Source organism: Hevea brasiliensis, chromosome 2, assembly GCF_030052815.1.
Source record: "Hevea brasiliensis isolate MT/VB/25A 57/8 chromosome 2, ASM3005281v1, whole genome shotgun sequence".
Classification (NCBI taxonomy): domain Eukaryota; kingdom Viridiplantae; phylum Streptophyta; class Magnoliopsida; order Malpighiales; family Euphorbiaceae; genus Hevea; species Hevea brasiliensis.
Window position 1 is genome coordinate 121,681,359 of NC_079494.1, and position 55,190 is coordinate 121,736,548.

General features: G+C 37.2%; 4 protein-coding genes and 1 pseudogene across 5 annotated transcripts; 2 read left to right on the plus strand and 3 right to left on the minus strand.

The window, feature by feature from the left end:
• Window positions 1-2,314: 2,314 nt before the first annotated feature.
• Window positions 2,315-6,474, minus strand: LOC110638039 (uncharacterized). The gene is made up of 10 exons (XM_021788446.2): window positions 6,117-6,474; window positions 5,302-5,438; window positions 5,031-5,204; window positions 4,583-4,819; window positions 4,396-4,496; window positions 4,222-4,294; window positions 4,074-4,142; window positions 3,706-3,813; window positions 2,809-2,934; window positions 2,315-2,671 (listed from the first exon to the last, which is right to left on the minus strand). The coding sequence occupies exons 1-10, from the start codon at window positions 6,448-6,450 to the stop codon at window positions 2,477-2,479; spliced, it is 1,554 nt and encodes a 517-aa protein (XP_021644138.2). The 5' UTR covers window positions 6,451-6,474; the 3' UTR covers window positions 2,315-2,476.
• A 1,662-nt stretch (window positions 6,475-8,136) lies between these two features.
• Window positions 8,137-10,729, plus strand: LOC110638031 (3-methyl-2-oxobutanoate hydroxymethyltransferase 1, mitochondrial). The gene is made up of 5 exons (XM_021788429.2): window positions 8,137-8,699; window positions 8,867-9,073; window positions 9,145-9,291; window positions 10,079-10,132; window positions 10,220-10,729. The coding sequence occupies exons 1-5, from the start codon at window positions 8,283-8,285 to the stop codon at window positions 10,481-10,483; spliced, it is 1,089 nt and encodes a 362-aa protein (XP_021644121.2). The 5' UTR covers window positions 8,137-8,282; the 3' UTR covers window positions 10,484-10,729.
• Window positions 10,730-10,874: 145 nt separating this feature from the next.
• On the plus strand, window positions 10,875-13,406 carry LOC110638030 (pentatricopeptide repeat-containing protein At3g61520, mitochondrial-like; annotated as a pseudogene).
• A 406-nt stretch (window positions 13,407-13,812) lies between these two features.
• Window positions 13,813-15,440, minus strand: LOC110638004 (WRKY transcription factor 22). Its single transcript, XM_021788402.2, has 3 exons — window positions 14,881-15,440; window positions 14,665-14,775; window positions 13,813-14,511 (listed from the first exon to the last, which is right to left on the minus strand). The coding sequence occupies exons 1-3, from the start codon at window positions 15,282-15,284 to the stop codon at window positions 14,019-14,021; spliced, it is 1,008 nt and encodes a 335-aa protein (XP_021644094.2). The 5' UTR covers window positions 15,285-15,440; the 3' UTR covers window positions 13,813-14,018.
• A 14,966-nt stretch (window positions 15,441-30,406) lies between these two features.
• Window positions 30,407-43,695, minus strand: LOC110638037 (exocyst complex component SEC10b). 2 transcript variants are annotated; one of them, XM_021788442.2, is made up of 25 exons: window positions 43,539-43,695; window positions 42,948-43,037; window positions 42,586-42,840; window positions 42,433-42,507; window positions 42,126-42,227; window positions 41,993-42,043; window positions 41,809-41,914; window positions 41,340-41,459; window positions 40,824-40,915; window positions 40,265-40,433; window positions 40,100-40,176; window positions 39,864-39,958; window positions 39,687-39,784; window positions 39,201-39,286; window positions 38,944-39,117; window positions 38,193-38,246; window positions 37,993-38,121; window positions 37,770-37,862; window positions 37,540-37,686; window positions 37,209-37,306; window positions 36,085-36,169; window positions 35,802-35,860; window positions 31,622-31,720; window positions 31,442-31,525; window positions 30,407-30,928 (listed from the first exon to the last, which is right to left on the minus strand). In XM_021788442.2, exons 2-25 carry the CDS (start codon window positions 43,035-43,037, stop codon window positions 30,850-30,852), a joined length of 2,517 nt encoding a protein of 838 aa, XP_021644134.2. In that variant the 5' UTR covers window positions 43,539-43,695; the 3' UTR covers window positions 30,407-30,849. The 2 variants fall into 2 exon arrangements, with proteins under 2 accessions (XP_021644134.2, XP_021644135.2); XM_021788443.2 differs by having other exon boundaries at window positions 39,687-39,777; window positions 39,860-39,958.
• Between the last annotated feature and the right edge of the window lie 11,495 nt (window positions 43,696-55,190).

Consider the following 55,190-nt stretch of genomic DNA (forward strand, 5'->3'; position numbering starts at 1 on the left):
AAGCCCAATTTACCCTGCTATAGTCATCAACAATAGTTAGGATATACTGTGCTCCAGTAAGGGTGTGGATGTGATACGGGCCCCATAAATCTATACGTATTAGCTCAAAAATTGCCTTACTAGTAATGGTGCTTGTAGGAAAAGGCAAACGTTGCTGCTTGGATAAAAGGCAAATTTCACATGGCACAGAAGTGTTAACAGAGGAATGATCAATATATGGTATTTTAAGCAAGGTTGAATCAGACACATGACCCAAACGTTCATGCCATGAAACACTGACATTAGCTTGAACAGCATTACATTCCTTATTTTGACCATAAGTAAACGAAGGAACATCCAGCTTGTATAATCCAGCTCTTTTCTTTCCAATAGCGATAATCTCCCTAGTCCAACAGTCCTGCAAGGTACAATGAGATGGGAAGAAATGAATAAGCACAACTGTATTTTGGAGAAGTTTGCTCACAGACAAAAGATTGTACTTAAAATTGGGAACATAAAGGACATCTGTAATGGTAATCTTAGGATGCAATTTAATGGTACCAATATGAGTGACCTTTTGCTGGTTACCATCAGGCAAATGTACTGGTGAGTGTTTTGAGTGTTTGTGTGCATGAGAAAAGAATTCCAAATCTGAACAGATATGGCTAGTAGCCCCAATGTCAATTATCCAGGTTGATGTACTCTTACCATCATCACTAAGGAAACATAGGTTTTTCTTGTTACCTGCAAAATTTGAACAATTAGCAACATTTGATTCAACTATCATCTTTTCCTTAATGTATTTTGCTATTTCTTGTTGTATTATAGCTGCAATGTTAGGACTCCAATCAGGCGTTTGCGATGGTGCATCAAAATTTTCATCATCTATCGATGTCTCACAGGCTGCACATGCCTAGTTCCGGTTTGCTCGTCTCTGCTTAAAATTCTTGTACTAATCTGGGTACCCATGGAGCTTAAAACATGACTCTCGAGTGTGACCCTGAGTTTTGCAGTGATTGCAATATTTTTCTTCCTTTTCCTTCTTAGAGTATTTCTCGTTTTCATAGGCTGTTTTTTCCATACCTGGTTCTTTATTTTTCTTAAGTCCAGATCCCTTCACCATCATTGCACCAGAATGATTAATTGCATCAGATACAGAATTTACCTCACATTATTTCTCAACACGGAGGACCATAGAATACGCTTTGTTGATGGTAGGAAGTGGTTCATTCAGCAAGATCTAGTTGCGAACATGGTCATAGCTATCATTCAATCCCATGAGGAATTGAATCAACTTATCTTCATTTTCCAGATCAGATACTGCTTTTGCAGATTCGCAAGTACAGACAGGAAAGCTTCTTAAGCAGGAAAGCTCATCCCAAAGCTTTTTAAGCTTAGTGAAATATGCCATCAATGACAGATTCCCTTAAGCAAAGGAGCTAATTTTGCGCTTGATTTGATAGAGCAAGGGGCCATTGCTCTCACCGAATCTTTGTCCAAGCTCAATCCATGGCTCATAAGCATTAGTTACATAAATAAATGATTCAACTAGTTTCTTAGAAATTGAATTTAAGATCTAGGATAATACCATGCTATCGACACGCTGCCATTTCTCAAATGAAGGAGAATTGATATCAGGGGAAAGACACTTGCCGTTGATGAAGCTAAGTTTATCTTTAGCTCTAAAGGCAATCTTCATCGAGCGGCTCGAGGATAAGTAGTTAGATCCATTTAAAGGAACAGTTACCAACAACATAACGGGATGATTAGAATTGCAGAGATAATATGGATCATTGGTTCGATCGATAACAAGAGAGGTTTCACGGTGACTACTTCCACTGTCAGTTTTGGAAGAGATTTCTTCCTCCATGGAATGAGGTAGGAATTATAATATCAATTTACCAAACACAAGGAGGCCACTGGAAAGTGGCTCTGATACTATGCAAAAGTAGCCAAACAGCTACAAAATAAAGATAACAGAGAAGAAATAATTGGGAAGAATATTTTTTATACTCATTTGGTCAATCCTTGTGTGTCTATATACAAAAGGAAAGAAAATTCTAGAATCAGTCTAGACTATACAGCTGTGCTATAACTAACCCACAAAAAATAAAATAAAAGAATTTCTATTTCCAGCTATACAACAGAATTTGACTCATAAGAGTTTTCAGTTGCTGGGTTTATTTTTAAGATCGTTTGACAATTATTCCCAAAAAAAACAGAAAAGAAAGAAAAGATTTGCTTTTTTTGGCAACGCCATCACGTACCTGAGAGGGGCTTTCACCTTGTAGATGAAATTTCCATTATCATACACGTTAACGATGAAAATTAGGGATGGTCTTCAAAGATTGTAATATTCTCACATCACAGAGGAAGTCTGATATGAAACAATCCACATTAGCCATCGATACAAGTACATTATTTTTTATTTTTAACCATGGGAAATGTACTGGCTAGGGGAGAAGGAAGCCATTGTTATAAGAAAGTATAGTGGTTATCAGAACAATGGCTTCTTTCCATTTAACATTCCCAACAAATGATCTAAAACACGTCCCCCTGCATCCCGCAGACCAGAATGCATATATTCGTTAGTTATCCATAGTCTAATACCCGCTATCAGAGAAGCCGTCTCCATTGCCAGCTTGAAATTAACATACAGATCTTCATAATAAACAGCAGCTGCAACAGGTACCTGCCAATTATTACAAAATCAATAACAACATCCAAACAATAAAACTTAAAGTCAATTTTTTATTAGTCACAAAAAAAAAATCTATAAAAATCATTTGAGAAGATGAATCAGGAATAGAAAGGCTGCTGGATGGACACCTTGTTATTTTTCAGCACAGCAATGTCATAAAGGGGAGGCCAATCTTTCTTCTCAGCCAATAACTCAGCAGCATCTTTAAACTGCCTCAAGGCATGAATTTCATCAAACATCCATGGGAACACCATCTGCAGAAGCAAAGATCCCAGACACCATAACAAACTTAAACTAATGCCCATGGTGGATATCCATTTAAAAAACATTATTATTGCAAGCAAAAACATTAGATGTATTTAATACCAGAGGAAAACAATGGCTTGTCCTTTTTCTCTATTGATAGGTTAAGCTTTAGCATTTGATAAATAGGCCACAAATCTGTACTATGGTGAAATCATGGGAAAACAGGTGTCTTGTTTAAAGACAATGCACAAGTTTGGCAAACACATGATAATATCCAAGTCATCATTTGAGAACATGACACATGAATGAATGAGCATATTGAAGGACAGATAAAGAGAAAGCTCCCAAAAAAGCTCTCCCAAGAAATCAACCAAGGATGCTATTTCATTCAGTTATTTGGTTTTAGCTTTCTTTGAACTTTTAATCCATCCCTTTTCCCCACATAAAGATTATTTGTTTCATTTCTACATGGATAGAAGTACATATAAGAAATAAAAACAAAGACAGATAAACATCCACAATATGTTCGATTAACATGAATATCAGTGGGCTTGCTAAGAAAAAATCCACCAGCTCAACAGTGTGCAAGAAAGTGTTGCAAAGACAAACTCAAAGAAGAATTTTATTAAAATTTAATTACTGCCTGCACCATTTGGCAGATACTCAACCACTTAGCTACATTAGTTTTAATATTTATTGTCTCCCAAAACTATCCTGCACTCTATATTAAACAGAATTCAATATGTGAATGCAGATATCATGTTAGAAGTTATACAGACCTCCCCTGTGAAAAATACTGGCCGGCCTTCTTTTGCAGCCCTGATTGCATCAAATTTACCATTGTCTTCAGCCAAAATTCTGTAAGCAGACCAGTTTGATGAATCATCCTTGAAAATTAAAAAGTAAAAAGATTTAGAAAGTTGAAAAAAAATCTCAACAATCAAAATATTTATGAGTGCCTCAGGTGCTTATGACAGTGCAATTCTACCCTGCAAAACAGCAATGTGAATTGCTTGGACTTGACTATGCTAGCCTTGTTTCATCATGTACAAGTGATTAAAAAAAAAAAAATTTCTCCACCATATTCAAACGTATAGCAAGCCCACCAATCAGACAGTAAGTTCTATAGGTGAATAAAGGAATCTACCTGACAGTATATGGGCTCATGCAGGATAGCATAGAGTGGGTTTGAATCAAAATCCAACCAATTTTCAAACTGTCAAAGAGAAATAGCTTAAGATTGGTTCCACAAGATACTTACATCAATGATATCAAAAGCACAGCAATATGCTTACAGCTTTTAAAAAGTAGTCGCTAATTTGCTTTCTTGATCCCGGAACTATGATGGGATCCCACACCCTTTCAAACCTTAAGGTCAAAAGAAGAAGAAGAAGAAGAAGAAGAAGAAGAAGAAAAGTTAACCAGAAAATTATAAAGATGGGGATGAAAAGTGAGTTTTGATGTCTTACATATAGTGAAGACGCTCAAAACCTGAACTGGATCCTAAACCAGAAAGACCTAGAGTTTGAAGTCCTCTTGGAGTTAATATTCCCCCTGATGGAAGAAGCACCTATTTGGAAAAGAGGGGTGAATTGGGGCATACATATATATAATCAGAACAAAAAAGTTTCAAAATTCTGTATGAAAGATCCTCACCCCGCCTCCTTCAGATTCCGCCAAATGGATCACAACTTCACGAACAATTTCAGCATCTTGAGGAAACCTCTTATAGTACTTTTCATTCTGGCGAATAACCTGTTCATAGCATGCTCTATAGACAATATCAGCAGTGCATCCACTCCTTACTGGAGGGATTCCTCCAGTTATCAGGGCTTGTTTCAGTCCTTGTGGTGCAAAACTCAAATACGTTACAGCACAAAAGCCACCATAACTCTGAAAAAGCCAAGAGAGAGAGAGAGAGAGAGTGAGCTGTCAATAACAAAACCGCCCAAAACAGTTTTGTTGAACATTAAATTGGAAAATGACTGAAACAGAGAACTGCTGTAGGAACAAATGATCAAAGTAATTGGAGCATAAGAATTGCATCATTAGTATAGCATGCACAAAGGAAAATACAACCAAGACAAATCAGTAATCTTAATACCTGACCCAAAATTGTCCAAGGTCCAGCATCAGGAACCAGACGAACTCGGATGAATTCAGCATCATTCACTATATTGTCAGCTCGAAAATATTTCAAGTATTCAGCCAACTTCTGTGCAGAACCCAGTTGTAACATAGATGATGATGTCAAAGGAGTTGATAAGCCTGTTCCTCGCTGCAAGAAAATACTTTAGCAAGAGCAAATACACTATGAATATAGGAAGAGCCTTTCAGTAAAAATTTTGTATAACAGGAGTGTCCAAAATCCATGCCTGATCCATCAAAACAACACGGAATTCTTCGCATGCTTTATGTATCCATCCACTAGCCTCAGTTGGCCGTGGACACTCAAAGCCGGGTCCACCCTGTAGAAATAATAGGTAAGGCAGTTGTTGTTCTTCTTTCCCAACTGCAACGCACATTTTGAATCAACAGGGGATTGCAATAGAAGAAGGTAAAGTAATACAATGGGGCAAAAAGGGAAAAAAAAAAAAAAAAAAAGACAATGAGAAACAAGAAGAGGATCAAAATTGAAGTCCACGCTGCCAATCCATGTAGCTATAACCTAATCTATAGAAGCAACTGAAGAAATGACTACAACTGCTTCAGTTGTTCAAAACAGTAGACAGTAGACTTTTCTGCTCAAATTAAAAAAAAAAAAAAAGTAGAGAGTAGACTTTTATTGTTTCAAAAAATTATAGAAAAAAGATATATGGAGGACTTCAAAATGGCAACTATGCATAGTTTTTGCCTATAACTAGAGAGCATGCTAAGTTCAAGCAGTCGTGCTTGAGCAGTAAATTTGCAGCACAAATATCAAATTATGGGATAAGCATTGAGGCATCTCATCCCTCTAAAGACAATAGCGTCAACCATCTTCCAGAGAAAAATGCAAGCATCCTTATTAGATCCTCAAACTCTTAATACAAGTATATGGTTTATTTCGCATTGGTACTGTACTTATTGGAAACCCAAAAGGCTATAAGTGATTTCAAACAAAAACAAGATCAAACAAGTCAATCCATGATCAATAATTCGGCTAATGAATCCTCTAATTGAATCGAGATAGTAGCAGCAGTAGTAATACCAGCCACGACTTCTCGAGCAAAAATGGAGATCTTGGGAGAAGCACTGCGCTGAACAGAGTAATCGAGGGGAACAGTGAAGCGATGGTCGCGAAGCCGAAGGTCCGGCACCGAGTACCAACTCCCGACGTCGTGCTCTGGCGGAGAATAGAAGGCAGCGTCTTTTGCTTCAGCCATGGCGGCGAATGTATGGAATGAACTCCGGCGATAGTGGAAATGAAGAAGTTTGGAGAATGAAAGTGGCGACTGCCGCGAAGTGGTGTGAGGAGAGAAGAGCGAGGATGACGCCAAAAGGAGTGGCTTTTTCAATGAAGGTGGCGCGTAATTTACAAGCATTGTGAGGGAAGTGACCAGTGCGAGAAGCACTTAGATGGATATGGAGTTGTAGACACGTGTGCTTTCTTTCTTTTTTATTTTTTTTTTGGAATTCTTTTTTTTTTTTACTTTTTTTTCCTCTAAAATAGCACTTTTCTTAAAAAAAATTATTTATAAAAAAATTTAAATAAGTTTTATATAATTATACATTATTTTTTATAAAAAATTTTTAAATTAAAAAAATAAATTCTTTTATTTTAAATATAAAAATTAATAAAAAAATTAATTAAATTAAATTATTACAAAATTCTAATTTTTATAAGATTTACGAAGTAAAATAACTTGCATTAATTAATTACTATAAATTATATTGCCATTGTTTGGTTTTTAATGATTTATCCTTATATTTTAGCAGTTATATTGTTAGCTTTTTCATATTTAATTTTATTAATTAAATAAAATTATTTCTTTTTTCACATTTAACCAATAATCTCATTTTAAAGTCCTTACGCCAATGTAATGTCATTTTAAAATTATGTAAAATTGATATTTGAAGGTTTTGTTTATTTTTTAAAAAATAATTTATATATTAAAAATATATATTTTTTCATAAAAATATTTTTATTATTTAATTATAATATTAAAGTAATGATGTGTGTTTATTTTATATATAATAAGTATTTATATATTTTAATAAAATTATTAAAATTTTAAAAATAAAAAATAAATTTTTTTTTATGAAAGAAAGTTATTTTTTAAAAAATTGATTTAATTTTTTTTCACTTTTCACTCGTCCGTCTGTATTATTTATAGCATTCTTTTCACTAAAATTCCATCTCTATTAGGCAGCTAAATTATAATAAACCAACCAATTAAGTTGAATGATTTAGAGTGAAATTTACCCACAAACAGCCCTTTTATCTCTATAATTCAAGGATAACTTGGGCTGAAGGGGAACTCAAGAAAGAAACTAAAATGCAAGAATTGGTTTTAATTGAGAATGAAGAAAGAAACCAAAACGCAGGAATCTGTAAAAACTCTTACTTTTCCATTATTATTGCCATCCTATCAATAAGTCGACCGACCCCAGTGTTCATGATCAACTTAATTAGCTTTCCAAATGAACATAAATCCCGCTTCCTATTTATCTTCAAATTGACTGAACTCAAAGCAAATTTGGGCAGCAGCGGGTGGTTGAGAAAAGTTAAGGGTAATACTCGAAGAAGCCATGGCAGAGTGCGAGATGAATGGCACTTGATTGATGAGAAGACAAGGGCAGACGATGTTGGGAAGTAAAAGCATTTAGCCATCGAGGATCAAAATGAGAAGCACGAGATGAACAATGGCTGGTGGGCGTGGGATTGTAGCAATCAATATTAGTGCCAAACTTTAATGCTTTTCACGTTTACATGAATTTAAAAATATGAAATATACCCATTGTGTGTATCATATAATTTGTCTAAAAAAAATAAATTTAATTTTTCTTAAATTTTCTTATTCGTTTATTTGATTTAAAAGGTTTCTCCCTCAATTGAAAGAAAATGAGAAAAAAATTATATTTTTTATGAAAATAAATTATTTATAAATATAAATATCATTTTCTCTACTCAGATTTTTTTCATATTTTAATAATTAATCTAAATATTATAAAGAAAATTATTTTTCTCTGCATTTTCTCTGCTCAAGTTCTCTTCCCTTCACTGCACAATTAAGATCCAAACAAAAGGGTAAACGATCTCGTCATTCGTCGCACCAAGCGCACTGGCCGCCTTCCTCACCGACAAATTCGATCACTTCTTCTATTTCTCATTCTCTACCTCCCCCACACACTCTCTCTCTCCCTCGCTCCCGAAATGGCGCTCTTCACCAAACTCTACAGGTCGCCTTCCATTGTCAGACCGCATTATCTCTTCCATCGCCTCCGCTGTATGAGCAATGTCCCGGAAAACACCGTCTACGGAGGACCAAAGCCCCAGAACCCTAACCAGAGAGTCACTCTAACCCATTTGAAGCAAAAGCACAAGAAGGGTGAGCCCATAAGTGTTGTAACAGCATACGACTATCCCTCTGCGGTGCACCTCGACAGAGCCGGCATCGATATTTGTTTAGTCGGTGATTCGGCCGCCATGGTTGTTCACGGTTACGATACCACTCTCCCTATCTCCCTTGAGGAGATGCTAGTCCATTGCCGCGCTGTTGCTCGCGGCGCCAAAAGGCCACTTCTCGTTGGTGACTTGCCCTTTGGCACCTATGAGTCCAGCGCCAATCAGGTACCAATAGAAATTATGGAACTTAATACTTATACATTTATAATATTTTTGTTGAGCTATTGGGGAATTCTTGAATTATTTGGTGGGCGAAAGGAATATTGTAATAATTTGTATTCGTGTTTTAAGTGTGGAATGGATGGTGATGTTGCAGTTTGGATTATGAGCAGGCAGTTGATACGGCGGTTCGGGTTTTGAAGGAGGGAGGAATGGACGCCGTTAAGTTGGAAGGAGGTTCACCCTCAAGAATTACAGCTGCCAAAGCTATAGTTGAGGCTGGAATTGCAGTTATGGGCCATGTAGGACTCACTCCTCAGGCCATCAGTGTTCTTGGGGGATTCAGGCCTCAAGGGAAGAATATTTCCAGTGCTATCAAGGTCTGGTTTTTTCGTGTTTATTTTGCTATTGACATTGTTTGTTTGTGTGTTGAATTGTCTTTCTTGTGCAGGTTGTGGAGACTGCAGTAGCTCTGCAGGAAGCAGGGTGTTTCTCTGTGGTTTTGGAGTGTGTACCTGCGCCTGTAGCTGCTGCAGCAACATCTTCTCTTCGAATTCCCACCATTGGCATTGGAGCAGGGCCGTTCTGCGGTGGCCAGGTTTGTATAGACTCTTTATCTCTCTTTTATTTCAGTGGAGTTGTTTGGTCATCTAATTTTGTTTGTCAATTAGATGGCAGGATTATTTGGTTTGATTTGAATCATATAAACCTTTAGGTATGTTCTGAGATCTAATTTTCCTTTTTGGATATGATACTGAAAGATTTTGATTGCTTCTGTCAATTGCCCATATAACTGCGTGCCTGAATAAATGATATTTAACTAAAGAACTTTGGATTTTTAACAGTAGAGTATGGCAAATAGCAATCCCACTAAAAGATAAAAACTTGGCATTTGTAGCCACTTATTTTTTTTTTTTTTTTTTTTTACCTTTTGGTTTGTTGAATGTGCTTTTGTTGATTGACAACTTTTGACAAGAACTACTAGAAATTGCTGGACCCAGTCCCCTACTTGCACATGCTATCCTTCTCATCTTGTCCTTTCCTTCCTTTCCAACAATTATTACTGATTATCACTCTTGTTTTCAACGTTATGCAAAATTGCGCTGAGAATTCTAAGCAAAGTGGATTTATTTCTCTTTTAAATTTTAAAGTTTTATATCTGTAAAAATCCTTATTTTTTAACAATTTCAATGGTAAAGGGTGTTTAAGTTAATTACATTTCTGACAGCTTAACAGAGGGTTTCCTTATATAATAGTATAACTAAGAGTGTAGATTATGTCTAGTGTCTCTTGAGCATGAAGTTTGTCATAGTTATTTCAGCCTGTATGGTCACACTGACATGGGAAGGTTCATTTTATAATTTTGTATCTTATTGCCCATGCAGGTGCTAGTTTACCATGATCTTCTGGGAATGATGCAACATCCACATCATGCCAAAGTTAATCCCGCAATCACTTCCTGGTTTTGTTGATTCTTTCCTACCTCTACAATTTTCAATAAGAGGAATTGTTTTTACCTGGTATAGGTTACTCCAAAATTCTGTAAGCAGTATGCACGTGTGGGAGATGTCATAAACAAAGCTCTACTTGAATATAAGGAAGAAGTATCAAATGGTTCATTCCCTTGTCCTGCCTATAGTCCATATAAAATCAGTGCAGCAGATATAAATGGTTTCGTGAATGAACTACAAAAGCTAGGTTTGGACAAGGCAGCATCATCAGCTGCTGCAGCAGCTGAGAAGATAAAAGCAGCTGAATTATTTGATGTTGGAAGTCCAGCAAATGACTGAATATGGACCAATCTAGCAAATCTGCCTTTTTATTAGTACCAGAAGAGCCCAATAATTCTTCAATGCATTTACAAATGCTAGGCTAGAAATGATGTTAGTGCCTAGTTTTGAAAATTCCCACGACTTTTTTTTTCTCATGTATGAAAACTGAGTTACGTCAAGTAGTTTCCTGAAGTTATACTTGCTAGTTATGTCTAAACTGTGAAACCGAGCGTATCAGAAAGTAATGTCAACTTTTATTGGGAATCTTGCTCGCATTAGCTATGGGAATTGGATTGACATCTCTTGCTCCTTATCTTTTCAATTTATTTGAGCTTGAAGTAGAAATTTTACGAAGGGAACCTGGCTGCGGGATTATTACAGTAGTTCATTATGGCTCCCAAAAGACCAAACTAACCTTCTTCAGACTTCACTCCTCAGGCCCAACCCATGTTCCTGGGGGCATAAAATTAGCGCCTTTTTCCCTCCAGAAGGTATAAATTAGAAAGGATCTTGTAACTGATGCAGAAGCAGAAAGCCTCTGCTCTGCATAATCGCCATCGTAAAGTTCTACATTTTAGATAAGATGCGTATAACACTCTTAGCATCAAAGCATCCAAAACTCATCCGCTTCTTCGAATCCTGTACTATCATATTCTCTTCTCTCCTTCTCCGTTGTCTCTCCACGGAATCCACCACCCTACCATCAGCACCACCACAACAATATGATGACTCAAACGTAAAGCAAGCCGTGCAACTCCTCCAAATCCCAGACCATGAATGGAACACGACGCAACTTAATCACCTCCTCTTCTCCAATCCTGCCCCTTCTTCTCACCTTCTCTTCCAGATCGCCCGCCGGTTGCCCTCCTCTTCACAAGCCCTCAAATTCCTTGAATTTCTCCAAGACAATTCCCCATTACCAGATACCCAATTCCTCTCCTCTACATTCCAGACCATCTTTGGCTCGCTAGTTGTGAACCTGATTCCCGCTCGAGTTTATATGAGCTTTATAAGACGTCTAAAGAATGGAATATTCCACTTACTATCAATTCCGCGATACTTCTACTTCGCTGTTTTGGGAGAAATGGTTTAGTGGAGGAGTCTATCATACTGTTCGATAAACTTGAGACTCTCTTTTAAGAACACGCAAGTTCGTAATGTTTTCATCAAACTGCTCCAAAAAGCTGGGCCTGTTGACAATGCATTTAAGGTGCTCGATGAAATGCTTCGACCAGAGTTTGATTATCGTCCGGATGATGTTACTGGTGATATTATTTTCTCTTGGTTGATGAAGAGAGAACGTTTAGGGAGGATTGTTACACAAGAGGAGATTTTGGATTGGTGTTGAAATTCGGTGAATTTGTTGTTTTTCATAATTCAATTTGGATAACTCGGATGATTGCTGTGCTGTGTAGGAATGGAAGGACTATTAAAGCTTGTGATCTTTTTCTTGACTTAATGACTCTGGGAGCTGCTTTGTAGGTGGCTCCTTGCAATGCAATATTGATATGGTTGGGGAGGGATAGGAAGTTTAATTGAATGAATGTAGATATGGAAAAGACGAAGGAAATGGATATTGAGCCAGATGTTATCACCGTTGGGATTCTTATTGATCACCTGTGCAAGTTTAGGAGAATTGATGAGGCGCTGGAGGTGTTTCAACGGATGAATGGATGTCAAGATGTTGATGGAGTTTAAGTTGAACCATATGTTATTTTTAACACATTGATTAGTGGACTTTGTAAAGTTGGGAGGCAAGAAGAAGGTTTGGGTTTGCTGGAAAGGATTAAATTTCAAAAAAAGTGTGCGCCTAATACTGTTATCTACAATTGTTTGATTGACGATTTCTGTAAAGCTGATGAAATAAAGGGGGTTGTACCAAATGAGATTACTATTAATACTTTGGTAAACGGTATGTGCAGAAGTGGAAGAACCAATATTGCAGTTCAGGTATTGGACGAGATGGAAAGGTTAGGTTTAAAAGTCAATGTTTTTGCTTCTATATCTGTAATCAATGCTTTTTATAATGTGAACAATTAACAATATCAGGAAAGCAATGGAAATTTTTTATCAAATGTTGAGAGAGGGATGCTTTCCGGATGCAGTAGTTTACTGTAAATTGATCTCTGGCTTGAGCCAAGCTGGAAAGATGGATGATGCCGTTTCTGTTTTGTCAAAGTTGAAAGAGGCTGGGTTTCATCCAGACGTTGTGTAATGATTTGATTAGCGGATTTTGCAACGAGAACAGGATGGATAGAGTTCAAGAGATGCTCAAAGCTGGAATAAACCCTGATAGCATCACACATAACGCTTTGGAGATTTTGAAGTTGCTCACCAAATGATGAGAAAGATGATCAAGGCGGGTCTGTCACCTGCAGCTGTCACATATGGAGCTCTAGTACGTGCATATTGCTTAAATGGCAATGTTTATAAAGCAATGAAGGTTTTCATAGACATGGATGCAGCTTCAAAGGTACCGCCTAATACTGAGATGTACAATATCCTTATAGACTCTTTGTGCAAGAATAATGATGTAGAACTTGCTGTTTCCTTAATAGATGGTATGAAAGTTAAGGGAGTGAGACCAAATATGACAACATACAATGCCATATTCAAAGGTCTTCGGGAGAAGAAATCGCTGAAGCCAGCCTTTGAATTAATGGATAAAATGAGAGAGCAGACTTCTAATCCTGATTACATCACCATGGAGATACTGACAGAATGGCTCTCTGCTGTTGGTGAAATAGAGAAGTAAAAAAACTTCGTTCAACAATACGGGGTTTCAAATGTTTGGAACAAGAATATGATTCTTAGTAATGCATTGATGATTAATTTGCTGCAATTATTATTATTATTATTATATATTTGATACGTGACAGATTTTTTCCATCAAATATTAGTCATTTATTTATTTGAATCTGCTAAATACGTCTGTTGAAAAGCTGTAATCTTGCTATGTCAGTATTCTGTCCAAATAACAACCAAATTAAACAAATTTAGACTCACTGTATCTGATTCTTGCTGAGAAACCGAAGGGGAGGCAAACCGTGTCCTGGTATTTCAGCCATACATATGCCAATGTGCCATGGATGATTCCTTCTTTGAGAGGTAAATATGCCAAGGGGCTAGGCAAGACAAAACACCCATACACCATCAGATTTTTATATCAAATGCTGTCTCCCCTCGCACCAACCACTCATCTTAACGTCCAATTCAAAATAAATAAATAAATAAAATCATTCATCTTAACCTCTCATGTACAAGAACAAAACAATTTATCTTAACGAAGGTTAACCAATAATTGTAATTAATCAACAATTAAGCTTTAATCGAGCCAACCAGGAAGGTGAATCCGTAAGCTAATTTTAATAATCAGTACACGTCAAGAAATGGAATTTCTTTTTACTCTACAACACTCACAGGCACAGGTAAACAGCAATGGTGCCTTGAAAGATTCTACTCCTAAAATCATACAAGTGTATACATGACAAGAAAATGGAAAAACTAATTGAAAATAAAAAAAGGCTTAAGGCAATGGTTTTTCCGGCCACTCTCAGAAACCGCCTGCGGCCGTAGCAGCACTGTTTGCTAGCCAGGGGAGGCCAAAGTTCACTGGAAAGTGATCGGTGAAGCTGTCTCCGGCGACCGGATCGGCGAGTTCTTCCAAACCAGAGAAGAAATCGTCACTGACAGCCATATCAGAGAACCCACCAAAATCATCTTCTTCTTCATCTTCCATTGCGTCTTTCTCTTCTCTGCTTTCTGTGTTTGTACTTTGGGGTAGAAGCTCGTCATCCAAGGAAGTTGCAGGTGATGAGCAAGTGGGTTTGGCTAGCGGCGAGGGTTTGTTAGAGTCACTGGCGGCAACGGTTTGTGGTGTGGTGGACTTCTGGCGGGTACTACCAGCGAGCGAGTTTCGGTGGGTGGGTGCAGGGTGGTTGTGCTCGCCTGTGTAGCTTACTATGAACATTCCCGGGTCGGATCTGTTTCGTTCAACTTGTTTCCGGGCCAAACACCCCTTTGAGGTGCTACATCTGTAATAACTCCTGTTATCATGAACAAGAAAACCTCAATTAGATACTTGAAACGGATCTCCGACTAGATGACAACTTTAACAAAAAAAAAAAAAAAGGCAAAGAGACTGAATTCGAATGAAAACAGCCAAGCTTTGATAAAAAATCAACATATAAATATATTACCTCGGGTATGGAGAGCCTTTGATGGGTTTTTGCCCGTATTTTCGCCATGCCCACACATCTGAAGAAAGAGACTCTGCTGGTACTTGGCATATCTTCTTTAGCTGGTTCTTCCTGTAGTTACATACACACATGAGCTTCTTTTTGAATTTCTTGGGAGATGTTTCTAAGAAATTCGTTCATTAATCATCTAGTTTAAATAGATTGAAAAAGATTTACCTTCTTTTAGATCGAGGAGTATGAGAATTTGCAGTGGAGACGGAGGCTGCATGAGATTGCTTGGGCTGCTTTATCTGCGTTTGTTCCTTAGAGACGGCAAGAGAAGAAATGGGGGCAGGTTGTGGTTGTGGAGAATAAAGATATTGATTAGATTTGGGGAAAAAGGGCTTGTAAAGCTCATCCAACTCCCCAATAGCATTTCTTGTCTCAAAGGGATCGGGAAGAGAAAAAAGAGGACCAGGTTGTTCACTCTCAAAAGAACAAGTGGAAGAAAAGCAAAAATCTTCTCTGGTAAGGGAACCGACGGAGTAGGTGGTGGTGGTGGTAGCAGCAGTGGTGGAGGAAGAAGAGGAGGCAGTGGTGCAACCTCTGACCACAGCGTGAAGATCCCAGTCGTCGTCCATGGCAAAAGGTAGCGTGAAGCTAAAAAGCTCTGTGAATCAGTACCTTCCTTCTGCAACAAATGTTGGAGAGAGAAGCCAAAAGAAGGCGCTGACTTTTTACAGAGAGAGAGAGAGAGAGAGAGAGAGGGGATTTAGGGGTTGCAATGAGTATGGAAACAATAAATATATATATAGAATATTAGAAAGGGTTGGCATTCGCAATTTGGCATCTCAATGTGCTTGTCTTGTCAATTACTGTTCACAATGGTCACTCCGACAATTGAAAACCGGTTTTGGTTTTGGTTTTGGTTTTGGTTTTGGTTTTGGGTTGACTTTAGACATTGTCAAAGGGTGGGGCTGTGGCTGTGGCCTCTCCCCCTTTGATGAGGATCCAAAAGTCCACACGCTCTTTTATTTATTTATAAGCGGAGGATCGCAACTTACCGACAAAACAGAATCATATCAAAAATTACAACTGCTCTTCTGTAGGCGCGCCTATCAATGTCCTCAATACTGCGTGTGCGTGACTCATCCTAGGAGGAATTTACTTTTTATTTTAATTTATAATTACATTTTAATAAATTAATTTTAATTAATTAATTCTATAAATAAAAAATCTATTCCTTTAAGAATATTACATTTTAGTTGTACTATATTTTATAAAAATTATATAATATAATTTATATATAGAGAGAGAGCCTATAAATTTATTTAGAAAAAAAGATCTTATTCCATAATTATTACATGTAAGATTTTATTTTTTAAAATTTAAAATAATTATATTCATGAAAATATCATTTTGTAAATAAAATATTTTTCATTTAAATAAAAACTAAAATCACTTTAAACATCAAACTTTTACCAATAAAATGTGTAATTTATAGCACGTGCAAAACCACAAACTACGCCATTGGTAACGCCTATTTTCACTCTTAATTTTACTGCTTTTATTGCATTATTCTTTTTTATTTTTATTAGAAACTAATCAAAGTTATAATATAAAAATAAAAAAAATTTAACATAATAAAATATAATTACATAATATAATTAATTATATTTAAAATAATATAATAATTATTATATATTAAAATAAATATAATTATATTTATTTATTTTAATTTTTTTATTATTATTTATATTATCATTATCATTATTATTTAATCACTTTTATTATTATCATTATTATTTTTTACTTTAACACCGTCATCATAATTAATATCATTTTTTTTATTACTACCGTCGCTATCACCAGAGTTTCACGATTAAAAAAACTTTATAGCAATTGGAGATTTTTTTTTACCAATATAGCAGCTGGAGATTATTAGGGGATTAGATGCAATAGCGCGTGACGGTGCACGACAGATAAGGGTGACATGGCATTTGATAGCTGGCAGATAATTTCTCCTACTTTGTCTGGAGAAGAAAAAAGTAAACAGTGATAGCCGTTACCAGCCATGGCGTGCCTCGTGAATTGGATACTTCGCTGCGAATCCAAGGATAGGGAGATTGGACGGTGGAGGAATTCTTCAAAAATATCAGATGAGGAAAAGTTTTATTATTTTGGAACGGCAGTTGATGGGTTGAGACGGTTTCAAAAATAAAGAAAAACAAGCAAGGAAATAATATGAAAACGGTGATTCATCCAGAGTCCAGAAGTGCGTCGCACGAGGCATTGAATTGGAAAAGTGTGTGGTCATGGACAAGGGCATAGTAGTGGGGCTGAAAATATTGTGATAAAATAATAAATATAAGATTGTGGTTGTAAATGTGGAGTAATAATGGTAATATATTTTTTTTTAAGATAAAAAATTTCATTTATGTATAAATAAAGATAAAACTCACAAAATAAAAGACATTATTATTATTTCTATGTACGTAAATATTATAGATGAATAAGAAATATATTGATATCCAAATATATCGATTTAAATTTTTTTTATTATTCATAAATTAATGATATTATATAAACTCATTTTTTATAAAAGGAACTTAATATAATTTAATTTTATTTGAGAATAAATTTAATAATTGATAAATTATATATATATAATATTAATAAATCTAAATATAAATATTTAAATTCATATTAATCAAATTTATTATCATATAAATTCATCTTACCATGTACCGAAGATAAGAAATGAGAAAGTAATGGGTTAAGGAGGCATCACTCTCTTCTTATATGTAGGGCTAAGCAGAATTCAGTTCAAACTAAAAAATCGAATCGAATCGAGTCAATTCAGTTCAATTAGTTCGGTTTTAAAATTTAATCGGTTCGGTTCGGTTTTAATTTATAAAAATTTCGGTTATTTCGGTTCGGTTCAGTTTTGAAGAGAAAAAAATCGGTTAAATCGAACTGAACCGAATAGTGATTTATATAGTCAAATCGAACCGAATTGATTTTTGAATTAATTTATTTTTATGGAAAATTTATGAATTATATTTAATTTTATATATATTAATTGTTTAATTTCATTGATTAATGGTTATTAGGTTCAAACCAAAGTTAAAATTAGACTAAATAACTTAAAAATCAAGCATAAATTAAAAAATCAATCAAAAATCAAACTAATCGGTTTAAACCGAACCAAATAACTTGAAAATAAAGCGGTTCAGTTCGATTCAATTTTTCACCAATTTCGGTTCGGTTCGATTTCTAAAATTAACGGTTCAATTTTTATAATTTAATTCGATTCGATTCGGTTCGATTCGATTTGAATCGATTGCTTACCCCTACTTATATGGATGAAAATTATTTTATTAGATAAAAGGCTAAGCGACGTTTAAAATAATAATTTTTTTTTTTTTATTGTGGGCGTGTGATTTGTTACTTGCCGAAACTGTTTGCATATATATGTATGAGTGTGAAAGCAAGAAGCCAAATCCATCAAGTGAGGAGCTTTTTTTTTCTTTTCTTTTCTTCTTAAGAAGGCAAGTGAGGAATTTTCTAAATTGCAAAAATTTCAACCACAACGAAATAAAAAAAAAAATATTTAAAAAAAGAAGGAAGAGGGCATGAGTTCCACAAGTAGTGGTGGTGATGATGCAGAGTGAAGAAGAGAGGAAGAAGTTCCATTTTGGTCCACTACCACTACCACCTATAACGCAAACCCACCTTGGTACATTCCCTCTCTTCTCTCTTTTCACTTTTCCAACTCAGGATATTGACAGAGTTGTGAAGCACTCGCTATACGGCTATATATAACACCTCAGACTTGGGTGGTAGTGGGGATTTTTCTTTTTAGTACCGTTTGATTTTAAATGAAAATAAATTTAATAATTATTAAATTTATTATTTGTATTTAAATTTATTTACTTATTATATATATTTTAATTAATTTCATATAAATATTTAATTGAATAATTATTAAATTTATTATTATATAGATCAAACTTATATTAGATTAGCTGATTTGAAACATTGAGTTCTACGTGAATAGTAAGTTCATATTGATTTCTTAATACAATGTATTTTAGGTTTTTAGTTTGGTTGGTCAAACATTTACACAACGATGTTCCTTTAGAACCTAATTGTATCCACCTAGTTAGGAGTTAGGACTATGGAATTGAGATTGAACAAGCCTGAAAGATTTTCATGTAAAGTGCATACTTTTTGAGAATGGATAGGGATATGGCCTTACGGATGGCATATAATCGATTACCCACAAACACAAAGTAGTGGAGAGGTTGTGGGGTCTTCAATATCTTACGATTTTGTGATTTTGTTTGAAAGAGAGAGAGAGAGAGAGAGAGAGAGAGAGATCATATCATGGGTTCGGCACAAGGATATGCCACTGATAGATACCTTCGCTATCAAAGAAGATGACACCACTAGAATTCCTTCGTCCATCAGTCTTCATTTCAATCCATTTCTCTTCTCTGTGTGCCTGAGAGAAAGAGAGGCAACGCTTTATAATGGGAGAGAGGTGTCACATTAGTAAAAATAGGGTGCACCCACCAAATGCCAAGTGTCTTCATAATCACTGGCCACAATTGTATGATTTATCAACTTTTTGGTGAAGGTAAACTCATACTTGCAATTTGAACCTTCATTTGTGCTGGCTGCATCATTAGAGGCTATCGCAGCCTTTTGGTGTGTGCTAAGTCCATAGACAATACCACAAAAATTGAAAATTCTTAGACAAGACTATTAGTACTGAATCTAGTGCTTGAACTAAACTTTTTGCATGGAATCGACTTGGGAACTTTCAGAATGGAATAAGTACCCTATAACTTCTATGATTTTCTAGAGTGGGAATTGAAATTTTCTATCATGTGTCAACTAAGCGTCATGTTTCATTCTCTTAATGACGTTACTTAATTGTAGGATAAGTAACAATTTATATATATATATATATATATATATATATATCATCAAGCTATTTATTTATTTTAAAGATCCCACACTAAATAACAGTTCCAAAAAAGACATAGTTAAGTACTAAAGTCGAGTCCAGTTTATAGTAGTGTGAAGGCACTGAGATCATCCCTTAAACCTTGTACATCTCAGCTTCACAGGCTGGTTGGTTGATTGATTGAAAAGATCCTTCCTTTCAAACCCTGTATTTTTTCCACCAACATTTCTGAGGTAAGGAACTATATACAACCTACAAAGCGATGACAACTCAACTCAAAGCAAGTGTTGTCAACTTTTGTGAACATGGCTTCGGCTTTCCTTATTCAAGAGCAAACCTCATCTAACCAGTCATCAAGACCAAGCAATGATAGATGGAGTCCCCCAGTCCAAGGTACCATAAGTTCAATTGCGACCCCTCATAAAAGTCGCCATCAAGAGAGGCTACAATTGCGACCATAGCCAGGAACTGGAAGGGCCAGCTTCTGGACAGCGAGTAGGGTCAAAGCATTTCTGTGCTTGTAACAACCCAATTTTTCTAATAAATATATATATATATTTTTTTTATTGAGTTAATAATTTATTTATATTTTATTTATGAATTTAAATTAATATTTTTACAATGGTAATTTTTGTTAAATGGGTATTATTTTTATATATATTATTATTTTTATCATTATCATTATTATTATATTTATTTTTATTATTATTATTTATTTATATGACTAGTTTTAAACATCCATATTAAATTTTTAATAAAATATTATTTTATATTATTAACAATTGATTTAATGGTTATTAATTTAATTATTATTACTATTATTATTATTATTATTAACATTGTTATTATTATCAGTTTAAATGTATTAAAGAAAGATTAGAGACCTATGTGAACAAACAAGAAAAGTTTAGGGATTTCAATAAAATTAAAAATAAAAAAAAAAGAAACCCAAAATGCAGTGCACAGGCTCCGACCCCCCCCCCCCCCCCTTCTCTTTCTTTCCTTCTCCCTCCCTCTCGCAGCCCCTCCACCCAACGCCCTTCTTCCCCAATTTTCCCCTCTGTCAGGTGACCCCCAGTAGTCGGTAAGGCTTCAGTCGGCGTCAGCGTGACCCGACGACCACTAGTGGACAGGAAATGGCGATAGACGAAGGCGACGGCGATGAGAATTGAAGAGAGAGAGAGAGCGACGGTGAGTAGGAGAGAGCATTCGGTCGGTTAGGTTTCGAACCGAATCGAATGCCAAAAATCGAAAAATCGAATCACTTAAAAATATAAACCGAACCGAACCGATCACCTAAAGAGAACTGAACCGAACCAAACAGAAAAATATCGGTTCGATTTGGTTCCTTTGCATTAAACCGAAAAAATTAGAATTTTTATGCATCTTGGAACGGGTTATGCATCTTGGAACGGGTTATGCATCTTGGGCCTTGAGGCTTATGCATTTTGGGCTAAAAAATTATTTGGGTCATTTTACTATTCTGTTTAATCGGTTTTATCAGTTTTAACCAATAAAAAATCGAACCGAATCGAAAATCGAATATGTTCAAATTTTCAAACCAAACCGAATCGATAAAACTAAAAATCGAACCGATTGAACCGAAATGGCTCGGTTTGGTTCGGTTTGGTTTTTCTATTCACACCGAAAACTGCACAGCCCTAACGGCGAGGACTTCCAAGGCCATTTTCAGCCAGTTCCAGCGATAGTTCAATGAGGGAAGGGTGGCGCTTGACTCCTTGGACCATGAGCTTTCCATCCCAACCGGTGGTGCTCCGTTCCATGGAGTTTTTCGGCGAGTTTTGAAGAGAGAGAAAGAGGAGAGAGAAAATTTGGGCAGTGGGCTTTCCAACAAGTTTCCAATCGATCCAACCGTCGGATCGAAAATCTAATGCAGTTGATGGACTCAGGATGGCGAAATCTTCGAGATAGGACTGGTCCCATTCCGATTGGACACCGTTTGAAAAATATGATAATCGGACAGTCTATATCGCTTGATGAGATTTTCAAACTTTTTCGATTTCCAAAATTTAAAAATAATTTTATGATAATTATTAACAAAATTTGGACTTAATTTAGGTGCAATCGGATCGAGAATAGCTCTTCGGCGCCGGGATCGCATTTTCAACCAGATCCGACTGCTCAAAGGCCTGTCTCAGAATGTGGTCAATATTATAGTCAATCCTAGCATTTTCATACATTTTGAATGCATTCCAGGTGTCAGATTTAGCATAGGTAAACCCGAACTCTACATTGCTTAATTTTTTTGTCGTGTATTGGGTTAGAATAAAATTCATAAAATATTCGTAGATGATAAAAAAATTATGATTCTTTTTGCAATAGCCTTATAATATTGTTAAGAACCGCGGGACAAGTTTATAGAATTTTTAAAGTTAATTTGGATTGTTTTTGAAAAATATTAGTTTTGAAATCTTATAATTGAGTTGTCTGATATTGTGATTATTGTCTGATTTGGAGGGTCCAAGAGAGGCCATATAATGATGATGAGATATGGGTTAAGTTTAGAAGTGTTACTTGAACCATTTTGCAGGTTGGGTAGGTCCCAGGTATAGGGAAAACTCTACCGAATTTTCGGCATGAATTAGGTTGTCTGTTGTCTCTTTAGAGTCTTATTTTGAATTAGTACTAATAAATCTATAATATAATTATCTAGGTGATAGAGGTCAGCTATTTTCCTCCACCCAACAGCCACAATAGCCTCTGGTATACTGTAAGTAAAATATTAATTTTAATTATAATTTCAATATTATTATATGTTCAAGCATTCCCATGCATCACTTTTAAATATGTATCTATGTAGTTAAATACTAGACACATTTTATATTACATTTTTAATTGATGAAGTGCCCTGGATGTTGTTTATGATAATTTGGAGCAGTGTGCATGCGTTGGCATGCGTGTGGTGTGTGGCATTGGATATGGATAGGACGGATAAATGCGGCTTGAGAGACACTCTTTGGAACTTGGTCATTTATGGATAAGTCGAGATAGGCATGGCTCGAGATGATCTTACTGGTCCCTGCATTTGGTTTATCAAGCGAAAGTCCGACTTGAGAGACACTCGCTGACAGAGGTTGGATTAAGAGAGCTGTATAGGGGATCAGCTCCCGTATATGTACTGTTTGAATATGATTGAGTGTGTGAGTACTCTAAATTACCTTTTTGCTGTTATGATGTGATTGTATGAAAATTATGATGGTGTTGCATTCCACTCTTTAAGATGCATTAGCTTTAGATAGCTATAAAAATTGTACTTAAAATTGGTATTTTACTATCTGAGTCGAACGCTTACTCCTGTTCATCCTATTTTTCCAAGCTACAGGAGGAGACTTTTTTTTTCAGAATAGCCTGCTTCTTTTCTTGCAGGTTATCAATAATTACTTAATTGTTTTTATTATTCTCTAAACTTGTAATTTAGAACTCCGCATGTACTAGCAGTAGCATTAATCTTGTTAGCGACTGTATGAATTTAAGTTTTTGTATTAATGAATGAAAAATTTTTATGATTTTTAGATAGTTTGTAAATGATGTGACAGGGTTAAGCTGGGCTCCCCTAATATGAGTTTCTGATAATTATTGGATTAAGTTGACTCGAAATAAAATTATAATAGTTTAATTTAAATTAATTTATATGCATGTTGGGCCTAAATTGTGGGCCTGGTCATGAGTGTGGGAACAGTAAGGCTTACTACGGGCCTTGGGGGCTTTATACCGGCTTAGGTCCTAGTGCCGGTCCGGCCCATAGGTTGGGTCGTGACAAATATAGTATCAGAGCTTAGGCTCCAGATTCATGAGAAAGAATATACTTAAGAGTGTAAAAGGAGTCTTGTTAGGATGTTACATGCGAAGTATAAGATTCTGTTTCGTCTTTTTCTGTAATTCTTTGTTTCTAGATTCTGCGTTATTCCTTGAGAGTGTAAAAGTGCTTCAGATTGGTGTCTTATTTTTCATACAGTACATGGCGATGTAAACTAGAGTTAGCAAATGTGTTGAGGTCTACCATGGGTATATGTACTCTATGAAGTTATGTGTTTTTGTCAATATAGGGCTAATTGGCGTGCCTATTTAGTGCAAGGAAATAGGACATAAAGGTGAGTTATGGCAATATAGTTGCCCTAGATGAGGGCAAAGGCACCACTGCTGGCAGTTGTCAGTGGATATCACAGTCAAAATAAGTTTACAAGATCGATGGATTCAAGAGAGAAAAAAGATTGAAAAACCTAGTTTGTTAAGGCGTACCGTAGTAACTCTGTAATGTTCTTGATATTTGTATTGTAAGCTGCAGATTACAGTACTAACATGGGATTATTATGTAGAGCTACGTGCTTCCCTGTGGTGCATCATGATGAGGGTGTAGACAGTCTTTGCTTTGATATAGTTATGCTAGAACAGGGCTCAATTACTGCAAAGGAGTTTGGAAATCCTAGTTAGGGATTTAAAACCCTAGAGCTAGAATATTAAAAGGTCATAATTGTAAGGTACCTAGAGTCAGTGACTCGGTTACCCTAGCACGAGCTACAATGACATTAGGAATTGCTAAAAGACCAGAAGTTTCAGTATAGTCATAAATTAAAGGTAACACCTATAGGATGAGGCCATTTGGTCTCTAATATGGGGTCTTAGATAGTTTTGGCATTGCAATGGACCTTTTGCCTAAAGTTTAATAAATATAGCACCTCCTTCATGTGACATTGGAGCATAAGTACAACTCTACTCCCTAAAGGAGATTGGAGATTATGAATAATATTCGTAGCCTGTGAAATGACATTCTAGGAAGATTGACAATATAAAAAGAGAGCAGACAACTTTATATTGTTGTGATAATGGGTTTGAAGTAGTACCTCTCTTGCAGTCAGTTATATTGTAGAGTATGGTAATATTTTCTAAGAAGAGACAGAAGAGTACCACTAATATAACGATCTGTGTAATGATGTCCTAAATGGGACTGTAGTGTGATAGGAAATATTGGCTCAGGTATCCCCCTAGGGAGAGTACAATTTTCATTGTAAGGATCATAAGAGATCGGATCATGATGGATACAGAGCTTTAGAGTAATAAGGGAAAAAAAATGATCCTGTAGATTTCCTCCTTGAGGTATTAGAGGGTAGTTTAAAGTTAAACAAAAGAAAGGACAATGATTGCAAGTCAGCGAAAATAAGTCATAAAATATCAGTAGATAAAAGAAAATATAGAAATAAAAATTTGGATAGTTGGTTTTAGATGCAACAGGAGAGAAATTCGAATGACAGTGGAAGTACCAGCCAGAGTGGTTAGAGCACCAATTTTGAGTACCATCAAGGTGTAGACGACGTGGTAGGGACAGTGAAAAAGGTATAAGTTTTTGACATAAAAGTCAGGTCAAAAAAGAGAGTAGAGCTAAAGAATAAAGTAGTTAAGTTCTACTTTGGGTAAGATAAAAGAGGTGAATTAAATAGCAAACCGAATATAGAATCTAGAAGTGTATGACTTAGGGCAGGACATAGTTCAGGCAATGTTAGGAGCTGAGATGTGGAGTTTTGAGTTACAAGATAGGGATCAAACTCTGTCTATTCCTATTCCCAAAATGGAGTAGGTAGCAATGGGATAAAATCGATTTAAATTTCTAACAGTATGAGGAAAGTTAGTTGAGGAATGCAACCAGAGCAAGTAAAAGTTATAGGATGTGCAATGGTGTCTTGAACTGTCTTATCAGGCGAATGAGTGAATTAATAAGTAGTAAGTTAAATAAAAGTAAACCTAATGATTCAAATAGGCATAACGAGTAAAAGGGATGGTGGAAAATAACACATAGGCTTAGGTCATAAGTAGAGATAGAGCGGGAAGAGTATGTATGAGTGACAGTCATAAGTCACTGAGAAGCAAAAGGATGAGAGTTATGGCAGTAAGCATGATTGGAATCCATTTTGAAAGAGTCTATTAGTGAGAGGTATCTTCTTGAATACAGTAAAATATAGGGATGCAAAAGAGTTAGGGTAGGCATAAAAGGTAGAAATGGAGTACAAGTGGAGATAGAAAATCTTCAAATGATATGTCAGACAAATCGGTGGTGCAACAGAAAGATTGTTGTAATTGATATCTTATAGAAAGAGATGATGAAATTCAGGGAGAAGGCCATGAGATATGAATAGTGTGCTGATGTCAGTAGGAGAAGATTTCTTTTTCTCTTCAAGTTTAGATCGTACTCTACATAAGCAAGGGAAATAAAGTTGAGATGACCTAGTATTTAAGAACTTGATAGGCACCAGTCTGTACACATTCTTCTTAAAAGAAAATGATGGTAAGTGTGTACCTAATATTATGTATTAAAAGGCGATCAGAGTAGTGACAAGAGTTAAAACGAGTTAGTTACTAGGGCTTGCAACCCTTCTGAACTATAAGCTAGAGGAAGTGCTAGCTGTGGATAAGTTTTAGTTGATGAAATTGTTGCTGATGGATAAATTTAAGGCTGAACTTTGGAAAGATGTAGGCAATACATGTAGTTATATTAGGGAGAATGAACACGTAAAGTACCTTATTTGGAATTAAGGCATAGCACACATTTCCTACAGCTATGTTAGTTCAGATGGAACTTATAGTTTCTAGGGCTCCTATCTAACTAGGATGAGTAATTTCCTACTAAGGGTAGAAGGGAATGGTAAAGTTCTAATGGTCAAGCTGGGAAGAAGGTATAAGAAGAATTTTCTATGGTCAATTACAAGTATAAGAATGGACATCTTTGAAGGAAAAAGTATAAGAATGAGAAAGGACAAATGTTATGGTGAGGATTTCCACGGGATACTTAAAACAAGTTATGGTGAGGTAATAGATTCAAGGAGTAGTGGAACCTCAATCTAAGTGTCTGTGTGTCAGAAAGTACATCACATAATAAAAAGCTTTAGAAAGAAGTCAGGATATTTCCATTCCAGAGGAGGAGTGGGAAATGATAAAGTCACATGGACTAGATTGTCAGGGAATATAAATACTTTTGTCATATAAGAGAAGAGACCCAATTTACTTTCCAATGTTGATAAATGGTACACTTGGCCCTTGGAGGGAACTCTACCTGACTAGTTACATAAGATGGATAGAGGTCGGTCTAAGTACCTTAGTTATGACTCAAAGTAAATTGGGAATTTGAAGTATCATAAGGGATGCACAGGTGTTGACCACTGAGGTCATAAGATGAGTAAAGATCTCAAACAAGATGCCTAAGTTAGGTGCTACAGGAAAGCTACTCATAGGATGCTTTAGGATAAGAAACAAAAGTCATGTCCTTGGGAAACAGAAATTGTTGAAAAGGAAGAATAAGGACAAAAATCACTAAGATATGTGTTAGGGCGCAAGGTAAGAGAGCTAACCACCAAATTGATTGAAGTTATGAGACATCTAGTCAAGAGCAGTGAGGTATAGTGAATACTTAAAATGTCAGAAAAATGGCCAATGAATAGTTACAAGATAAGAGCTCTCTAGGAAGAGATGATGACAATTAGTACACTATAGTAGAATCAGAGAGCAGTAGAATGTCATCTATAATATACGAAGAGTTTAAAGAATAAATGTTTTACCAATCTCTATATAGCTAGAGGAATAATGATTGCACTTGTCCCAATAACCTTCTTTTCTTTATCCTCAGTTTGTTTGAAAATTCGGGAATGAATTTTCTTTACGGGGAAGAATATAACAACCCAATTTTTCTAATAAATATATTTTTCTTTTATTGAGCTAATAATTTATTTATATTTTATTCATGAATTTAAATTAATATTTTTATAATGGTAATTTTTGTTAAATGTGTATTATTTTTATATGTATTATTATTATTATCATTATCATTATTATTATTATATTTATTTTTATTATTGTTATTTATTTATATGAGTAGTTTTAAACATTCATATTAAATGTTTAATAAAATATTATTTTATATTATTAATAATTGATTTAGTGGTCATTAATTTAATTATTATTACTATTATTATTAACATTGTTATTATTATCAATTTAAATGTATTAAAGAAAGATTAGGTACTTATGTGAACAAACAAAAAAAAGTTTAGGGATTTCAATAAAATTAAAAGTAAAAAAAAAAAAAAGAAACCCAAAACGCAGTGCACAGGCTCTCCCCCCCCCTCCCCCCCACCCCCCCCCCTCTTCTCTCTTTCTTTCCTTCTCCCTCCCACTCGCAGCCCTTCCACCCGACGCCCTTCTTCCCCAATTTTCCACTCTGTCCGACGACCCTAGTAGTCGATGAGGCTTCAGTCGGCTTCGGCATGACCGGGCGACCACTAGTGGACAGGACACAGCGACGAACGAAGGCGGCGGCGATGAGAATTGAAGAGAGAGAGAGAGAGCGACGACAAGGACTTCCAAGGCCATTTTCGGCCAGTTTCGGCGATCGTTCGACGAGGGAAGGGTGGCGCTCGACTCCTAGGACCACGAGCTTCCCATCCCGACTGGCGGTGCCCTGTTCCATGAAGGTTTCCGGCGAGTTTCAAAGAGAGAGAAAGAGGAGAGAGAAAATTTGGGCAGTGGGCTTTCCGGCAAGTTTTCGGTCGTTCCGACAGTCGGATCGGAAATCCGAGGCCACCGATGGACTCAGGACGGCAAAATCTTCGAGATATGACCGGTCTAGTTCCGATCGGACAACATTTGAAAAATGTGATAATCGGACGGTCCAGATCGCTTGGTGAGATTTTCGAACTTTTTCGATTCCCAAAATTTAAAAATAATTTTATCATAATTATTAATAAAATTTGGACTTAATTTAGGTGCAATCAGATCGAGAATAGCTCATCGAAGCCTAGACCGCATTTTCAGCCAGATCCGGTTGCCCGACGGCCCGTCTCAGAATGTGGTCGATATTATAGTCAATCCTAGCTTTTTCAGAATTTTTGGATGCGTTCCAAGTATCAGATTTGGCATAGGTAAACCTAAACTCTACATTGCTCTTTTTTTTTTTTATCATGTATTGGGTTGGAATAAATTTCATAAAATATTTGCAGATGATCAAAAAATTATGATTCCTTTTGCAATAGCCTTATAATATTGTTAAGGACCGCGGGACAAGTTTATAGAATTTTTTAAGTTAATTTGGATAGTTTTTGAAAAATATTAGTTTTGAAGTCTTATAATTGAGTTGTCTGATATTGTGATTATTGTTTGATTTGAAAGGCCTAGGAGGGGCCATATAATGATGATGAGATATGGGTTGAGTTTAGAAGTGTTACTTGAACTATTTTATAGGTTCGATAGGTTCCAGGTATAAGGGAAACTCTGCCTGATTTTCGGCATGAATTAGGCTATCTATTGTCTCTTTAGAGTCTTATTTTGAATTAGTACTAATAAATCTGTAATATAATTATCTAGGTGAATGAGGTCAGCTATTTTCTTCCACCCAACAGCCACAATAGCTTCTGGTGTACTATGAGTAAAATATTAATTTTAATTATAATTTTAATATTATTATATGTTCAGGCATGCCTATGCATCACTTATAAATATGTATTTATGTAGTTAAGCACTAGGCACGTTTTATATTGCATTCTTAATTGATGAAGTGCCCTTGATGTTGTTTATGGTAATTTGGAGCAGTTTGCGTGCGTTGGTGTGCATGTGGTGTGTGGTATTGGATATGGATAGGACGAGTAGACGCGGCTTGAGAGACATTCGTTGGGATCCGGTCTTTTATGAATAAATTGAGATAGGCACAGCTCGAGATGATTTCGCTGGCCCCCGCATTTGATTTATCAAGCGAAAGTCCGGCTTAAGAGACACTCGCTGGCAGAGGTTGGATTAAGAGAGCTGTATAGGGGATCAGCTCCCATATATGTACTGTTTGAATATGATTGGGAGTGTGAATGTTTCATATTACCTTTTTGGTGTTATAATGTGATTGTATGAAAATTATGATGGTGTTACATTCCACTCTTTAGGATGCATTAGGTTTAGATAGCTATAAAAATTGTACTTAAAATTGATATTTTACTCTCTAAGTCGAACGCTCACTCCTATTCACCCTATTTTTCCAGGCTACAGGAGGAGACCTTTTTTTCAGAATAGCCTGCTTCTTTTCTCGCAAGTTATCAATAATTACTTAATTGCATTTATTATTCTCTAAATTTGTAATTTAGAACTCCGCATGTACTAGCAATAGCATTAATCTTGTTAGGGACTATATGAATTTAAATTTTTGTATTAATAAATGAAAAATTTTTATAATTTTTAAATAGTTTATAAATGATGTGACAGGGTTGAGCTGGACTCTCTTAATATGAGTTTCTAATAATTATAAGGTTAAGTTGACCCAAAATAAAATTATAATAGTTTAATTTAAATTATTTTATATGTATGTTGAGCCTAAATTGTGGGTCTGATCATGAGTTTGAGAACAATAAAACTTACTACAGGCCTTGGGGACTTTATGCCGACCCAGGTCCTAATGCCAATTTGACCCATAGGTTGAATAGTGACAATGCTCATCACCTTTAGCAGGTAAGGCGCAAGCATTAAAAGCAGCAGTGTACCTAGCAACAAGAATGGGAGCACAGAAAGTCCTCTAATTGGATTCTGAATCCCTAGTTCAAATGATTCACAATCAAGACTCTTACTCCCTGGGAGATAGAAGCCATTGTTGCAGACATCCTCGCCCTAAAAGCCCACATTCAAAGCACCTTACTTTGGAAAATAATTGAAATAAAGTATTGAAATGGCATTCATACTAACTTAAAATTTGACAAGGAAAATACGTTCATTAATATACATCAAACACTGAACTACGCATCACTCAAATTCAATAAAATCATCCCTATCATGTTATTCATCCCTAAGAGCACCATTTACAAGGATACAAAGGCAACAGATTCTTTCTTGGAATGGTCAAATCATAACAAACCTAACATCTAAAATAGAGCATTAAAGACACAAATCTATCTCATCTTGACATCAAAAGCTTCAAAAATATACAATAAAAAATGATAAAAAGAAATTTGGAAGGAAGAAAGAAGAAAAAGGAACTCTTATGTACTTGATTTCCTGTCCATAGATGGTTCAATGGCATAGGAAAACACTTGATTTGCAACCAGCTCTTTACCATGGTCTTATAGCTAACAAAACAATCAAACTTACAGTTCCCACACCATTGGAACCGCTTGAGGCAATATATATCAATGCTCTGATGTAAGAAATCCAAAGAATAAGGGAAGTTACATATATGTCAGCTTGCCGTTTCTTTATCAACTAGAACTTGTCCACAAGGAGCTAAGCTTGGATGCAAGTTTTGCACTCTTGTAGTCTTCTCTAAGCTGAATAAATCTGAAATTGGCAGCCAAATCAAAGTTTAATCATCAGAAATGCAACTTTGATAGGGTAAAAGAACATAAGAATAAGAAACCTAAAAGGAGAGAAAGAGAGAGAGAGAGAGAGAGAGAGAGAGAAGGTGGGGTGGATCATAAATATACCAATTCCACAAGAAGGTTCTTTCTTAGTGTCCCAGTGTTTTGGCTGAAGACAGATTTTGAGATATTCCTAAATAAACTCTATAGAATGGGAATGTATTCATGATTCTTGCAACATTGATCAATTCTGGCTTTTCCCCCGCTTAATAATTAAGCATAGGTAACAATTCATGTAATAGCAAGTATTTCTGAGGAAATTTTCCTAAGGGATTAATTAAGAGAGAATGATTTCTAATTGAGAAAACAGTTTAGAGAACAGAATGGAAAATGAGTATTCACGCAGCCCAGCTCAACTAAGTCATAAGTTGTGCACTACAAAAAACCAATACCAATACACCTAAAAGCAAATACAAAATATCATTGACGATACCTCTGTGCTTCTTTACGGATGCTGGGAGTGCCCTCAAACAAAGCGGAGAGGCTTTCAGGAGCCACAATAAATACATTTGCCACTCTGCAGACGATAATTTAGTCATTGAATGGAGTTGAAATGAACGGGGAAAATAATTAGATCCAAATACAGAAATATTTTAAGCCTCTTGTAACTTGCATGCCCAACAATTCAAATTTCTCATCAATCGAAGGAGCATTGAAACTCCGCACAAATTCTCCATACTCAGTTATGTCACGTTTCAGCCTCAGTCCTCCACTGCAGAGAGAAACAGACAGCGGAAGACAAACAAAAATGTTACAATTTCCAGACAATAATAATAATAATAATAATTCAGTGAATTTTTTTTAGAAAAAAGGGAATAGCAAAAGTAAAACATTGCTGCATGGTTCACTGAAGAATATGTTACATGAACGTAGGGGGAAAAGATCAATACCAGTCACTAGATTATTGGGAATTACAAAAATGGGGAATTTTTTACCAGGAAAAAAAAAGAATTACATAAGCTTCTGAAAGGATCACTTCCAACCTTCCAGAAGCACAAAAGCACTTGGGTAATGTCAAACTCTTCATCACTAATATATAATACCCAGGAGTAGGGGAAACCCAATATCGAATTGTTAGCACTTGCATGTTTATGAGAAAATCCACAAAATAAATGCTACAACCTATACCCAGCCACCGTCTGGTTTGTAACTGAAACCAAAACTGGATTTTTTTTCTTCTTTTTCCAAAATAAAAAAGGGGAGCTCTCCCTGAACCTTCAACTAGAACTGCCAGTTCTGACCCAGTGGCCACCCCTGCTACAGCCTATAATTGAATGAATACTTAACTCAACTCAACTAAGCTTTTATTCCAAAAATTTGGGGTCGGCTATATGGATTCGCTTTCTTCACTCTAAACGATTTTGGGTTAAATCCTCAGAAATGTGTAATGCTTCTAGGTCATGTTGTACTACTCTCCTCCAAGTCAATTTAGGTCTACCCCTTTTTTTTTCTTTCTATCCTCTAACCTAATGTGCTTTACTTATCTAACTGGATCCTCCGTATGTCTACGTTTCACATGACCAAACCACATCAATCTCCCTTCTCTCAACTTATCTTCAATTGGCACAACTCCTACCTTTTCTCTAATACCCTCATTATGGACTTTATCTAGTCTAGTATGGCCACTCATCTACCTTAACATTCTCATCTCTGCAACTCTTATCTTATACGCATATGACTCTTTCAGTGCCCAACACTCACTACCATATAACATAGCCGGTCATATGGCTGTACAGTAAAATTTTCCTTTCAACTTATTGGGAATCTTGCGATCACATAAAACTCCCGTGGCACGTCTCCACTTCAACCATCTGGCTTTAATCCTATTACTAACATCCTCCTCACATCCCCATCTACTTGAAGGACTGAGCCTAGATATTTAAAGTGATTACTTTGGGACAATACCACTCCATTCAAACTAACTCATTCCCTATCACCAGTTTGGCCTTCACTGAACTTGCAATGCATGTATTCTGTCTTCGTTCTACTTAACTTAAAACCCTTTGACTCTAGAGTACTTCTCCAAAGCTCTAGCTTTCAATTGACTCCTTCTCGTGTCTCATCTATCAGAACAATATCATCCACAAACATCATGCACTAAGGAATACTCTCTTATATATGTTTCGTCAATTCATCTAAAACTAATATAAAAAGGTAAGGGCTTATGACTGATCCTTGGTGTAATCCAATTGAGATCGGAAAATCTCGTGTCCCCTCCCACTGTGCGCACAATAGTAGTTGCTCCTTCATACATATCTTTCAACACTTGTATGTACCTAATAGATACCATCTTTTGTTCTAACACATTCCATAAGACATCTCTTGGAACACTATCATAAGCCTTCTCCAAATAAATAAAAACCATGTGTAAATCTTTCTTCACATCTTTATATTTCTCTATCAAGCTTCTAATGAGAAAGATCGCTTCCATAGTTGAACGACCGGGCATGAAACCAAATTGATTGAGAGAGATAGAAGTATCATAACGTAGTCGATGTTCCACAACTCTCTCCCACAACTTCATAGTATGACTCATGAGTTTAATTCCCCTATAGTTTGAACAATTCTGTATGTCTCCCTTATTTTTAAAAATAGGTACTAAAATACTCCTCCATTCATCAGGCATTTTCTTTGAGTTTAGAATCTTATTAAATAATTTAGTTAACTATGCCACTCTCATATCTCCCAAACACTTCCACACTTCAATTGGTATTTCATCGGGTCCACAGGCTTTACCCACTTTCATTCTCTTAAGTGCTTCCTTTACTTCTAAAGATCTAATCCTTCTAGTATAATTCACATTCTTTTCTATTGTTCTATAGTCTATATTCACGCTATTACCATTTTGACTATTATTAAAGAAATCATTAAAATAATTTCTCCATCTTTCTCTAACGTCCTCATCTTTCACCAACACTTTTCCTTCTTTATCCTTAATGCACCTAACTTGATTGAGATCTTGACATTTCCTTTCTCTCCTCCTTGCTAATCTATAAATATCTTTCTTCCCTTCTTTAGTTCCAAGTTTCTCATATAACTTTTCAAAGGCCTGTGCTCTTGCTTGACTAACTGCCTTTTTTGCCGCTTTCTTTGCTATCTTGTACTGTTCATATGCCTCATTATTATCATATTTAGGTAATTTCTTATACCATTCCCTTTTTCTCTTCACTGCCTTTTGTACTTCCTCATTCCACCACCATCTCTCTTTTGAGGGTGATCCATGTCCTTTAGACTCTCCAAGTACTTTTCCAGCTACTTCTCTAATCTTTGATGCCATCTGTATCCACTTATTATTGGCCTCCATATCTAGCTTCCATACTTCGGACTCGAGAAGCTCATTTTTGAACTTCACTTGCTTTACTCCTTTGAACTCCCACCACTTTGTTCTAGCTATACTATTTATTCTGACCTTACTTGAATTGTTCCTAAACTTGACATCCAAGCCACCAATCCATATTGACTTGTTAAAGCCTCTCCTGGAATGACCTTGCAATCCTTGCATAGAGCTCTATTTGTCTTCCTAGTTAAGAGGGGGTCGATTTGGCTTCTATGTTGCCCACTTTTGAAAGTCACTAAATGTGACTCTCTTTTTATAAAGTAGGTATTTGCTAGTATTAGGTTGTATGCCATAGCAAAATCCAGGATACTTTTTCCCTCCTCATTTCAACTGCCAAAACCAAAACCTCCATGAACATTCTCATAACCTTGTCTATCACTTCCTACATGTCCATTCAAATCTCCACCAATGAAAACATTCTCTTCATTCGGTATGCTTTGCATTAAATCATCCATATCTTTCCAAAACTTTTGTTTACTCTCACTGTCTAGTCCTATTTGTGGGGCATAAGCACTAACTACATTTATTGTTTCTCCTTCTAGTACTAGCTTTACTAGTATAATTCTATCTCCTACTCTTTTCACAGCTATTACTGCGTCTTTCAATGTCCTTTCTATGATTATGCCCACCTCGTTCTTATTTCTCTCATTTCTGGTAAACCACAGTTTGTACCCTGAATTACCCACTTCCTTACTTTTCTCTCCTACCCATTTAGTCTCCTGAATGCAAGCAATATTCACCCTTCTCCTTTCCAAGGTATCCACAAGCTCCATTAATTTTCCTATAAGTGATCCAACATTCCAAGTACCAACCCTGATCCTCCTCCTATCCTGTTTTTTCCTAATTGGTCTCCTTTTATGATATCTTCTATTATTTTCTATGTCTATCTTGTGTTCTGTTCCACTATCTGTTCTACTATCTGTCCTATGGACTAACTTCTTTACCCACACCCGTTCATGATGTGGGAACCCTTACTCACTTAACATCACACCTGGGCGCCGGCATGGCGTGTTGCTTTCGGTAAACGCCCTACACCCTTACATATTTCTCACTACACCCGGGCTCCGATGTAGCACTTCGTAAGTAGAAGACGCCCCAACGTTTATATTATTTGAATCCATATCATAAGCTATGACGAAATTTTTACGTTGGTTGTCACCTACCGCAACCTCCTCTTTTATCCAGGCTTAGGACCGGCTAAGCGGAAACTACTTAGGCGGAGTTCTATAATTGAATGAATAATGGAACTAAATGCTGTCTTCCAACTTTTTCATCATTCAATAATAAAATTACTCTCAAATTCTAAATAGACTGAGATGAAGTTTGGCCAATACTTTCATACTCAATCACTGAAACTGAATTCTCTTTGCTAAATAAACAATCACAACCGAAAATGTGAACAGAGGTTACCAAGGTAAAAGTTTTCGGCATGAAACTTTAGAGAGAGATGAATTACCTGGGGTTAAAAGTGAATTTCTGCCAATGATTAAGCAGTCCTTTATGGAAGCGATTTCCCTAAAAGAAATAAATAATCACATGTTAAATTTCAAAATGTATATGTAAATATTATCTTCCTATTGCCAAAATTTTTTCAAAAAAGGTTCATTTGCATGTAAGAAAATAGCAACAGTCAGAGCAAGTTAGGTCACAAATAGCCAAGCAATTAGTATAGAAGAGTCAAAAGAGTCTCAGAAGAAAAATTTTTATACCAACTCAGCTCAGAAGATAAATTTTCATACCAATTCAGTCAGGAATGCTTGCTTGTTAAGACCTTCTAATGCAGTGAATGCAGCCTCAAGCACATGAGAAAGGTATGCCACAACTCTAGCCAAAAGGAGAGAAAAATGTTATTTTGCATAGAGAATAGCTGAAAAAAAAATATATCTTTATTTGCTAAAAGGTAATGTTACTATAATATGTTAGTTGACACTACTTGGTGGAAATTAAATGAACTCGGTGTTATTAAGGCCCGAGACGATACCAAGGCAATAGGGTATCATACTTTCAACTAGTTTAATAAGTAAAAAAGCATATTGAAAAGAAAAAAAAAATTATTTGCTCTATATGTAATATAAGAGAAATAGTAAGCAGAAAATAATAAAGTTATAGAAAGAAAATGAAATTTAAAGAAAGATTAATCAACTCCACTTTATTAGGGTTTAGGGAGAAATTAGAGAGGAGAAGAAGGAGAGAAGAGGAGGTGATATGAACCTGCCTAACTCCACCTCAAAAGCTAACTCACAAGGGGAGGTTTGCAAACCCATATATATAACACCCAAGACCTCCCTGCAGAACCGATGTGGGATGCATCATTCCCTACCCCTTTAGACTGAACGTCCTTGTGAAGCAACTGGGGTTATGATTTGTTCATCCCGACCTCTCCCAAAGAACGTTAGGGAACCTTTGTACGTGGCCCACCGACTCATACAGAATGAGGCGCTGATATCACATGATATAAACTTGCCTAACTCCACCTCAAAAGCTAACTCATAGGGGGAGGTTTGCAAACCCATATATATAACACCCAAGACCTCCTTACAAAACCAATGTGGGATGCATAAGGAGGAGGGAAAGACAAGAAAAGAGGAAAGGAGCCTCACTTGGCACCTCAGCACCTAGGCAAGATAGGCGCTTGCCTCATCTCGCTAGGCGCCTTTAATAACATTGAATGAACTGTTTTGATCATCCTATTCTCTGGAGGATTAGAACTGAGCTTTTGGTGCTGAGGGACTGGTAAGCAAAGCATCAAAGAGATTGAACAATGGCTAATAAACACGGTGAAGTCATTTATTTCTCACATACTAGGATTCTACTCCTTTAGTTGAAAAGGTAAGCTCATCATTTTTCAAGTTGGATGATATACCTTGTGCAAGCATTCGTCGAACGATGATCAGGAGCAATTCCATCATCTGGTGATCGATAGTCTATTGTCTTTTGTTCAGCTGATAGCAATCGCTCTACCTACACAGGAGTTTCACAAAGAAAATTACAAGACAAAAATAATAATAAAGAGAAATAAATAAATGTGCAAAAGGAAATAATCAGATAATCATGAAATCAAAACAGGAGAAGCTAGAAAAAAAATTGTATCTCATTTGATGCTACCAGAAGATAATCATATGATTAACTAAAGATTTGTAATTGTCCAGCAGAATCTAGATCATAGAAGTAAAAGACTGGAAGTCAGACTCAACCTCAGCCATTACAGTTTCAATGCATTGCTGAAGCCCTTTATAAGCAGCAGCCTCGGCACTGGACATAGCTGTTGCCATTTCTTCACATGAAGCCGCATGAGCACCATCCACAGGCAGTAAAAGGCGAGATATAGAATTTGCAAAATACTGCCAATAGAAGTCATACCAATTTAAGTTATCGAATATGTGGCTTGATAATAACTTAACAATGTTAGCGCAACCCAACATACTTGCTGAACTATAGCCACACTACTGCCACAACGTTGTACAGAAACCATGAAAGATCTGAAACTGCTCTCACCAGCTGCAGCTGCAGCTTCTGCCTACAAATCAACATCAATCTCACTTATGTCAACCATTATGTGCTAATTATGCTTCACTTATAACAAAGTATACCATACACATAGAATAGATAATTAATATGCAAAGGAAGGCACACAGTCAGGTAATTACAGCAGAAGCAGCAGCAGTGGCCACCCTTCTAGTAACAATCGTGCCCAGAACAAACCTTTCCCTCAAAGCTGCAGCTTCAGTCAGACTGTCTCTAGCCCTTTCAAGACCTTCTGTTAGATATTGCCCAACCTGCTTAATCGAAAAGGCTGAGTATCCACAACACCAATTAGCTGATCACAGATTTAAGTTAAGCTACTTACTTGGTCTAGCAAGCAAGTGAACACCGCTTGCACATTGGCTGCAAGGTTAGTAGGCTGTAGAAAAACCCAATTGAAATCAATTGATAAGCAGTAAGTAAAACACTTGAAACCTAAAAGAAAAGATAAAGAGAGAGCATATTCATCTTTGAGCCCTTATCACACTAATTATAAGGCCATTTTTCAGTTCTCTTTCTTTTTCCTCCTTCAGAAAAATAATAGAAACAAATAAGACAGCGTCTGTCAGACTCAAATCTAACTAAATCACATTCTAATATTCTTAGCCAACATTCGGTCTTGTATTGCATGCCTAATTCTCGTACCACATTCATTTTGCTTTTAGCATTCAATGTAGTTGTTCAAGGCATCTACCACCTGACCCAAACACCAAGGGCAGAGTACATAACTTTCCACTAGTGGCAAGTAAATGAGCTTGAGAACCTTAACTAGAACAAAAAATAAAAAATCAACTCAACTCAACCCAACTCAACTAAGCCTTTATCTCAAAAATTTGGAGTCGGCCATATGGATTCTCTTTCTCCACTCTAAATGATTTTGGGTTAAATCTTCAGAAATATGTAATGCTTCTAGGACATGTTGTACTACTCTCCTCCAAGTCAGTTTAGGTCTACCCCTTCTTTTCTTTCTATCCTCTAACCTAATGTGCTCTACTTGTCTAACTGGAGTCTCCGTATGTCTAAAACAAATCTAAAACAATTCTCCACTGCAGTTGGTGACAAGATTAAAACATTACTTGAGATGAAAACAGAGTGCATCTTGATATTGCTTCTTCATTCCAATGCACAAATTCTGTCACAACAGTAACAGATATCTGCTGGTGGGAAGATGCTACAGAAGCTCCCTTTGATCGTCCAATTGTTCCAGTTGACTCAGAAAGCTGCTGGCTCTCAGCATGCAATTCTTCCACCTGCATGACATGATATAGCCCGTTGCCTTAAGAGCAAAGTGTGTACCATAAATTTGATCAAGAATACCATGATCACTGCAAACCTTTGCTTGATATAACTGTCTAAGAGAGGCCTGCTCATGTTCAGGATATTCATCCTTGTGAGAAGAAAAGAGAGATTCTGTGAGGCCTGTATCAACATTCAACAGAGGAAGTTGTTGCTATTAAAACAAAGTTAAATGAAAATAAAAAATGAAAATAAAGCGTACAAATGTATCAAGTTAGGCTGTAGTCACACTCATTCAAATGTATCAAGCTGCTATTAAAACGCCGTTCTCAGAAAGGACAAATTTACCAAGTTAGGCTGCAGTCACATTCATTCAACATTAACACTGTTATCCACTAATAGTTTATTAATCATGGAGACATATGAGCTGGCCAAAAGGCCCCAAAAGGCTTGCATATGAGCAGGCCAATGGCCCCATTGCCACATGAGCAACTTTATATTACTATATTCCTCTAAGATTGCAGAGGCTTGCAGTCCTAATTTATGTAACTTAAACACAGGACCAAAAGGGTTCATTCATTACCCTCAACATCCAAGTCACCACATCCCACAGCTCGTAGATCTCTAGCAAGTTCCTGAGTCTTCTCATATGCCACTGCTAGCATTCTGAGATACTGAAGCCTCAAGTCAAATACAAGCTAAGTCAGGATCTGATAATCACTTGATATTAGAATACGAAGAGATAATTCCACTCACTAACAATAGTCCGCCTTCTGCCATGGGAGGCAAATTTACAAGAGATGGTTTGGCTAACAATTTGTCCAAAATAGCTGTAACTCGCTGCTCCAAGACTCGCTGAATATTCATAAAATTAGGAAACTAGTCATTATTATGAAATCACAAACAAATTTAGGAAATTAGTATCATGCCATATGTATATTTAAATTCAGGAACATAAAATGCAAGATATAATAAAATAACTATGTGCCAGATTACCTGCACTAAAATTGACATGACATCATTAGAAGAAGGAAATACTGCCATGATTGTGGCTGCCTCTTTACGAACAGTATCTTCACAAACAAAAAATAAAGTGTTTAATAAATAACTCTGAAAGAATTCAATCCTTGCAGTAGTAGCATGGATGACTATTCTCCAAACCTGTAATTTCTTTGTACAATGAAGAAAGCCCACGAGCAACATCACTGGGACTAGCTTGAGAAACCTGATCACCAAGAACCAATCTGGTGTCTGCATTCATGATTTCTACATCAATGAACATTGGACGTGTTGCTACATAATGTTGCATGGCACTGGTGCCCCTATTAAACTGCAATGTAAAGGACATAAGCCACACCACTAAAACAGACAAAACAGAGGAGGAGAGATGTAAAATGTGAGAAAAATTTAAGCAACAAAACCACAACAGAACAATGACCAGGTAAATTTAAGCACTCAACATGATAAACTGATATGAACACCACTTTCAAAAAAAAAATTAAAAAAGATATAAACTCTAGACATAGGGCTTTGAATCACAAATAGCTATTAGTCTAAATACAAATTGTGAAACAATAAATCATCTTTCACAAGCATATTTTAAAAATGGAAAAATAAAGAAGATTACATAATGGGAGGGAAAGATGAGCATAAATCATGCTGCCATAGTTTTGGTGTTAATGTCAAAAGAATTGTCTAATCACATAGGAAAAATAATCACCTGAGATAAAATTTTAGCACATTCTGCCATGGTAGACAACTCTCTTCTCTGCGATGCTGCGTCAAACCGAGCCAACAATCTGTTCTCCAGTTCTACATAAAAAGCATTAACAATAAAGGAAAAAGACATTATTAACATTAGAAAAGAAAGAGACAAAACTAACACTCAGAGAATGTCTTTTTAGATCCAACCAAAATTTTCCTCCTTTTGGCGAGCTGAAAGCCAAATTCTAATGGTTGGCCATGAGATGGCCCAGAACCAGGTTGAATCCAGCCTAGTCAAACTGGGACCAGAACCAGTCAACAGTTTCCAGATCCAACCCACCTGGAACCAGCCCATGGCTGACCCTAATCTAAACCTTCCATACCACAACTGTTTACATTTAATTATGCTAGCTGGTTATCATTAGGCTAATAATATGACGACAAAAAATATGAGTTCGAAGCAATCAAAGAACAACTTTGGAAGGCTTCCAATAGTTATGCTGATAAAAACATAGCACAGAAGTTACCATACCATTGCAGTAATCCTGAAGATTAGCAACTGCAACTTCTAGTCCTCTGCTAGCAGTTGCATTTCCCATAACTGATGGAACAGATATGCCTTGTCTTCCCATATCTTCCTCAGCAAAGGAACCTAAAGTCCACAATAAAGGCATGATAAGTCATATGGCTTCGAAAATCATGCAAATAATTATGCAAAAATTACACATTCTTGAAACAAATCAACTAACTACCATATAATTCTGCAAAACTTTCTTATTAGCTATAAGTTCAACACTCTTGTATCTACCAGGAACCAAATTATTTTTTCTTGAATTTATGGCTAAGTTAAATATTCAGTTGTTACTTCCTTGCTACATCAAGAACAAGGTACAAAAACAGTAAGTTTAGTGCAACACTCATCCTGTTTATGCACATGGATAAAAAGTTGAGACAATGGAATTTTGCAATTATAGAATTTTTAAGGGGAAGTATCATCTTACGTAATTTCTGTGCAATTGAAGCAGCCTCAGCAACACGGCTGTCATCTGAAAACAAAGGCGAAAGTTCCATTAAATCGCCTGGACTACCATTAAACTCCATCAGGTACTGCAGCAATTGATATTAACAAGATGTTAGACCATTCCAAACCAAGCAAACTAAATAAAATAAATTGACTGAGAGTACCTTAACGAGCTCTATTGTTTGGCTGGCAGTTTCCCTCTGAGCATCTGCACTCTGACAAGCACAATAAGCTAGTGATATAACTATAAAACTGGATGCCAAAGCAATGAATAATCAATCCTTTCACAAACTTTACTTGCAAATGATCTCCTATTTTTGCAGCAGTCTGTCCAACACTTGAAATGCGTGAGTCCAACCTTGCAAAGCTATCAAACAATCCATCTACACCTTTTTCCAACTGAGAGATAAGAATAGAAACTGATCAATTTTCCAAATATTCTTATCAGACAGTTCCAGTTAAATTGACTAGGTCTTTAAGAAGAATAAGAAAACAATATTTTTTTTTCCTTCTTTCAGGGATATAATTTTCTCTTTTGGCACACCATTACTTCAATATAGAGTCCAAAATGAATAGAAGTAAAGCATAAAGGCTATTTACGAACCTCAGCCAGTGTTTTGCGGTGCTTAGAATCTTGAGCAGTAACATCTTTCCTTAGATTGGAGAGCTTTCCATCGATCTTGAAACCAAAACGAAAAACCATCACAAAAATTCTAATGACCCGGTATATTCAATAGCCACAATTCAAAATCCCTACCTGTTTTCGAAGATCAATTAACTCTCTGCAAGAATCCCTGAAAAGAGACAAGAGAGCATCTACTTCTGGAAATAAAGGGGACAGCCCTTGTGTAAGTGTTGCTGCATCAAAAGGGGCTCTTACATGCCCATTTGCTAACATATCACTCCCAACAATGTTCCCATGCCCTTCTGCCGAATCCGCTTCTTCTTCTTGGAAAGATGGAAGTAATTCATTTACCAAGTTTCCAAATAATGCATCAAATGAAAACTCACCCTACACATTAAATTCAGATATCTCAGTTCAATTAGCTGAGTAAAAAAAAATGATCTAAACAGAGTGACTTCCTATTATAAAAATGCAAATCATTCCCAGTTCTTTACCTTGAAGTCATCTATATCCAGAATCAATGGGAGGGAGCCAACTGATGGAGATTTCGAAACTTTACTATCACTCTTGATACTCTCTTTCATCTGGTTCTCATGATATATGTAATACATTATTAAAATATAGCTCGCAAAATTATTCTCGGAACACAAAATTTTGACAGATTGTGAATAACCTTGACAATCTTAATAATGGAAAATTTGAAGAGAGGAAAAGATAGAAAATAAGCGCACAGGGACACGCACTATGTTCTTCTAAATGAAGGCATGATTCTAAGCTGATAATTCTTGTCTCAGTAAGAAACATGCAACGGAAAATTTAATTTCCCTCAGTTTTCTCAGCAACCAAACGACAAAACAATTGAGCTTCCTAACTTTTCCTCACCTTCAATTACAACTCAACCAGTTTCCACAATCAATCAATCACTAGCTTCTTGAATTACTACGATGACCATACGGTATCAGCTATATAACTCGTAGCAAAAAAAAAAAAAAACAAATCTGCGAATTATATGAAATAAGCAACACATATGTTGTTTTAGATCACGCAGCTAAATGAGAGAGGTTACATGGTGAGGAAAATGGTACCTCTACGGTGCTTCGACAAGCAAGAAAGAATGACGGAGAAGATAGCCAGGGAGTTTGCCTCTTTCTTCTACGCTTTGGTTGGGCAGATCGAGCTAGGTGAGAGAGAGAGAGAGAGAGAGAGAGAGAGAGAGAGACGGTCCTCCGCCGAAAACTACAATGAAAACAAACTCTATTTTACGATTTTAGCCTCCTGGCTTCTGAAGATATGAACGATGTCGTATAGGGTAATTTTGGAATTTGAAATTTCCACCAAATGAAGCTGAAAATCTCATCCTATTTTGTGCCAATGATTCTGTCCGGCCGAAAAAAAAATTCAAGGATTTTAAATTTATTATCCATATTGGATGTAACTGCGGTCTGATTCCAAAAACGGATCAGATTAGTTTAATTTAAAATTAAAATTAAAATTAAATTAATTTTTTTTAAAATTGATAAATATTTTTTTATTATTTGACATATACAATAAAAAATAAATAAAGTAAAAAAACTCATATGATACTTAATAATTTTTTAAATATTATTATTAAATTTTTAAATTTTAAATATAATAAGAAATATTTTTAAAAAATAAACTTAAATTTTATAAATAATTTTAGTGAATAAATTTTTTTAACTGCATTTTTATTAAATTAAAAAAAGAATGAATTATTTTTAAAAAATTATATTAATATATATAATAAAACATTTTAATATATTTTATATTTTTATTTTCATAATTATATTATAAAATATTATTAAAAAATTCTTAATTAATTATAATATTATTTAAATTATTAATAAATAAATGAATCAATTAATATATTAATTTTTATTATTTTAAAATTATTTGATATATATCAATAAAGAATAAATAAAATAAAAAATAAATATCATCATTAAAACTTTTAAAATTTCAATATAATAAGAAATATTTTTAAAAATAAATGCTTAAATTTTATAAATGTTTTTTTAGTGAATAATTATTTAAATATAGATATGTACATATTTATATAATTTTTTTAAAAATAATTCACTCTTTTTTAATATAATAAAAAATAATTAAAAATGGTTCATTTTTAAAAATATTATGATAGGTAGAAATTTTAAATTTTAAATTTTTAAAAAATATAATAAAAAGAATTTATGTCACGACCCAACCTATGGGCCGGACCGGCACTAGGACCTGGGCCAGCCTAAAGCCCCCAAGGCCCGTAGTAAGCTTAACTATTCATTTAACCCAACTCTAAGGCCCATTTGGGCCCAATTTCAAGAAATCAACCGGACAGAGTCCGGCCATAAAATGGACCTACCAACGGGGAGTTTTTGACTCACCCGACCTGTAAACACAATAAATACTCAATTGGGGAGCTCAGCTCACCCTCCACATACTCATCAGCATAAAAATAAATGGGAGCTCAGCTCCCTCATCCAATCCATCAAACATGCATAGAATATTAAGTTTACAGGTCCAAAATAATAATTTAGTTTACAGACCCATATCAAATAAATATTTCTAACACATGCGGAAATTCTAAGATTTAACAAGTTTATACAAACATTAATAATCGACCTGCGAGGAAGAAAGCAGGTTAACCTCAAAAATATCCTCCTGTGGCCTAGAAAAATATTGAACAGGAGTGAGCGTTCGACTCAGAGAGTAAAATATCAATTTTAACCATAATCTCTATAACTATCTAAAACTAATGCACTGTAGAGTGAAATGCAACAACAAAGAATAATTGCACATCATAACAAAGAAAAGGTAATTTGGAGCACTCACGCACTCAAAGAATATCAATCATATATATATGGGAGCCGATCCTATACACTCTCTTAATTCCAATCGTACAAGAACTCACTGACTTCCACTTAATAACCAAATCGGGGTCCCAAATAAGAACTCAAGTCGTGTCTACCCCAAGGACCGGTCCCAAGATCTCAAGCCGTGTCTACCCCAAGGACCGGTCCAAGATCTCAAGCCGTGCCTACCCGTCCTATCCATAGTCCACACCACATCACACGCACGCCAACGCACGCACACTGCTCCAAATTACCACAACATACATGGCACTTTCACAGTTATGAATGCAACATAAATCGTGCCTAAAGTTTAACTACATAGATACATACATATAGGTGATGCATGGGCATGCCTGAACATATAATAATATCGAAATTACAATTAAAATTAATATTTTACTCACAGACTGGACAACGGTCACTATGGCGGTTGGGCGGAGGAAGAAGGCTGTCCCGGCTCACCTGACAATTACATTACAATTATTTAATACAAATGGCTCCATACAAATCAAGAAAAGACCAAGTACGTCCTAAGTCCTGCCGAAAATCCGGCAGAGTCTCCCCTATACCTAGGACCTACCCAACCTGCAAAATGGCTCAAAACACACTTCTATATTCACAATCCATATATCCACAACTCAATCACATCACACAGCCCTCCCGCCCATCAAATCATCATCTATCACAATATGTAAAATTTCAATTTAGTCCTTATAATTGATTATTTTTGCAAAAACTACCCAAACAAGCTCTAAAAATTCTAAAACTTTGCCCCGCGGTCCTTAGCAATATCACTAGGCTATTGCAAAAAGAATCATAATTTTCTGAGCTACCACGAATATTTTATGGATTTTTAATCCTATTTAAGCACTAGAAAATTATGAAAAAGCAAGGTTCGGGTTTACCTTTGCAGATTCCGACTTCGGGGACGCGTTCGGGACATCTGACAATGGGGGGGTAGCCAAAACCTCGGTCTAATTCGGAGACTTTTCCGGTAACAAGTCTGTTTGGCCGGAAATTCACAGACCTGGTCAACTGTCGAATTTCCGCGAATTGAGGATACCTACACGAAGCCCACAACACGGGGGTTAGTACATAAATTTTTCAGAATTTTCTAAGCTCATTTAATGCTCGGAAAAATACTGCGAAGTTCCATAGGACCCACCGAAAAACGGTGTCGGAAAATTTTGAAATTTATATCCCCGCGAAGCTCTCGACGAGTGGAGCGCTCTGGTACTCTCGGTTTTCTCGTGGGGTTCACGGTTTGCGAGAAATCTAGCCCGAAAATCAAAATGGGCTAAAACTTCCCGGGCAAAAATTGGACAAACCGCTCAATGGATTTCGGTGTTCTTGGTGTCTATGGAAAGCTCTCGACGAGTAGATGAATTTAGACACAAGACCTGGTCCAATTGATGGCCGGATCGGCCGGTTTTTGGCCGGGAATGTGAACGGTCGCCATGCGTGATTGCTTCGGAGCCGCTTTCAGTCGCGCCGTGGGGAGGGCTGAGGCGGCTCGCCGGCGAGGTGGGGAGGCAGGGGAGGTAGTGGCGCAGCAAGGGGAGGAGGGAGGAGAGAGAAAAGAGAGAGAGAAGGGAGAAGGGTCGGACGCTCGCAGGGAAGGAGGAAGAAAAAGAAGAAGACCGGTCCGACTGGACCGGTCCGATCCGATTCGATTCGGCTCGATTCAGATACAAAATTTTGAATTTTTATCGCCTGGACCAAAACGAGGTCCAAAAATTCCGAAAAAATTTCAGAAAACTCAGAAAAATTTGTAGATTCCAAATATATTTTTAGTTTTGCCACGTGGTCTTTAAATTAATTTTTTAAAAATCATCAAAGTTTATATTTTCAGAAAATCGAACCCGATTTTTAAAATCCAAAAAATCTCAAAAAAATTTCCTAAAATTTAAATAAAATTAAAATACCAAAAATGCTCATAAAATAATAAAATTTAAAATTTTAGGGTGTTACATTCTTCCTCTTACGTAAAAATTCGTTTCGAATTTTACACAAGGCGTAATAAAGCACATGATTATACATTGAACAAATAAGGGTACTTGCTACGCATGTCCCGCTTCGACTCTGTGTGCACTCTTCCACCGACTGACTCCTCCACAAAATCTTAACCATAGGGATCTGTTTGGATCTTAGCTGTCTCACTTGGTAGTCCACTATGGCTACAGGTTGCTTCTCAAATGTCAAGTTCTCTTTTAGCTCTATTACATCTGGTTGTAGTACATGAGAAGGATCTGGAATGTATTTCCTGAGCATGGAGATGTGAAATACAGGATGAACGTGAGAAAGGTTGGGTGGTAGCTCCAATCGGTAGGCAACTGCTCCAGCTCTATCAGTAACCTCAAAAGGTCCAATATACCGAGGTGCCAACTTGCCCTTCTTTCCAAATCTCATCACTCCCTTCATCGGAGAAACCTTCAGGAATACATAGTCGCCTACTGCAAACTCCACATTCCTCCGTCTAGGGTCTGCATAACTCTTCTGCCTACTGAAAGCTGTTTTCAATCATTCCCTGATTAAAGGAACTATCTCTGATGTGTACTGCACTAGGTCTACATCATGCACCTTCGCTTCTCCCATTTCCGTCCAACACAGCGGAGACCTACACTTTCTTCCATATAGTGCCTCATAGGGTGCCATCCCTATGCTGGAATGGTAACTGTTCTTGTAGGCAAACTCCATCAAAGCTAGTTGATCATCCCATTGACCTTCAAAATCCAAAACACTCATGCGAAGCATGTCTTCCAGTGTTTGGATTGTCCTTTCTGATCCATCCGTCGATGGTGGAAAGTCGTACTAAAGTTCAATCGTATGCCAAGTGCCTCCCGCAACTTTCTCCAAAACCGAGAAGTGAATCGGGCCCTCTCGCCGATATTATGGAAGCTGGAACTCCATGCAATCTGACTATCTCTCGAATGTAGAGTGGGGCGTACTGTGCCACAGAATATGTAGTCTTCACAGGCAAGAAGTGAGCTGATTTGGTTAGACGGTCCACAATTACCCATATCGAATCATATCCTCGCGTGGTACGAGGCAACCCAGTCACAAAATCCATAGTGATCATTTCCCACTTCCATTCTGGGATAGGGAGCTCTTGAAGCTTCCCTGACGGACTCTGGTGTTCAAACTTCACCTTCTGACAAGTCAAGCACTTGGACACAAAATCTGCTATGTCTCTCTTCATGCCATTCCACCAATAGCTATCCTTCACATCATGGTACATCTTGGTGGAGCCTGGGTGGACATTGTACAGTGTATAGTGTGCCTCTCGCATGATTTCATTCCTGAGGTTGTCCACATCGGGCACACATATCCTAGAACCTTGCACTAGGGCGCCATCATTGGCAAATCCAAACTCACCACCTTCACCCTGCTGTACTCTTTCTATGATCTTCATCAATTGTTGGTCTCTATGCTGGGAAACTCTAACTCTGTCTCTCAAGTCTTGCCTCACTGAAAAATGAGCTTGCAATACCCCCTCATCTGAAAGATCTAGGATTAAACCTTGATCCATCAACTCATGTACCTCCTGAATCGATGGTCTCTTCTCTGCTGAAATGTGCGCCAAACTACCAGAAGATTTTCTGCTCAAAGCATCTGCTACTACATTGGCCTTCCTGTGTGGTGGTACCGATGGTGCAATCATAGTCTTTAGAAGCTCCATCCATCTCCTCTGTCTCAAGTTTAAATCTCTCTGTTGGAAGATGTACTTCAAACTCTTGTGATCGGTGTATATCTCGCACACTTCACCATACAGGTAGTGTCTCCAGATTTTTAGTGCAAAGATTACAGCCGCCATTTCCAAGTTATGGGTGGGGTAGTTCTGCTCATGCCTCTTCAGCCGTCTTGAAGCATAAGCCACTACATTTCCATTCTGCATCAAAAGACACCCTAAGCCAACTCTGGAGGCGTCACAATACACGGTGTATCCTTCACCACTCATAGGTAGTGTCAACACAGGGGCGGTGGTTAGACACTCCTTAAGCTTCTGGAAGCTCTTCTCACAGTCATCTGTCCAAATGAATGAAACATTCTTCCGAGTTAACTTGGTTAAGGGAGCTGCTATCCTGGAAAAATCTTGCACAAAACGCCTATAGTAGCCAGCTAAACCCAGAAAACTTCGCACCTCAGTGACTGTTGTAGGCCTAAGCCAATCGATTCTGACTTCAATTTTCTTGGGATCCACTTGAATACCTTCACTTGAAACCACGTGTCCCAAGAATGAGATGCTTTCTAGCCAAAATTCACATTTCGAAAATTTGGCATATAGCTGGTGCTCCCTCAAAGTCTGCAACACCATCTTCAAGTGCCACACGTGTTCTTCCTCGGTCCGAGAGTATACCAAAATGTCATCTATGAATATGATGACAAAACGGTCCAAAAATGGCTTGAACACCCTGTTCATCAAGTCCATGAAGGCTACTGGTGCATTAGTGAGTCCAAAAGACATCACCAAGAACTCATAATGACCATATCTTGTCCTGAATGCCGTTTTGGACACGTCCTCATTCCTGATTCTCAATTGATGGTAGCCTGATCGCAGGTCAATCTTGGAAAAGAATCTAGCCCCTTGGAGCTGATCAAACAGATCGTCGATCCGAGGAAGTGGATACTTATTCTTCACAATCACCTTGTTCAGCTGTCTATAGTCAATGCACAACCTCAATGACCCATCCTTCTTTCTTACAAATAGAACAGGAGCACCCCAGGGTGAAGTGCTCGGACGTATGAAACCTTTGTCCAACAGTTCCTGTAGTTGCTCCTTTAACTCTTTCAATTCTGCTGGTGCCATCCTGTAAGGTGGCATTGATATGGGGTTTGTACCCGACATAATGTCAATGCAGAACTCTATTTCCCTTTCTGGTGGCAACCCTGGAAGCTCCTCTGGGAAGACATCCATAAATTCTCTGACAACAGGAACATTTTCCATGCTGACACCTTCTACAGATGTATCTCTCACCACTGCCAAATACCCTTGGCATCCACGCCTCAACATTTTTCTAGCGCTAATTGCTGACACCAAATTATATGGAGCCACGCTCCTGTCACCATCAAAGCTAAACTCTTCCACACCAGGTATGTGGAAATACACCTTTTTGTTCCTGCAGTCTAAGGTGGCATAATGAGTTGCCAACCAATCCATCCCCAAGATTACATCGAAATCAATCACTGGTAGAGGAACCAAGTCCGCTGGGAGGATCTTTCCATCCACTACTACTGGGCTACCCGGAAAAATCATATCTACATCTATGTTGTCACTAAGTGGGGTAGCTACCGATAAAGGACATTCTAAGGTTGTAGGGTTTCTACCCAACCTCATGGCAAACACAGGGGAGACAAATGAGTGCGTAGCACCCGGATCTATTAAAACACGAGCCTCATAGGAACAGACCAGAAGAATACCTGCCACAACTGCATTTGAAGCTTGAGCATCCTGGTGGGTCAGGGTGAAAACCCGAGCTTGACCCCTACCCTGAGTGGCAGAACCCTGATACTGACTTCTACCTCCTGATCTGCCTCCAAATCCACGTCCCCCTTGTCCTCGGCCCTATTGGCCACTGAACTGACTGCCTGCCATGCTGGAAGCACCCGGATACATCTGACGAGGAACATTTGCAACAGAACCCTGTGACCCCATCTGTGGCTCACTGAACACGGGGCATTCCCTAGCAAAGTGACCTGGTTGGCCACACCTGAAGCATACTCCTGAACCCATCATACAAGGTCCTGAATGTCCTCTTCCACACTGTGCACAAGGTGCCAAGGAGGATCCCAACTGCACTGTAATCTGCTGACTCGAATCGTGACCACCGCTGATCCGCACTGTTCGAACCCTGGATTTGTGTCTAAATCCACTCCTCTTATTTCTGCTTCTTCCTCTGTAATTAGTTTGGCCACCACTATCCGTAGTACCCATGTGTGGAACACTTGAAGAACCCCCTGCTCTGTTTTTCTTTGCCCTTCCGCTATCATCCACAGCATAGCTAATCTCAATCTGTCTGGCTCGATCAACTACCACGTCAAAAGACTGATCAGACATCATGGCCAGGTTTGCATACCTCCTGTCAAGCCCCTTTAGGAATCTCTTCACCTTCATAGTTTCTGTAGCTACTGCTGTAGGAGCATATCTGCTCAATTCTAGAAATTCTGTAGCATATTCATCTACAGACCTGCCATTCTGTCTTAAGGCTTTAAAGGCCCACTGCTTCTGATCTCTGAAGCTTTATGGCACAAACCGATTGATGAACAGTTTCACAAACTGAGTCCACGACAAACCCTCCATCCGAGGTAATATGTAGTCATTCATCCATTGTCTAGGCATAGGCCCCATGACATGCTGCATACACTCTATTAGTTTCCTATCAGTCAACTGTAATTCTGTTTCTGCCTGTCTGCAGGAATCCAAAAATCGATATGTATCATCAGACACATCGTAAGTACCAGGCACCAATTTCTTGAAATTTATTGTCTGTTTGTAAGGTTCCCCCCTTGGTGCGGTGGATCGCTGGGGGGTGGACTATATATCGCGCCATCATATCGATGGTTCTCGCAATCGGCTAGAGTAGCCGCCATGGGGTCCATGGTACTCGTGCCATGAAAGATCGATGTTGACCGCTGCTCTTCTACTTGAGACTCTAGGCCTCCTACCCCGCCTCCTGGCAGCGCTCATCTGTGGCCGACACCTCGTCAGCACATCTGCTCGTGCAGTGCGGGCAGCTCTCCTGCTTCTACGCATTTTCCTGAAATTCAGCAACATTAGCCCACAAAATTCAAAATCACTCATTACACAGCTCTATTGACTCATATTTATACATAATTATATGAAGCAGAAACTAGAAGCAAAGATGACAATGCAAGACGAATGTGGACCCTATTTTTCCGCATGTGACTCCTGGTAGACTCTTCCCAACACTTTAGACAAACATTCCCTAAGAATCTAGAGCCTAAGCTCTGATACCACATTTGTCATGACCCAACCTATGGGCCGGACCGGCACTAGGACCTGGGCCAGCCTAAAGCCCCTGAGGCCCGTAGTAAGCCTAACTATTCACTTAACCCAACTCTAAGGCCCATTTGGCCCCAATTTCAAGAAATCAATCAGACAGAGTCCGGCCATAAAATGGACCTACCAACGGGGAGTTTTTGACTCACCCGACCTGTAAACACAATAAATACTCAATTGGGGAGCTCAGCTCACCCTCCACATACTCATCAGCATAAAAATAAATGGGAGCTCAGCTCCCTCATCCAATCCATCAAACATGCATAGAATATTAAGTTTACAGGTCCAAAATAATAATTTAGTTTACAGACCCATATCAAATAAACATTTCTAACACATGCAGAAATTCTAAGATTTAACAAGTTTATACAAACATTAATAATCGACCTGCGAGGAAGAAAGCAGGTTAACCTCAAAAATATCCTCCTGTGGCTTGGAAAAATATTGAACAGGAGTGAGCGTTCGACTCAGAGAGTAAAATATCAATTTTAACCATAATCTCTATAACTATCTAAAACTAATGCACCCTGTAGAGTGAAATGCAACAACAGCAATAATTGCACATCATAACAAAGAAAAAGGTAATTTGGAGCACTCACGCACTCAAAGAATATCAATCATATATATATGGAGCCGATCCCCATACTGACTCTCTTAATTCCAACTGCTAGCGAAGAACTCATTTCGGACTTCCACTTAATAACCAAATCGGGTCCCAAGAACTCAAGCCGTGTCTACCCCGAAGGACCGGGTCCCAGCGAAGATCTCAAGCCGTGCCTACCCGTCTTATCCATAGTCCACACCACATCACACGCACGCCAACGCACGCACACTGCTCCAAATTACCACAACATACATGGCATTTTCACAGTTATGAATGCAACATAAATCGTGCCTAAAGTTTAACTACATAGATACATACATATAGGTGATGCATAGGCATGCCTGAACATATAATAATATCGAAATTACAATTAAAATTAATATTTTACTCACAGACTGGACAACGGTCACTGTGGCGGCTGGGGGGAGGAAGAAGGCTGGGGGGAGGAAGAAGGCTGTTCCGGCTCACCTGACAATTACATTACAATTATTTAATACAAATGACTCCATACAAATCAAGAAAAGACTAAGTACGTCCTAAGTCCTGCCGAAAATTCGACAGAGTCTCCCCTATACCTAGGACCTACCCAACCTGTAAAATGGCTCAAAACACACTTCTATATTCACAATCCATATATCCACAACTCAATCACATCACACAGCCCCTCCTGGGCCCATCAAATCAATCATCCATCACAATATGTAAAATTTCAATTTAGTCATTATAATTGATTATTTTTGCAAAAACTACCCAAACAAGCTCTAAAAATTCTAAAACTTTGCCCCGCGATCCTTAGCAATATTACTAGGCTATTGCAAAAAGAATCATAATTTTCTGAGCTACCACGAATATTTTATGGATTTTTAATCCTATTTAAGCACTATAAAATTACGAAAAAGCAAGGTTCGGGTTTACCTTTGCCGATTCCGACTCTTGGGACGCGTTTGGGACATCTGACAATGGGGGGGTAGCCAAAACCTCGGTCCAATTCGGAGACTTTTCCAGTAACAGGTCTGTCTGGCCGGAAATTCACAGACCCGATCAACTGTCGAATTTCCGCGAATTGAGGATACCTACATGAAGCCCACAACACGGGGGTTAGTACATAAATTTTTCAGAATTTTCTAAGCTCATTTAATGCTCGGAAAAACACTGCGAAGTTCCGTGGGACCCACCAAAAAACGGTGTCGAAAAATTTTGAAATTTATATCCCTGCGAAGCTCTCGACGAGTGGAGCGCTCTGGTACTCTCGGTTTTCTCGTGGGGTTCACGGTTTGCGAGAAATCTAGCTTGAAATCAAAATGGGCTAAAAGTTCCCGGGCAAAAATTGGACAAATCGCTCGATGAATTTCGGTGTTCTTGGTGTCTATGGAAAGCTCTCGACGAGTAGATGAATTTAGACACAAGATCCGATTCAATTGGTGGCCGGATCGGCTGGATTTCGGCCGGGAAGGTGAACGGTCCCGCGCGCACTGCGCGTTGCTTCTGGAGCCGTTTTCCGGCGTTCCAGGCGGCGGCCGGCCGTGGGGGAGGGCTGAGGCGGCGCGCCGGCGAGGTGGGGAGGCAGGGGAGGTGGCGGCGCGGCAAGGGGAGGAGGGAGGAGAGAGAAAAGAGAGAGAGAAGGGAGAAGGGAGAAGGGTCGGACGCGCGCGGGGAAGGAGGAAGAAAAAGAAGAAGACCGGTCCGACTTGACCGGTCCAATCTGGTCCGGTTCGATTCAGCCGGTTCGATTCAGGATACAAAATTTTGAATTTTTACTCTGCCTCGAGACCAAAAACGAGGTCCAAAAATTTCGAAAAAATTTCAGAAAACTCAGAAAAATTTGTAGATTCCAAATATATTTTTAATTTTGCCACGTGGTCTTTAAATTAATTTTTTAAAAATCATCAAAGTTTATATTTTCGGAAAATCGAACCCGATTTTTAAAATCCGAAAAATCTCAAAAAAATTTCCTAAAATTTAAATAAAATTAAAATACAAAAAATGCTCATAAAATAATAAAATTTAAAATTTTGGGGTGTTACAATTTAAAAACACTAATTGAATTCAAAAATTTTTAAATAAAAGTTAATTTTTGTTGTAATAAGTTAATTATTAAATAACAAAATATAAATGTAACACCCCTGATTTTTAAATTTATTATTTGGGGGTAAATATTATTATTTTATTTTATTTAAATTTTAGAAAATTATTTAAAGTTTTTCGGATTTTAAAAATTGAGTTCGATTTTCTAAAAATATAAAACTTTGAT

Coding starts and splice junctions, on each gene's coding strand:
- LOC110638039 (XM_021788446.2), bottom strand. CDS start 6,450: ATGCTTGTAAATTACGCGCCACCTTCATTGAAAAAGCCACTCCTTTTG. Junction 5,205..5,301: donor GTGTTGTTTTGATGGATCAG/GCATGGATTTTG, acceptor ATTTTCTTGCAG/CGAGGAACAGGCTTATCAAC. Junction 2,672..2,808: donor CTGTGCTGAAAAATAACAAG/GTGTCCATCCAG, acceptor AATAATTGGCAG/GTACCTGTTGCAGCTGCTGT.
- LOC110638031 (XM_021788429.2), top strand. CDS start 8,283: ATGGCGCTCTTCACCAAACTCTACAGGTCGCCTTCCATTGTCAGACCG. Junction 8,700..8,866: donor ATGAGTCCAGCGCCAATCAG/GTACCAATAGAA, acceptor GATTATGAGCAG/GCAGTTGATACGGCGGTTCG. Junction 9,074..9,144: donor ATATTTCCAGTGCTATCAAG/GTCTGGTTTTTT, acceptor TTTCTTGTGCAG/GTTGTGGAGACTGCAGTAGC.
- LOC110638004 (XM_021788402.2), bottom strand. CDS start 15,284: ATGGACGACGACTGGGATCTTCACGCTGTGGTCAGAGGTTGCACCACT. Junction 14,776..14,880: donor ACTCCTCGATCTAAAAGAAG/GTAAATCTTTTT, acceptor ATGTAACTACAG/GAAGAACCAGCTAAAGAAGA. Junction 14,512..14,664: donor AAAGGCTCTCCATACCCGAG/GTAATATATTTA, acceptor TCATGATAACAG/GAGTTATTACAGATGTAGCA.
- LOC110638037 (XM_021788442.2), bottom strand. CDS start 43,037: ATGAAAGAGAGTATCAAGAGTGATAGTAAAGTTTCGAAATCTCCATCA. Junction 42,044..42,125: donor AAATAGGAGATCATTTGCAA/GTAAAGTTTGTG, acceptor TGTGCTTGTCAG/AGTGCAGATGCTCAGAGGGA. Junction 41,460..41,808: donor TTCAATTGCACAGAAATTAC/GTAAGATGATAC, acceptor TGTGGACTTTAG/GTTCCTTTGCTGAGGAAGAT.